The following is a 72,089-nucleotide window of genomic DNA, read 5'->3' on the forward strand; positions in this document are numbered from 1 at the left end:
GACCCCTATGTACAAGCGAATTATTGAAATAAAATTAAACCATATGTTAGTCCCGAAATGACCTAGTTTGTGTCGAGTGGACGTTAAACCCCATTTCTCTCTCTCTCTCTCTGAAGAATAAAGGTAATTTTAATATGATTAATAGAAACCGCACGGAACAATGAACTATGTTGTATCCCCCACCCCTCCCACCTATACACACACGCACACAATTCCCACGGCCTGAAAGACAACCCCGACTTTTCATTACACCAAAGTAAACGACCATTTTTTTCTAAGTGTGGAAAGAGCAGCAAAAAACTTTAACAAGTGATGGAATGTCAGAACAGAATGTAGCAAAGTGGTGAACTAGGTCATGTCTCCATTCAATTAATGAGTCCCCAGTCAGTTATCGGAACAAGTCACGTCCTGTATCTGTCACGTCTGTGTTCCTGCGTTGCATCATTACTGTGACTAACAACACCTTCGTTTCCTATGGAACCATAATTAATACCCCTGGCGATTTGTCGTTTAAATAAGGTATTCAAGCATGGCTTTAAAATTACAATCCTCGATTGAAAAACAAATTGGCTGAACGCTTTCTAAAGGACATTGACCAATTACTAGAAAATAAGATCAACTCGCAAAATATTTTCGACGAGAGAAGAATCCTATATTCAGATCTGAACTATAATAAAATTTGTATCGTATTCTAATTAAATCCGGTTCCATTCTGCCCCACGTCAGTCTAATTATAAATACGATACTTTATAGACACGTACAGTAGAATATTCTATGACGTAGTGATAGAAAAAATTAAGGATGCAGTCGCTAACTTCAAGCTATAGTTCCTTTCTAAATTTAATAATTAAACGTAGACTTTCAAGAAAGTTGGGCGAAATGAAACTAAAATACACTATCTATCAGAAACCACTTTGAAACACGCTTAAATATACATCTAATGTCTGCAAGGATTATAACGCAGAGTCTTGTGATCCTGATCCTGACTTTTTGGGTTGTGCGACACGCGATGTTATCCAAAGCGGTCACAAAATGGATTTTCCAACTTGGGTTGGTTTTTCTACCACGTAAAGTTGCACTAGCTAGAAACGACGAACCTGGTATGATTATGACCTCATGACCTCTGACGCAAGGTAACCAGATTTATAGTTGACTTATACAGGCAACGTCATAGACTTAATTTTGGTTTTCAACATGCGCGTTGAATTGGAGTGAATTTATCGCTGGCTTGTCATCAGATCAATATGTTCAGTTCTCCGTGATGATCAACGTTTATCATGTCCGTAACTACGTCTGTTGTAAATCTTGTTAACTTTATTCCGTCAATATTTGATATATATAAAGATATCGTTGTTCAAGTAAAATTACCGAGGCGAAATTAAAATCAGAAGTAGGAACAGTTTGGCCCAGTTAGAACGCACATAGAAGAACAAAGCAAACACAGTCTTCAGGTTGTGGTACAGAATTAAAGGAGCTAAATCTCGGACGTAATACAGGCGAATATGGGTCTAAAAGCACAGAATAATGTTATATTTTATGAGTGTATAAACTGATTTACATTCATTTTTTCTAAAGAAAAATATCGTAATTTCTGAGCAGTCCAAATCGTACTTGTTCGCGTCTGGTTAGTCTAGTCTACATTGGATGTAGGGTCTGACCCAATTTCGTCCATTTAAGGTTTCGACGGATAGAGATTTAGATTATAATAATACCCCCTTTATTCAAATCCCGTTAATTTGATTGAGTGCATTTTCTCTTTGCGCATATGATTACGAGGTTCGGATCTGGCAGTGATAAAAATTCAAGAAGTTGAATATACATTATCAGTATTTTACAGCTGTTTAAGTATGGAACCCTTTACAGACAAGTTAAGTTCCCCTGGTCAACGTAAGTTGTGGGGTTGCTGCCACTGTACAGCGGACGCGCACATGTACTGAGTTACCTTGGACAGGTTTGTTTTTCGAACCCTGCCCAACCTTGGACCGAGACTCGTTTACGTTATCGAAACATTTCGGAGCGTTTTTAGATCTGAACCCAGTAGAGTTCTATTTTCGTAGTAAAAATGGGATTTATGTCTGTAGGCCCACTCGGTTCATCCGTCAGCGATGACGACTGTAGTTGTTATTGGTTGACCATATGTTCATGGTATGTTGATTTATCTTGGTTTGATGTTTATTTTATACGACTGATAATATACTGAAAATCATTGAAGCAGTAGAAATCTCCATTAACAAGAACATCAACATGGCTAAACATGATGCAGGTAGAGAAAGCATGTATCATATTTCACACTTCCACATATAGTTCCTGAAATATTCGTACTTGAAAAGTAAAAGTCGTTTTTCTAAGTTTTATATATTTGACACCTTATACAATTTTTTTTTCATTTGGGTTTGATCTTTATTATTTCATACATGCTCTTAATTTCATAGTAACAAAAGAAAAAAAAATCTTTCATTTGTTTATTTTTATTAATTTCCCATTGATTTATTATTGCAAGCTATAATGTTTTTATAATTCATTTAGTAAAAACAAAACAAAAAACTAAAACAAACAATACTAGAAGAATAATTGCCTAAATAGGCCTTACAGATGTTGGAATTCCAGATCTGGAAACAAAAGGTTTATTCTCCGTTACACTCTAAATACAATGGATTCAGCGGATGTGAACCCACCTTTTCCTTTGATAAATGCGCAGATAACTCAATACTAAGAAATAACACTGGAACCAACGGAGTTACCAGTGTTGGTGCTATCATGATATTATCTGTATGCTATCAAACTACTTATAACAAGAGATAATTTATCTGTACATCAACTTGATTATCATCTAGATTGATATTTGGTGGAGTTTTTTGAGAATATTAACAGATTGTCCATGGTGTGATCTTTCAACAACTACAGGTACCACTCAACCCATCTTCTATCAACACTTCTATACTATAAATACATCGTCACCTCGTCATTATTTACTGGAAAGTGAATTAGTGGTCAATCAATGATGGTTGGAGTTATTTATTGTTGATATCATTCGTCAATCCACACTTAGTAATAACCGACTTACGGCAGGCTATATACGAATAATATTCCTCTCTTAACTTTGAAAACAACAGTAGATTGAAGTTTTTGAGTTTGAGAGAGAGAGAGAGAGGGAGAGAGAGAGAGAGAGAAAGAGAGAGAGGGGAGGGGGTGGGCTAATATCCACACGACACATACAAGCCCCAATGACAGACCTTATTATGAAATTCATATCATTAGCCACCATTGAACTATAAATAAGTATACGTGGTAAGTATCTATTTACAGAAAAATAAAATAATACATACCATTGTGTAACCGGAAATGAAATTAAGTGGTATTTAACGTCCTACTGTTTTGCCCCGAACTAGGCTAATGAAGACAGGCATACGCCATACAGTGTGCTATGAGGGGAATTTTTCCCGGACAGCGGCACTACGACCAATTGTCAAGGGATCTTTTACGTGCAATGTGTACACGGGACCTCGGTTTTTCGTCTCACCCGAATGAATAGACAGCTGTCCTTGTCAGGCCCTCCGTCCTGCACCACTGACAAGGGGGGGGGGGGACCACGCAGGAAAATCTGGGTGAACTTTCTCGGCCGATGCAGGGATCGAACAACCGACCTCCAGGCTAGCGAGCCAGCGTCTTACCCACTTAGCCACCGTGATCCACAATGAAAATTAGTATTATGTGAAATTTCTATTCGAGAAGTAGAATCGAGTGTTCTCGAAAGAGTAATGCTATCATGCCGAATGCATGACCTCCGTCCCTATTAGTCTGACTGACTAAGCTAATCACATTTGTAGAATTAGGTTTTTTTAGCACTCCGCGTAAACAAGTTTTCTCTTTAAAAATGATTCTTTATGCATTAAGTATTAATCAGTTAGTCGGTCTCTGTTTCAATAATATGATTATTATTTGTTTTATTGTATAAAGAAATCAGTCGATCGGTGTATGACAACACACATCAAAGACTAATTTGTCACAAATAAGCTTGACAAAATCTAATGTTTTTAGTGATGAAAAGATAAACTTGTTAGCTTTACGTTTTTGTTTCTGAATAGATTGATTGGTCTCTTTATGATATCTAAGCAAAATAAAAAGTCCATCACTATACTGTCCACGTGTCAATATTTCATTCAAATCCATTTTAAGAGAGAGAGAGAGAGAGAGAGAGGGGGGAGAGAGAGAAAGAGAGAGAGGAGGTTTAGCGTCCACTCGACACAAACTGGGTCATTTCGGGACTAACACATGGTTCAATTTCATTTCAATAATTCCCTTGCGCGCAGAGGTCATTAGAAATGGGAGGACCCGGAGAAACACGGGGTTGGACAGGTGACCCTGCTCCTTGCCACGCACAAGCGGGGAATTGAAACCACGCCATTTCACTCAATGACATACCTTCTGATAAAACGTGCACGTATTAACCATTCGCTCCCCCCCCCCCGCTTCGCAGAAAAAGAATTAGTACAATTGCTCCTGTATTTTAGGATATGACTGAACCATACATCCATTTGTTCCAAATGGCCATGGATTGGTTTATTTGGAATTTCTTCCTTTTATTGTACAGAAGTTGTAGTAAAAGTAGTTCATTGATTAAAAGCAAGCTCCACCCACTCGCCGGCTATTGGTTTATACTATTTGAAGATTGGTTGTGATTAGTTGCAGATTAAATCTGACAACTGGAATCACGCAGCACGTGTTTGGTTCCTAGTAGAGAGCCGAGTACGGTGCTATCAATGTCAGGAAGTCTTTCATCACTTGAAGTGTTCTGGAATTCTACCTGTTGTGTTTTGGGATCCATAAACTAGTAGCAAGCCTCATATCCATGAATAGTTTCATTTATTTTCTGACATTGGATTAAGATACCCAGATATAATAGCAAGTGTAACTGAATTAGCGGGGAGTTATATAGAGGGCTTACATAGAAATGTTGTTTTTGTCAATGTGATATTATTATTCTGATCAAACTGTTGAATTGTATCATGAATAGACGTGAAATATAAATATATACCTAACATAATGTTCATAAATTTGTTACTTATAGTAAATATTTCAATATTTACTGTGTTAACCGGGCACTGAATTCACATACTGAGTTCCAAGGTAAGTTTAATGTTCAAGCTTAAACAGATAGGTAGGGCGTTAAACCCCTCTTTTATTTCAGAATTAGTTTGTCATAATACCAGCTTTTAATGTTAGTTAATTTCATATGAGAATTCTAACCGCCGGTTCATTGTTTGTTTTCTTATATTAGAATGAGTTTAGTATTTTGTCATCAATTTATGTTTAGTTTTTGATCATTCTGACAGGGCAGGGATTGCACCTATAGAATGTCCATGGCTGGAATCATGACGATGCCCGATTCTTATTTGTCAGGGGTAACGCCTGTAGCGCTGAGAAAGAAAGTGTTGCATGAGACAAAATGCCAGTTGGCGTGCATGTAAAAAAATGGTAGAAAGGTTCACTCCCTGCGTAGCACTGCAACCACGACATTAGCAAATACAAATGATAGTATGTTAGTCTCAAAACGACTGAGCTATAGTGCTGATCACTTACGAGACGTTAAACCCCATCCCTTTCCTTTGATATCCTGATCACACAACGCCTTGTGTATGTGCTAGACTGTTTTCTAGCGTTAAAATTTCACTGTGCATGGATTTAAAGCACTCATTTATCTAGTTTGTCGCAGAGATGTGTGCTTTTATTATTCGGCTGTACGGAAAACGAACATCTGCAGTCCCATTTGTTCTGTGGCACTCTCAAAGATAATTCAGTTGTCTGCAGGGTTGTAGCTAAGTTCTAAAGTTAGGGGAAGCAAATACATTAAAAAAGCTGGCTCGCTAACCTGATCCTAGTGTTGACCGAGAACGTTTCCCTTGTCCACTGTGCAAGATGGGTGGAGGTGAGGGGGGGGGGCAATGACAAGGAACATTATCTAGTCGTCCGCATGACGTGCACGTAAAAGAACCATCGAAAGTTGGAATTCAAAATAAGAGTAGCCCGCTGGACACTGTATGTCGTATGCCCGTCTCTAGTATCCCGTGCGGAGAAGAAATTAGGACGTTAATGAACACCAATTCATTTCATTTGATCTGATTTATTTTATGTTAGTTGGGAATTCAGTTTTGCGTTCGTCCAACACATCAAAGCCACTGATTTGAATAGCTAAAAACTCCATGCAGCTCATATAACATTAACCGAACGCTTTAAGTTAATGAACATTTGTTCCCCAAACACATGGTATATTTTTTCCAATTCCTACCCTTTAAAATGATGACAACACATGGTTGAATAATTTTGAAACAAATATAATACCCGTTGGTTCAGTGTCAATATTTATCGAGGGTCCATGTCTCTTTCCAGTTGGGATTGAATGATTTCTGAAATGACTGGGTATCAAATGTTTAAATTACTAAAACTAGTATTAGGGTTAGGTATGTGGGTCGATCCCTGTCCACTAATATTTAAATCAGTTATTGGACGTGTTACAGCAGATCAGATATACCGCTGAAACACGGAAGCCCGAAGAGGTGTGGTGGTTATGCTATGCACCGCATCCCCTTTTATACCCCAATGTTCTTTACATTCAGGGGGCTACATTAAAAAATGAAGGCTTATGCGTAAGTTTGTTTGCAAGGTGATTACCCTTTTTAATCTGATGGTCCGAAGTTGTTGAAGATGATTCATTCCATGTTACGTGACTCTGGATCTTTTCATCGACATGACAATGCAACTCATCAACTTGATGACATGTATTATGTAAATGTTGGGGATGACAATCAATATTTCTTTCATTCTCATCTCATCTTTATTGTCACTTTATTTTTTTTTATATCAGTAATGGAGGCGACAGGGTGTTGATCAGTTTCATTACGTAATAATAACGGATTCTGTTCATTATTTATTTACAGAAATAAATGGATTCGTGCATCTAAAATGCACATGTTTTGGCTAGACTGCATGAATCCATAACTAAAATTCCTAATTGGGGGATCGCCTTCTCTATAATGCGTTATTGTTCCATAAATTGTGATGTTGTAGAACATTATACGGTTTTATTCTAATGGAACTGATGCCACTTTAAACAAAATTCTAAAGTAATTAAGCGGGTTAATTATCAATTTCATTTTTGCTGGGACCAATCCCGAATTATTCATGGTATTTGTTCTAGTCAAACCGACAAAGAACAAAGCTGAAAACACGAATTTGGTTGATGCATTTAGAGGCTGAAAGATGTATTATAAGATACTACTCGGACACATGTATATTAAACATGCATTATGCAAGAGCTAAATCTGCCTATTGCAGGTCTTTCTTTAGGCCTGAAATGTTTTCTAAAGTATTAATTAGACATTAATTATCTGATCCAGGCCTTAATCAACTCTCGATGGCATCAGATGTCTCCGATATTAAATAGATTAGAATGGTTCAGCGATACTTTGATTTAATCAAATATGGAGGACCGAGACCGATCAACCAGTATGGTGGTTGAAATTATTGCACACGTCTGTCAAACCTTCAAAGACTAATATCTTCGCTTGCAATAGAGTAATTTGAATGAAATTTTCAAATTATTCAATTTACATCATCTACTTTCGAACTATTATAGCAAGAATGGCTAGTTCTTTATCTAAATCTTACATAATGTATCTTTAATAATACTATGACATGGCAAGTAACAGTATAGTTAGTGGGGAAATTTTAAGAGATAGCATTTTGATCTCGAACACGGATGCATGGAACTAGCAGTTAAAAATATACCCCAATTCTTAAGTCGGTAATTGACAATTACGTCTTATGAAATATATCGTATGCATTTGTTTCAATAGCACGGTGACAAAATATTTGTGGGCAAGAGCGGACGCAAATGCATACGACATAAAGTTAGGTTTGTATCAATACATTATATCTCCCACTTAGAAAATAGTAACAGTAGGCTCCCCTGATTATTCAAAATACACAAGCAGTATACCTTGTATATTGTAGCCTATACCGAATTACACTTTGGTTCTACTTGTTGGTCCCAGTAGTGCATGCCATTTGTGACAAATGCATTACGTACGGAACGGAAAGATCTCTCCACGTATAAACGGGAGAAAATGCAGTTTTTTTGTCCATTAATGTTGACATTATCGGATTTAAATTATAGATTATATGATTTAATACGCCCACATTGATACAGACTAAAACTACCAATAGATTAACTTGTAATTTAAACAAAGTTTTTATGTCCATTTGATGAAGAATTCTAAAGATTTCAGATAGTTGGCAACGATTTGAATGATTTCCATTGACCATTTCGATAAAACTTGCAGATGCTTTGGATCGACTTGAAATCTATCTATACATCGTGTTTATGTTCATAATACGAAGAAGCTGATGAATTAGTTATTACACATGATTACTTTTAAAACTATTGTACTATAGTTATCATATGATTACAGCAATATAATTTGTATAATAAATATAGGCATTGAGAAGAACTAGAAACCAATCAAACTTTAAAGCGAGTGCATGCATTTGTGGACTGTATGGACGACTTAACTACTGTAGGCATATGGATCGTTACCTGACAACCTATGTTTGTTATAAGGGCTAGGATTATTTAATGAATTTTTAATAATATTGGGGAATAGCCTTTAAAAAAGTTAAGAGATACCAAACAAAAAGATGCTCTGTATTCCGTATTTACTTGATATTCTCAGATGAACTATAAAAAGCCCAACTCCATCAATTTATTGTATGATTATTGTTATATATTATATCATGCGTATTGAATTATACGGACTATCGTCAGCACTAGCTTTAATATTATAATTACATACATAAAAACAAACATTGTCAATTGCATGACGCATACTCGGTTCATTAGGGATTTCCGAAGTATGTCTGAATTGACGTAGACAAGCAAGTTCGTTTGTTACTCAAATGTACCCTGATGTAACGCAAACTTATTGGATTTTTATTTCTGTTAACCGTTCGTGAAAGTTTTACTTGAACACATGTAAGGCGTGTATCTTATTTTCATTACAAAGATTTCCCAATATATGGTTTCCATTCTGTTATATAAATGACCTGTCTTTCAACGTTGCATCAACGGATGTCATTTTGAAATAGCAAAACTATGGAAGTGAATAACATTTCGAATATCCATGGGTTAGAATTTTTATTCTTCCCCTTTCATGTTTTCAAAAACGAACCGAATGACCAACGGTGGTATATTAAAACAATTACAAACGAAGAAGTCGTTAAGATGTCTAAATTTTATTGCGATATGATTGATTCAATATTCAATTGCATTGGATGTTAAATAATGTTGCCGGCCTGTCACTGGACCCCATCGTCTTGAAGGGAAATAAGCTATTGCTTAACAATTCATAAATTGAAACTAGAACCGTTATAAAAGATACAGCTTTATTTGAACTATACTCTTTGGTATCTGTACATGCTAACAGATCGACTCTTAAGATAAATACCAGATACAGTTTCAAGATGTTACGGTAGAGTGGGATTGAAAGACTCAGACAGTATTATTCACTCATATATCATAATATGACAAACACCTACACACTTACGAGAATGCGGGCGTTGTGGAGAAAACCTATCAGCTAAAGGCTAAGGGCCTGGCAAGAGTTAACGTATCGTCGTTGGGGTTGGACGGAAAATTGAGGTCCCGTGTACATGTTGGTGTTAACATATACAACTGATACATCGAACAGAACATTCCTATGATCTACCACTTTGTATAAGAAAACCTAATTTCCTTCTGTGTTCGTTCTTTAATGATTTGACTAAATATGGCTGGCGGCGTGAAACCTAGGTGATCAAATCAGTTAGTCTACTCATTGGTAATCTTTCAAATAGTCGAAGTCATTATCCTACTTCATCTGCCTCTATGAAAGTGGTATTTAGTAAATACTGAACGGTAAAGGTGTCAAGATAGTTCATCTTTCAGGTCGCAGTCCAGTCCCACGACAGCGTAGCGATTTAACATAAATATGAGCCTGACGGGTAAAATTTGGAGCTAATGCTGGACTTAAATTGTATCAACATAACTGGTACAGGTGTATTAATTGTGAAAAGATTTACACAACTTGTCGGAGCACCAAGACGGATCCACAACATCTGGTCACATCTCTGTTTCGTTTACTGAACTCATGTTGTGGTATTATAATGTGTTGTGGACGATAATGCACGATTTTCTATTTTAATTCATTGTATGGCATGTACTTGGGTGTTGATAAGGCACCCACACCTTTCATTTGCTATAACTGGTATTTTGTTTATATTCTTTCAGCTCCAGTTGCTTAACATGGAAAGACTCTATACAACGTTCCACTGAGAGTGTTATCGACTCTAAAGTTAATTTTTAAATGTTATTAAAATGTTTAATTCATAAAGACAACCACAATGGATATATTGGTATTCCCGGTATCACGTGTGTCCATTTTAGGAATAATATGTTTATTAACACAAGTTATAACAGGTAAGCCATTCTGTTTTCTTTTCTGGTAAATTACTGTTGGGCATACCATACCGATGGGTATCTGACCGCTTTAATAGCTATATAATTAAAACAAAATATGAATGAATGATTAAATGGGATTTAACGTCCTATCTGTCTGCTCCAACCAGGATATTGAAGGAAATGTTATTCTGATTTTAACTACATAGGGTTCTTTTACGTACTCGCCAAAGTGTACACGAGACCCCGATTTGATCTTCCCATTTGGACGACTAGGCACTGGTCAGTTTATATAGGAACTGACATATTCCATCTTTAAAATAGTACAACCTTAAATACACAAAACCAGGTAAGATATCATACCTGTACAGCATTATATTTTACTTACCAGTAGTAACAACACCCTCAAAGACAGACATAGAATACAAGATTTGTAGGTGGTCTGTAGCTTATGTCTCTTTTTACACTTAATTAATATATCATGTGTTATACTTGAGATAGATTGAATGCGTACACCACACTGTAAGAACTGGGTAACGTTGCATTAATATATTGACTACAGGTAGTCTTGATTCCCAGGTAGAACCAACTTCAGTGGCAAAGACACGTTCAGCCTGGTCCATTGCTAATACAAATCCCCCACCAGTGATTGGAATATAAATAATTTATATCATTTAATAATGTTTATATATATATATAAAAAACATTATTAAATATATATTATATATATATATAAAACATTATTAAATGAAATAAATTATTTATAAATAATGATAAAAAAAGGTAGGGGATATTGAAATGCTAATACCTATGCAGGCTATGATATGATAAATAGTCATGGACACTTGACATGCTTTGAGAGTATGTTCACAGATGAAGAACTTATCGCCCCAACACAACCACTGAGCTGCACACGAGACACGCAATAGCGCCATACACGTGGAGGGGTTTATTGTCAAATTTTACACTTCAAGGAAGGGTTGGTGAAAATTGCCGCGTGCTGGTTTGCTTTCCTATCGGTTCTTGCTTACGATTTACTGTTTAGCGTATCTTTGCTTTAGTGTGTTACGTTTAATTTGATCGGGAGACGTGTTCGTCGACGTCAAAGTCAACCGAAAACACTGCAAGAATTGGCCGTGGCACTGCAAGATGAGTGGATCAGTTTGCCCCAAATCGTGATTGGACGGTTGTTTAGGAGCATGCCACGACGAATTGCTGAATGTCTGAGGATTTGTGGAGCAATTACTCATTAAGACAAAAATCAAAAACGTCCATTTTCACTTTTGACGGTGTATCTCTTTGCGAGTGAGAGGGGGCCGTCAGATAAGCCGCCAATATGAACTGTTTATGTTCATGTGTAGGCAATTGGCCTGTTATTAACATGAACTGGTTACTTCTAATAAAAACAGCAGTGCATTTCCGCAGTTTTGTATTGTTTCTGAATATCCCCTATATATAAAACCTATTAATTATCAGATAAACTGAGAAGGTGTATTGTCAACTTGGACGGGCGTCTTGATTTCCAAGGTAGAACCAAATTGGGTGGCATAGAAACTTCCAGTCTAGCCCATTGTTAATAAGAATCTCACCAGTCATTAGAACATCACTAAGTTATATCATAAAATAATGTTTATTTTTTTACAAAACCACCCAGTTCTTAGATGAACTGATTTTGGTGGCATTATAGACTGGACGAGCGTCTTGGAATAATAATAAAAAAAATATTTGTGAGAGAACACTTACATTCAATATACATTTTGTATATCAACCACAAAAACATCTATATCAACATAATATATAATGTAATACTTCAATACATATCTTTATATCAATAATAATCTGAAGTTTCACGAAAGAAAAGTTCAAATACGTTAACGCATCTTTGAATGCTTTCGTGTAGTTGATATTCTTGTCTTCATCGTTTATCAACAACACATCACGTAAAGGTCAAGTTTATTTAAGAAATATGTTATTGCAGACCTCGGTCACAATTTCGTTAAGATTTCAGCGTGATATAAGAACAGGAAGGAAATGGGTTGGTTAGGTTTTAAAAAAATCACCACGCGATACACTTTCCAATAAGAAAGCAATTTCCTTACAGATGAACAGCAAGGTCAGCATCCAAGACGCCAGATAATCGGTCGATGATGTTTTGTCTGAATACCAGATGATGAGGTCGATGTAGTTAGGAAGTTAAGACATGCTTTTACTTGTCTTCAGAACAATGATTCGATTTTGCCTATTCTGAAACCAACATACATATTCGATGCCTAATAACTATTTAGAAATATGCCGTCTGAAAATATATTTAGTGGGTGAAATTTTAAATCCTGGATTTCGGTCTGTCAATCTACAAAGAGACAGCTACTTAAATATTAAATCAACTGTATTATCTATAAATGTTATCGACAACATTCCAAGTTTTTCAAAGGAAGCTGGATAGAGCCAATTTAAATTGTTCGTATTGATCTCCTCAACTTATCTTTGAACACGAGTAACCAACCCGTGATGTAATCATCTTAAATTCACCTTTCACTTACTCTGTCATGGTTCCTGTCTTCATTTCGTAAATTTGATATTAGTGAAATAAACTTAGACGCCAGTTTCAGAAGTTTCCCTTAACCATGCTGCGTTAGTTATATTGCTCTGAATCAAACTAACATCACACTCGTATGCCAGGATTTCTTATAAATGAAATAAAATGGGAATTAATGTCCAACTTTTCTGTCCCGAATTTGCTAAGAGTTGTTTACGGGTAATTTGTCCCGAACAGTGGTGTTACGGTCTACTCTTATTTCGAATACCAGTTGTCTAGGGTTCTTTTTACCTGTACTCCAACGTGTACATGGGACCTTGTTTTTTCGTCCAACCCGAACGACTAGACACTGCCCTTGCCAGTCTCGCCGTAGTGCACCCAAGAACAAGGGGAAACCACGTTGGAAATACCAGAGGAACCTCTTCTCGACCAACACCGGGATCGAACCTTTAGTGAGCTAGCGTCCTTATCAGTGAGCCACCGCATCTCTCAGGATTTCGTATGCCATTGTCAACTATGAAGAATGTATCGTATATGACTCATCCGGTTGTTGGTTGACTATAACATGGCGAGCGTCATTTACCATATGGACACAGCTCACCAAATATTCCTACGCCGTCACCCACGAATGAAGGATAAAAGTTATTTTTAGTCTTGTTGACTTGGTGTAGAATCGAAGAAACGGGTTTGAAAATACATTTTCTGTCAGGTTTTGGTGAATATTCATGATTTCGAGGCGGAAGGACACAAGAGTTGAGAGATTGTTTTTTTTAATGTAGGGCCGAAAATTGTATGTTTTCTTGTCTCTACTTCCAACTTGTGTATCTGAAGTGTTTCACGAAGAACCTCATACGTGCTTTTGGACAAGAGGTTGCCACACGTTGCTCCATCTGTGGTAGAAAGCGCTCTACCCAACGAAAATTACAGAAAAAGTTAGAGCCGGTCTAAGAGACGAGAATTAACATTAAAGTCAATGGGGAAATCATTAGTGATCTGTGGCCATAGTTGATGTACTGAGTGTACAAATTAACCATACCAAATATAAATAGCAACAGCAGTACCCCGTATTATTGAACCCTGGCGATAGAATAATAATCGAACCGCACTTTGGGCACAAACTCCGGATCTCGTCACATAAAAGCAGCCAGATTTTAATGATCATTACGAATTCAGTAACGCAACTCGAGAGAAAATAATCTGGAATATAACTTGCAAAGGATATCAAAATATTGACGCGTCAAGTGTCACTGTTGATTTTTATTATTCGGAATAAAAGTTAGAGTAATGATTTGTGTTCCGGGTTTATTATTTAATATTTAATCATGAGCACGTCGGAAATAATAAAATTGGTTAATCTGATAGGATTATTGATGTTAGAATTTCAGCCTCATTAAAGATTCGTTGAGACGAACCAGGGAATGAAATGTGTGATAAACCTTTCTTGACACCATTGATCATAACTTCCGTCCCAATCCCCTGGTATTGGTGAAGACTCGAGTGTATTCATTGATTGGCTACTAGCTGGTGAAATATAATCTCTAATCAAACATATTGTCTAGAGGAATTTTCATTAATACAGGATGATCATGACTCATATCCTTGATTTCGATATCTTTGGGTTAAAACATGGCCCTGTCCTTTTCATAAAATGCAATGCACTTGTTTTTGGCGATGAAGTTTTGTTCATACCAGATTGCATTTTGTATATAATTATGTAACCTGTACATCTAACATCGGAGGACACACTTCATGTTTACTGACGACATCGGTGGTTTTAATTCGTTTCCACGTAGTTGATAGAAACATACTTTATGACAAATATAACGTTTATGAATGTTTGGAAATGAAATTTCCTATTTTCTGCATCAACCGGAATTAGGAAGATGGGGGAATATGCGGAAACAATACTCATAAATCGAATAAACCAATGGAAAGTCAATAATCCCATGTTAGTTTTATAACTCTTATCCTTTATTTGTCAAAGCTTCATAAACATTATATCAATTATCGTTTGTGAAAGCTTCATAAACATTATATCAATTATCGCCTATCTACACGGTGATACTGTTATTATTTTAATTTACCAGCTTAATTACAACATCATTGTATATCGAAATAACAATATATATATATTGTGTTTACAAGCGGTCAGTTCAGACGTATTTTAGTGTCAATAACGATCGGACAAGATACATGGTGGTAACTGGAATAGATTATCTTATATAATGGTGGCGAGGTTGGCGTCCACTGATATCAGTTAATATATCTGGTTTTCAAAGTAAGAAATGGTTCGGGAAAGCGAACAGAGGAGTCTAAATTGTAAACGGATTTATAGATATTCGGAAGATAATCCAATATAATCCAATATAATGTCACATGAGCACAAAATTGTATGTATAATAATTTTTGTTCGCAATGCCATATAAAGTTCAATAAATTATAAAATCGTTGTCTGCATTATTGGGCTGATGACCTGTCCAGGCGAAGAGCTTCGGCACGCATTTTCCCCAAAAAAGTGTGGCATTCCTAACTCGTTGGCGATAATGTGCTCAACTTCTCAGGAGGGATCCCCACAATACTGACATTATGTCGAGTGATAATCATCAATCAACCATCACCATGTCATGCACACTAGTTAAATGGTTGCTTCCAGGAAGCTTGTCATCGTGAAGGATTTCTGCCACGCTCAAATTCCACAGCCTACTTCTTTACTGTTGAAAGTGAAGTGGCATCATCCCTTAAAGTGAAGACCATGTCAACATGTATTTGTGCAGTTCGTCCTTTCAGCTGCGGGTGCTTGAAAACTGCCCTAGAGCCAGATTTATCCCAGTCCGGTGATTTCAATGGTTTGGTTCATAAGATGGTCTGATACGAAGATAATAATAACACTGCAGTTGCAGTTCTTATGATTCATTCAATGATAGTACTTGTTGGTTGCTTAGAAATTTTCAGTCAGCCCTGTATGTAGCAGGCCACGGATGAGTGTCCATGGGCACACCCTTTGGGTTTGTCTTACATTTTCGTGAAGTAGGTTCTCATCTAGTAATACTTAGGTCTTTAAACGGTTCGTGGATATTGTTTACCATGGGTCACTTTACAGAGTTTGACTGACCACCGTGACCCCTGTGAAATTATCGTATTTGGTACTATTGACTATCAACACTATTTGTGATTCTATATAATCAAAGAATTACCAGCAACATCGTTAATTTAATCCAAGGAACAGAAGTGATGTTTACATTGGTTGTATTCTGTGTGATCTGTAATCAATCAGTTACACGCGCTGGGTATACATGTTTATCAGATTTAATATATATATTTTTTTTACTTCAGTTTCTAATGTTACCCAAACTATATAACACCAATAAAATAAAACCAAGTACGAACAATCCAAACCATAAGACAGAATTCGAAGTCCTAAAAAACGTTATAGGCAAAATAGTGTATTCTTTAATATACACTACATAATATATAATTTAAGATTTATTTGGATAAAATGTTGTAACAAATATACTGTTCCGCTATAAGATTCCCGAGGTAATATACCATTATAATGAATACTGATGTAATAACTTAGAATGCAAATCGATAAATATTTACTTTTACACTAGATTCAAGTGTTGAATCGCGTCTTAGGATACATGGTTGGCTTTCTGACAACGCACAGCCTATGCTTAAACTCAAATCGAAAGAAAATTGGTACATAAAAGGTGATGTTTTCCAGTTTGTAAGAGATCCTATTGTAGTTACGCAATAATTGAAGAAATCCCCCAAAAGCGTTTACACAATATTACTATTTTTCTCCAGTTAATTCGATTCTTTTAAAAAAATCTACCCTGTCCTAGGGCTACAGATTTCTCAAGATTTAAATCCACTCCTAAATTATTTGGTATTGCCATGTTTACAATTGAAAGTCATAAATCTGTCGAATGTCTAAGGTTTAAGTTAAATTTATTGTTAAATTAAGTAAACAATTCGTAGACGAGTGATCAGCGGTAGTGTTAATTACATATAGTTTAGTGAGTTACTAACGCAATAAATCTGTATTTGTTATAGTATTTCCTTAACTGATCGGAGCCCCATTGATAAACACAAAATGCCTTTGCATCACCAATTGTGCATGTGTATAGAAATGATGTCAACATGCTTGGAAAACGATATTCAAAACAGCACACTTTAGAGCCTAGGAAACAACCAGTACATAAATATTAGAACTTTCTCCACGTCCATCATGATATACCTAGTTTGCAATTTCTTCGACAAATTGTTATACCCATTGATTTATTTGAAGCTATGACAAGACATACCTGATGTTTAGACGATATAATAGTACCATTTCTATTTTTTTCCGACTTCGTTATTTCTTTTAGTCATTCGTGACATAGGATTGGTCAAATGCGTTCAAAACACCGATTTCCGTGATGTCAATAGCAACGTGGGCAATTTCATTTCACTTCATTTCAACAGACACCACATGTATCAATGTTGAATCATTAATTGCCGGGGTATCATGACATTTTTCAATGCGTCGTAACTGTAATTTGAGGCTACTCTTTCCGTCCAAAAGCTACCAATATTAATGAAGGCTTGACGGAGCTATTGATTGTTGCAAGACATTTATTAAATAACTTTCATAAATAAAAAGACGAAAATATCAGACACCAGCTTATCGAGCACGATTCCTTCTAATAAATCTGAAACCATTATTTAACGTAGATCTGAATGGAATTAGGTTCTTTTGAAAACGATAATATTAACGATTTGCGCTTTCTATTTGATATAAGGACATTATAATACTAAATATACGACATTATAATACTACATTAATCATTAATATACGTTGATGTTAGCGAGAGACGTTCATTGTATTAAATTTCCGTCTAGAGTTTGAAGTCTTTTAATTCTGTCACTGGCAGATGTTAGATAATTACCTTGTTTAATTACCTGTCAGGATGACGGGCTCCGCAGGCTCGAAACATCACGCCAAATATAAATTTCATTTTGGTTGTCCTTAATTCAATAATTTTACAATGTGACATTCCCAACGTAACTTTGGACTGGAATTGGTATGATACAACTGATCATTGCTGGTAGTCATGTTACAATCTGTATTATCTATATTCGATATTTACTTGAAAAGCAGGTGTCTGGAGTAATTCGACTGATAAATGAGAGTTTGGGTTATCAAAAAGCACACGAATGTCCAATAATTGCCGGCAGGTATTTATTGTTCTCTCTCATTGGTTAATATACCTACACCAGACAATATTAAAACAACGTACAATGTGTCTTGACGACCAAGAATAATCTGTATCGCAGTAGCTTAGTTATAAGAAACAGTTGGATGTTAAATATAATTTTAACAGCATCAATCGTCACTGCGACACAAATTAAACAAAGCCAGACCACTATAGTTTATCATATATGTCTTCAGAAGAAACTAAGTTGGGTAATTAAGAGAAACGTCCAAAATAATTACATCCAGCCGAGTAGATTGTATTTATGATATCGGTCGGCATTATTCTATGTGTTTGAAACTTGCTTTACATTTCTATAGCAAATAGGTAAACGTACCGAGAAAAACATTTTTACGACGAAGCCTCGTGTAGCATACATGTCTCAAAATGACCGAAGTATTGTATTAATTAGACTAGAATCCCGTTCAGCTCAATTCCAAGAAATAAAGTCTCGATTGACCTATAGTTCAAATTAAATGATTTGTCATTAATTAGGTAGCGCCACTATTACTGAAAATGTGTTAATTAATCCGACTGATCCCACTAATTACTTTCTTTCAAAAGAGTAGTGAAAAAGGCTAAACAAACGCTAATGCTATTTTAAGCGTAACATGAACTGACTTAATTTGTCACAAGAAATGAATTTCCAGTACTCCCCCCTGTTCCGATGCTCCCTGTATACAAATTCATTTACCCAAAATAACAGTATGTCATGATTCTGCATAGAGCAATCTTTAAATCTTAGAACATAATAAAGTAGACTTTGAACCAAACTGGCCGGGTTAAATAATGTTTCTCAATGGGCTGGGGGAGGGGTTAGCAGAACGAATCATCTGACCACCTTACTTCACGAATATCCCCTTAAGAAAAATAACTTATCCTTACCTTACCCCACCCCACTCACGTAACCCCCGCCTCAATTTTATTTTTCCAATTACTGATCCTATCGTGTGGCCGTTTGGTCGCATTGGATCCCTTAAAGTCTTATTTTGTACTCTCCTGACTAAACTCATTCAAAAATATATAGCAAGGCAATACCATTGTCTCACACTCACACAAGTTTGTTTGTTATTTGTTTGTGAAGGTGCAATTAGTCCATGTCTTAAGGAAAAATGAAATAGAGTTTAACGTCCCACTGTTCTGCTCCGACTGGGCTAATGGAGACAGGCGTACGTCATACAGTGTGCTATGATGGTAATTTTGCTCGGACAGTGGTGTTAAGGCCTACTCTTACATTGAATTCCAACTGCCAATGAGTCTTTTACGTGCATGCCAATGTGTACACTGGACTTCGGTTTTTCGTATCATACAAACGACTACGCGTTGTCCCTTGCTGGACCCTCTGTCCTGCTCCAATGACAAGCGAAAAACACGCCAGAAAATCCCGATGAACTTTTTCGGCCAACGAGAATCGAACACGGGATCTCCAGGTTAGAAAACCAACGTCTTATTCACTGAGCTACCGTGGCTCCTATTCTGAAAAAAAAGAACATAGTCCGTCATTTTCAATAAAATAGATAATGTTTATTTTGAGTATCGGTAGTCAGATGCATTTTCTAAAAACCTAGGTCACGTCTGAATTGCTGCCTACGGTGCATTATAGCATTACAATTTAAACTGATTCAGAAAGATCTGCATTATTAAACTTTTTTTCTATGCCATTGAAGACTTATTGAATTTTCCGGAGATATTGAAACTCCATAATAAATGTGAAATAGATTCGAGCGCAACATGGGTTTGAAATTTAATTAGAAAGATTAATGGTAGAGAAACTGTTTTTATATTACAAACAGTGAATAATAAATTACATGTAGTTTACTTTTAACACCCAAATATATTGCATGTTTAACAATAACATAGATTACGAATTGTATTTTGCAATTTTATCTTTTTAATTCTTTTGCATAAAAGGTATATAAAGGTGACTGTATCAAGAACTTCAGCATCTATAGTATTCACTATCCTAGAACTTAAATACCCCCACCACTTCTCAATCCCTTTTAGAAAAAATACGCTCAATAAATAAAGCGACCGTTTATTTCACTGGGTGGATCTGTGTTCATCTTGTTCAGTGAATCAGTGTAAGGCAGGTAATTTTACAACTGTAGATAAAGAAGATGTATCGATGTATATTAAATGTTATTGTAAAATGTTGCCAGCTAAATACTGGGTTTCTGGACTATGTATTATCTTTTATTATACAATGTTTGTTATGTCTTCTGTTTGCCCACTATGCTATCTACATTATCTCTTATTATATAACCACAATTCATCTTAAATCTATTCTGGCACATTCACCACCAACGTTGCTTCATTGATGTCGATTTTCTCCAATGTGTTATAGTACTAGAATGTTTAAGTCAACTTAACAATTGATATACCGTTTGGCAAAATGGCAACCCTTACATAACAATGCTAGCTTCAGTTCTGATTTGTTTTTACTTTTGGGACTTAAAATACCTTAGTATATTCTAACGTTTCTTTTATTTAGCGAAATAGCGCTTTCAATCATTCCCAAACTGAAAGAATACCATGAACCAATAGAGATTAACACGTTAACTAAGCTTGAAACATCATCTGTCTTCTATAAATTCTGTTGTATTTTAACGATTCGCGTGGTACTTATTGACTTATGTGTTTATGTAGAGTTAAAAGACTGGGTTGTCCGGTTTAAGAGCAATGTAGGTCTCTAGACGGATATTCTTCCATTTCCTTTCCCCGACAAACAGATTTAAGATATAATCAAAACCCACATTGCTTTCGTATGAAGATGTCTGGTAACCATTGATAGATACTAATCTATCTCGGTATATTGCATTTAGGTACAATTGCTGGCCACTTGAATGCTGTCTTCAGGAGATTGAAAAAAGGAACGCCGCCTTGGATTGACCTTTATTATACAGTCAATAAAACCCGAACATTTAAATATGTGGAATCTTAACAATGGGTGACACTTTACAAATGGTGAACTTGTATTAAGGTACAGTTGACTCAATGACAGACCTTATGATACATCGCGCACGCGCTAACCTTTTGACTTCACATTGTATATTGTCAGAAAAATGCAATTTGCATGTCAAACGATTATTTCCGAGAACAAATTATTTCAAATAGCTTCTTCAACCCCACACAGCAACATTTCATTCTCTTCAAAAAGGCAGTGTAAATACTTCATTATTTTCAATAAATGTCGACTGTTGGCTGGCATATCTCGAGTTCTCGTTCATACCTTGTTATATTTCCATACTTATTATATTGATTGCTAATGATTTCTGAAGATCAATATATTTCAGTATGGTTATGCACAAACCACAAACATAAGCGTGAACGTAAACGTGATAGATTTACGACAATGAAGAGATGCAAATTGTCTACTACCGATTCTTTATCCCGCTTTGTTTGTTGGAATTGGCCGGACAATTATAAATAAACCCTCCTCTAAAAGATAAAACGCTAGAAAATAAAACAAATGAGAAAAACACGGGAAGAAAATAAACAAAAATACCCTAATATCACGAAAATATGATATTAAATTGATCTATGACTTTTATTGTTGTCATGCGAAAATACTTATCTGTATGTAAGTTCCATAAACTCCACCTAGCCAGAAGTTCCCGGGTTCGACGCCTGTGTTGGCAGAAAACGTTCCTTGTGATTTTCCAGCTTGATTTCCTCTTGTGGTGCGGATGCCCTAGCAATGAAAAATGTGACGCTTGCTCGCTAGCCTGAAAGACGCGGGTTCGATCCCGGTGGTGACCGGAAAAGTTCATCGGTATTTTCCGGCGTGGTTTCCCCTTGTCAGTGACGCAGGGCGGAGGGTCTGACAATGACAGCTGTCTAGTCGTTCGGATGGGACGAAAAACAGAGATAGCGTGTACACATTGGCGTGTCCTTTGGTAGTTGGAATACGATATAAGAGTAGGCCGTAGCGCCGCTGTCCGGGCAAAATTACCCTCATAGCACACTGTATGCTGTATGTCCGTCTTCATTAGCCCAGTCGGAGCAGATCAGTAGGACGTTAAACCCCATTTAATATCAATGAAAAGTTTCTAGCCGTTAAATTCGAGTAGGCGGAAACGCCACTGTCTGGGAAAAATGTCTCTCATTGCATTGCTCATGGTGGTCGTCTTCACTAGCCCGTTTTGCGCACAATTCAATTATACATTTGATTTATCTTAATTCGTTGTATAAAAATTGTGCTCAGACTTTTAAATACACGATATATCTCTTTTCATTTCAGAAAGTGTTGAAAAGTTTACAAATAAATCGTTTATCAACCCAGTCTTCCTACCATCAGTAACTAATATCACTGTTAAAAGAGGGTCGTTGGCTGTTTTACCCTGTTCTATACAATACCTACAAGATAAACAAGTAAGTTTTACCCTGTACTATACAAGATAAACAAGTAAGTAGTACCATGTTCTATACAATGAGACATTTCATATAATAAGCCTACTTGTACATAGAAATAAAATGAAGATAACCTGTCCTGTCCACATAGTGGTTACAGTAATATGGGTTACTGCGCTATTCCCATATATTCAAACGACAGTTTACTCGTTATTGCGATACTCGTTCGGAAGTAATAATCTCCAATCGATTGCTAAACTCCAAAGGATTACATCGTAAGGGGTATCGCCTACACATAATTGCATGCATTTAAAAAGAAATTACAGATATGTATCAGAAATGATGTCTGACTTTGATAATTCAAAGAAGAAGAAATAGAAGTGTATGGTTTTACCAACAATACCTTTGAATCGATAGCAAATTGTACAAACACAAACTTAAATCACTGCCGTTACATTCTGTGTTTGGACATCATTTTGACAAGAACACTATCAATTTTCCCATTGATTTTAAAGTTAATTCTCGTCTTTAACTTTTTCCCAACCAAATATTCTTACCAAATATGGAGCGACATCTGACAACTTCTTGCCCAAAAGCAGGTATTATGTGTATCATGGAAACTCGAGAAACACAAACTGGAAGTAGCATAAAAGTAAACAGGCAGCTGTCCGCCCTACATTTCAACGAAACCAAACAGTTAAATCTCTTTTCTTTCCGCCTCAAAATACAGGCAGCTGTCCGTCCTACATTTCAACGTAACCAAACACTTAAATCTCTTATCCTTCCGCCTCAAAATCATGAATATTCACCAAAACCTGGCGGAAAATGGATATTCTACACCAAAAGATCAACAATCTCCATGCAAAAGTAGGGAAAGGAGGAGAAAGACTAAAAATAATTTATGGGTATCCAGCGTAGGAATTTATGGTGAGCTGTGTCCATTTCTAGAACACTCGATTTCACAACCAAGTGTGTGCCCAGTCTTTAGTAGCCAGCGGTAAAATGTAATGGTTAAAAAATCTCCTGTCTCTTTAACTTTAGTATAATTCACTCAAGGCTTTCCACCTTTCAAATGAGCAAATGTGAAACGTGTCATTCAATCGATGTGTAGTTTAAAATTATGTTTATCCCCAAACACAATTAGTACACATGTCAGTTTCTTCCGTACGAATTCAATCTTTAAACTAGTAATACAGCGATAAAACAGTTATAGTCTTAAATATCAAGATCCATGATCATATTCAATAAGATCATATATTCTTATATATTCATCATCATATCATTGAAATGAAATGAATTGGGGTTTATCGTCCAACTGTCTGCTCCGACATACAGTGTACTATAGGGGGGCCATTTGCCCGAACAGCTGCGCTACAGGTTACTCTTATATCCAATTCTAACTGCAAAGGGATCTTTTCCGTGCACCCCAATGTTTACACGGGTTCTCGGTTATTTTGTCTTATTTGAACGACTTTACTTTATCCCTTGCCAAGCCCTTTGCTCTGCACCACAGGCAAGGTGGAACTAAGCCAAAAACATGGCTAAATGCCGTTGGATGCACAAACATAGTTCGCCGTACCAGTTTGTAACTATCAAATTGTCTTTGCGGATTCAAAATATCAAGGAATGAGATTGATATCAGGATAAAAGCAACTTTCCAGTATTTTTGTCAACAGTAATTATTTACAGGAGCAATTAAATTAACCGTAAAACTTATTTATCCACTGAAAATGGTTTAACGGTTAACTTGAACTTCTGACTGAGCTATAATTTTGTAATCACTTCGATTTAGTTCTCGGGTATAACCCTAAGGTCTATGGATACTTTAACGACAAATCTGAACTTTGATACTCGAAATCAACTTCCTCCAAATTATATCTGACCACATGAATGAGTATGCCCAGAATCCGTTGTTAAAATACTTAGATGCAGATTTATAGTTGAATCACTTAGAGTCAATCTTCATATATCTCTGGTTAATGGTTTCATTAGTATGATACATTGGTAGTCCTTTACCACCACGAAACATAACTGACAAGTCATCTGGAATCTTATATAGCATCTGATATGAGGAGATAACATAATTTCCCATGTTATATTTCTTGCGCACTTCGATAGGCTGACAAATATGTTACTAAAACGCCAGAAACTTTACTATGAAGACTGTGATCTGTCTACTTTTGTTGTTTGATTATAACTGTTTTATTTATATTAAATGTTTTGAAATAAAATATGAATGTAACGTCCGACTGGGCTAATGAAGTCTGTCATTTGGGAAATTATTCATTCACATCTTCGTCGATTTCTTGCTGCCAAAGGGTTCTATTCCTTCACACCAACATGGGATCAAGAACGTTCGTCCTATCTGAACGACTAGAAGCCTGCCCAAAACCACCGACAAGAAAAAACTACACTTGAAAATACCCCCGAGGACAAGGAACTTTATTGGACAACACCTGGATCGAACTCGAAACCCCCTGATGGTGAGACGGTGCTTTGTTTACTGAGCCACCACATCCTCCTAAATCCCAAGATACATGAATATGTCATATATACAGGCATATTATATTATCTGATGAAGTAATACACATGTAAGTAAAACAAAGAACCAGAAGTTGAAGGAATGTATAAACTTAAGACCTAATATTTCTTATTTTTCACTAGCCGTTTCCCCTTCATTATTCTTTGATTCTAAGATACAATTACTTATTTTTATTTAATTGGGTATCATGGCGATGTACATATATGATTTAAACAATACATTTAATGCTCGGCATTTAATGCAAGGTGGTTTTAGTCCGTCGATGTGATATGTTGAATGACTTCTAATTTAAATAACATGATTGTGCTTTTTATGCATTTTCTATTCCTTGCTGGTTGGTGTTTAATGTTTGTGGTATCACAGACAGATTTTTTTCTATTCCTATGTTATACGATATCCTTATTTCGTTTCAATGTAAGTGAAGACATTATTTGTTTTCCCTTATCTGGATAGCTGCCTTAACCCTGACATGCTAAATCGGCTTTGTCAGTTGTGAAATCTACCAGATTAGTTATAATAGGTGTAAATTAAAGATGTCGATATTATGTAATGTAAACACTATTACATCAATATCAGATCCTTGTCGTATTCAGCAGTTGATTGTTGACGTTTTATTGTTGATCTCTACATCAAATAGTCCTAGCTAGATTCCGTTCTTTTATCATCTAAAGATCAACCGTTAACTCGATTGTTCAAAATAATATTGTGGATACCAGCATCAAATAACTGTGTTAATTGGATTCAGTTCATTTAGGACCCGCTTAGTATTGACATTAAGTGACATTATGTAATGGTTTTGTACAAGTTAAGAGGGCTTTTGTGTTCAATACTTTAACGACGTGTAGTTGATCCCCGGGTGTGTGAATTGTCTGTCTTGATATCCTGTTAGGAAATTATAAACAGTAAAACAATCTATATGTGGACACAGATGGGTCCATAGCAAAGTGTGATGCCTTTTAGTTGCAAGTCAATTGGTAATAATGCTACAACTTGCTTTAATTGAGATTACGTCTTTCACAGATACATTGGCTGCTGCATCTTATTCAGTCCTTTAACTATGCCTCTTTTAGATCTATTGTCTTGGTATATTTTGTTGTCATTTGTCTACCGGTTCATCTTACAAGAATATATTTACGATATAGAGGTCACAATTCTATTGAATACACATACTGTTTACTTCTGGGGGTCGTTTCAACCAGGCTTCTCTGGTCATTATCAAACAATGATAAAATATGAAATATAACCAGATATATACTTGTTTAATGCTGACCAACCAGAGACACCCTTCTAATTTACCTTGAATGGAACCATACTTAATTAAGGTTATGTAATTATATACAAAATATTATATTTACAAGTGATTATTATATTTTACTAGAATTTAAACTTTAGACCGTAGCAAGGTATATTTTATATTTTACTCGCCCAGTTCAATAACTCGACCTATTATCCACCACTTGAAAATTTAATGTGGATCTTTATCCAAAATTGGATGTCTGACCGACAATGCATCAACTTTATTTTCTGCGACCTTTTTGTTGCGAAAGAAAACTAAAATGTCTGGTCGATTACATTGGTGTGTGTTCATTCAAGATTATACAAAACGACATTCTTTATACGTTTAACCCCAGGCAGAATATAAAGTAGATTTTATTCATTAAAAAAATGAATGGTTTGGAGGGTTATATATTTCTTACATGCTGTCGTCTCCAACAGTTCCAATAACACTCTTCAAATACCATTCTTCGACTGAAGGATTGAGAGATAGAAAAAAGCCCAGTCAACTTGTTACAGAAACCAGATCTCCATCAAGACAGACTTCAGCTTCCACCAACTTCTGACAATATCTAACACCACACAGAAAACACTTGAAATGTCTTCATTCAATAATCCCTTCAACTAAGCAAGTTTTTTCTTTATTTAAACCAGTTATCAGATGTTTAAAAGTCTAGAGAGGCTTCTATAACTGTCAACTGTAGACACACGCCAGTAGTGGAATTAACGGGAATACCTGGTCTGGTTTTCGAGATAAGTTTTTTCTAGTGATGATAGGTGAATAAACTTAAAACGGTTTAAAGAGCGCTGTATATAAATAACGAGGGGATTTTATATTTTATAGAATTAATGTCACACTTTTATCATGATTTATGTTAAACTGGATGGATAAGAAAGATAGTAATATAATTATGTGTATTATTGAAAGATAATCGACTTAATGATCAAATAAACCAACAATTAAAATTGGGGATTTCCATATGTTGGTCCGATGCGTTTGTGGATAAACTTGTCCATTGATCCTGTAAACCACAATGGTATGAGATTCCAGTTAAAACCCACAAAAAAAAACCTGTAGGTGGCCGTTCTACATATTAAACCCATATTCCGAACGCAATAAACTTGCATGAGTATGACACACCTTATCCGTTAAAAATGCCTGGATCTTTTATTTAAAATACGTGTCTTAATACTGGGACGATAACCTTTTCTCTAATTATGCGATCCGGGGGTTTTAAAAATCACTCGCCCGCAAGAATAAATTGCAGGAATATAAATATTCATGAATATACACAAAGCAATGTCGATAGTACGGAACGATCTACAGTGTGTGTGTGTGTGAGGGGAGCGGGAGGGGGGGGGGGGGGCGCAAGGTGGCGCCCCCCCCCCCCCCTTGTCAGTAGTGCAGGACGGAGGGCCGGACAAGGACAACTGTCTAGTCGTTCAGATGGGACGAAAAAGCGACGTCCCGTGATCACATTGGAGTGCACGTAAAAGATCCCCTGGCAGTTGGAATTTGATATAAGAGTAGGCCGTAGTGCCGTTGTTCGGGCAAAATTTCCCTCATAGCACACTGTATCGTTCGTTCGTTCTTGGTGTTTAACGTCTGCTTCCACATAAGTGATATCGCAGACAAGACATAGGAGAGCCGGAGCTGATTCCTGTTTTTTAGAATATGATTTTGCAATCTTTCCATTTGGCCTTAGGCCATGGATTTGGTTTAGTGGGAAGTTCTTCCCTTTATTTAATAGCACACTGTATGGTGTATGACCGTCTTAAATAGCCCAGTCGGGGCAGAACAGTAGGACGCAAGAACAGCACTGAATTATATTGTTATAAATAATTTTAAATTGTATTTTCAGGTGGTGTGGAGGTTTGTAGATGAAGATAAGTTTTTAACGATTGGTAAAAAGACTTGGTTTAAAAGTGATAAAATTATATTAGAACATTTATCCCAAGATGATAATATTACTAATTGGGATTTATTAATTAAAAATACTGAATTTATAAATGGTGGCATGTACGAGTGTCAGATAACATCAACTGTTGATTTAACTAAAAGAGTTCAACTTAATGTGTTAGGTAAGTTTGAAATGCCCTTTGGATACGTCGACAAATTATCTAATCTTACGCCCGATTCCCACTGGAACAAATCAAATGAAAACTCGCGGATTCTGAATCGAATAGATACATGGAACCCAATCGTCGCCAAACGAATAACATTCGATTGATACCAATAGACAATTAAATATGAAATGGAGTTTAACGTCCCATTTCTGTGAACCGGCCGGGATAACAAGACGAGCATATGGGGAGAATTTTGTCCTAACAGCGGCATTGTGATCTACTATTATGTCGATTTCCAAATGTAGAGGGATCTTAAACGTACAATCAATGGTATACATGATATTTTGTTCCATTTTAACGAGGAGACGTCGTTTCCTTGTCGGATTCTGTATCAATGAGAATGCTGAAAAAAACCCAAGAACCTTTCTCGACCAACATGGGAATTGAACCACGGGTCCCCTGCTTAATAGGAATCTCCTCCAAGACACTTGTACTGAAATGAGCGCGATTCAGATATTATGTTTAAAATAACAATCAATTATATTTGGCACTGTTCTTTATCAATATATACAGCATGTTTACCATATCCTCCACCATTAATAAATAAGTTGATAAATAGGATATGTAACTGTATATTATGAATAATATACAATAGACACATAGATTACTAGTCGGATAGACCTAGACATATTAACCCTGGCAGTTGTTTTCTTTTATAAATGTGTTAAAGTATGTAACCCTGGGTACTACCGTCTGGACTTAAAGCTCACCTCATCAACTGTAATTTAATAACGTCCCCCTTAGATAGTTTGATGTAAGAAATTACTCATTGCTAAAAATATAGAGAACCGTAAGAGGCAACACAGCACTATCCGTCTAACAAAAAGCACAGAGCATCGCCGACAATCGAACATGTTAAAGATATCCAGTGCGAAAAGTAACCAGAATAACAACCAAAAAAACCCCCTAAAAACAAAACGCAACAGGACATCTAGCTATTTTGGTTGAGCAAAATGAAATGTTGTGTGATGTGTTCCGGAAACAGTCGGCATACTATGAACAGTGCAAAACACAATCACTACTACCTGTAGGTTGAGGCCCGTTTTGACCAAAATTAACATTTAGAATACTTAGTAACATAGAAAGATAATAGCATATACATTGTCATAGAATGAAATGAAATGGGATTTTACGTACCGCTGTTCTGCTCCGAAGGGCTAATAAAGACGGGAATCCGCCATAATGTGTGCAATGAGAGAAATTTTGCCCGAACAACGGCGCTATGGCCTAATCTTATATCGAATTCCAACTGCCAAGGGATCTCTTACGCGCATGCCTTGGATCAGAAAATACAAAGAGCTAACAAATTAGGCATACAAAAGCTGCATATTTAAAGCTGCATATTTAGACTGTTCTATTATTTTAAATTTATTTTATTTTATTTCAGAAACTACTATAAAAGGTGATAGATCTATAGATCGCGGTGAAAGAATTTATTTTGTTTGTAACGTGACGGGGGGCCCCCATATACCTACAGATATCACGTGGTATAAAGATGGACATCCAATAACAAGTAGGGAATTCCCCCATGCTGTAATAACTAAGTATAGATCTAACGTTAATAATTCTAGTATAACAGAATTTATAGTAGACAGAAGTGTTTTCTCTGATACTGGTGTTTATACATGTAAAAGTAAAACAGTGGAAGCAGTTGAAACTCAAATATTACTTCAAATAGGTATGCATTGTTCTTGTAATGTAGTGGAAATTTCACACCATACTACTATATTATAGAAAAGCAAAAATATTTTATATGAAATGAAATGGGTTTTTCTGCCTTCACCGACTGGGCTAGTAAAGACGGGCATACGCCATGCAATGTGTTATGAGGGAAATGTTTCCCGGAGAGTGGCGCTACAGCCTACTCTTATTTAGAATTCTAACTGTGTCAAGGGTTCTTTTACGCGCACGACAATTAGTATTCGGTATCTCGATGTTTCGTCCCATCCGAATGCCTATATGTTGTTCCTTGTCAGACCCTCTGGCCTGCATCACTGACAAGATGAAACCACGCCGGAAAATCCCAAGTAACTTTCTTGGCCAAGGCAGGGGTCGAACACAGATCCCCCAAGTTAGCGAGCCAACGTCTTACTCACTTCGCTACCTACCGTATCTCCCTATTGTATATGCCATCGCCTTAAAGCCCAAGACTTGAAATTCAACACTATGTTTCGCAATAATGGATAAATTGCACTTCTCGACTAAATCAAAATTCTAGGTGCGATAGGTTACTACTGAACTGTTACATGTATACTCATTTCTATATCTTTTTTTAAGTTGGGACCAGTCTTGTCCCCATTCAAGGACTAATAACTTTATCATTTAAGTTGGGACCAGTTTTGTCCCCATACACCGACTAATGACTTTATTATTTAAGTTGGAACCAGTCTTGTCCTCATACAAAGACTAATAACTTTATCTCATTCGATTACGATATTGGATTTAGATTACTTATGCCCCCGTCAGACCGGGGTGACGTCCTTACTGCGCTACACCGACCGTACGGCGACCAGAAAATGCACAAGGTCGCCGGCAAACGTGGATACACCGCGCGAAAATGTCCCAAAATATTACAAACTTTAAAAAAGTCGCGTTTTCACATCTTTTCAGGGAAGATCGCAGAACCTTGGCGTTTGTTTTGAACATGCTAAAAACAAACGCCGTGGACTATGGAGACCACTTCGTGATATCTGGCGTTTCCACCACGCTTTTACCACGCTTATTTGTCGATCTTGACGCGCTCTGGGACCGTTTTCCGTCGCCATAGCAGCGCAGTAAGGGCGCCACCCCGGTCTGACGGGGGTATTAGATACTGGGACGTCGCTATAATAGACATTAAATTCAATTTTGATACAAAACTTTCTGTGTTGTTTCCCCTTCGTTGCAAATTAACTATATATATTCACTATATTTTACAGGTGATACAGTCCACGTTAAAAGAAGTGAGTTATCTTAAAACTGAATATTATATTCGTATTATAAAACAAACGATTTGTTAAACACCATTGTGTGATGATCTCAATGGAGTTGCCTTAAGTTTTAATTGCTTTAATTTACAAGCTGTCATTCAATCGTTTGCAAGTTTGCAAACTGTCGTCCATATTGCTATCTTTTGAAATTCTTAAATTTTAAGCTCTTAAAGACATTTCTTGTGTGTAATTATTTATATTATATTAAGCCTACAATCTTTCATTTAGTCTTATTTCTAATTTTCTAAGTTCCAGTGTTTGAAGATTTAAAGGAAGAAAAAAGAGAAGAGCTTTCTCCGGTTTATAGTAAGTTGTATATGCCGTTTTCTAATTATTCTACGTGTATGCTGTACACAATCTAATGAATTAACACCATATATTTGATAAATATAAGACAGTGACAAAATATGTTGAAAGGTATGGATACAATTACCAAAAGGTTGAGATAAAAGAACTGACTATTACCTTTACAATTCCACTCGTTTATTGTGTTTCGTGCTCTGCTTTCAGGTTCTGGTTCACTACAGACGACCAGTTCCAGCAATAACACTTCAATGTCAGTTGTCATCAAGTTCGTGTTTATAATGCTAACCTTAATAAACCGATGAACTGCCCGCAAGATGCAGTTCTATCTATGTTAACCCCAAGATGTGCCCGTCAAAATACTCTATTAGGAAAAATTATTAAACAAATGGACATGCTCAAGATGCAATTCTAATGATGCAAACTAGGACGTTAGGACGTGCCCATGGATATACTTTATTAGGGACAATTAATAATATGCGCGGGTGTGTTATTAAGATAACTTGGTAGTGAGAATACTGGGTTATTCTGTATTTCAAAATGTGGAATGTGTTTCTAAGGACGGTGGTTCACCGCGAGCGTGTTAACTGTTTATCCAAGTGTGTAGCTCTACAAATTTCGGAATTGAATTATAAATTATTGTGTTTCAAGTTAACTTATTTCGTGGTATGCCTAAAAAGAGATTACAAACTCTTGTGACTCAATATGAACGTCGATCACCAACTTAACCACCTGTGCTCAATTTGCTTTGGCGAGACATTAACTTAAATGTGAATGGATGATGTATTTATTTACAATGTTGCTTTTTCAAACTATTATTAAATTATATTCGGCGAAATCTGTGATATCTACTTATATGTTAAAGTAATAATACAACACTTTACGGTTGCATAATTGGATTTTAATTTGGTTTAAAAATAAATATTCTGTATTTATGTTTAATCTGCAGTAAGACAGAAAACTGAATTACTCATTGTTTTATCACTTTGAACATTACTCATTGTTTTATCACTTTGTACATTTCTCATTGTTTTATCACTCTGTACATTTCTCATTGTGTGATCATTTTGTACATATTTCATTGTTTTATCACTCTGTACATAAGTCATTGTTTTATCACTTTGTACATTACTCATTGAAATTTCGTTTCAAATTTCTCCGAGGTTTAACGATTTTATCATCGTTTCTTTTTTTATCGACTTCCGTGATTGGAAATTGAATATCAGAATGCAGGCATTGATATAAACGAATGTCGTTCGCGAGGCAGGGCGTGCTTACTATTTTTGGAACCACTACTAAATTGTCAGTGTACTTTGGTGTACTTTGACATGCATTGATTGGTAATACCGTATTTTTCTCTTGGAAATAATTCAAGACATGCAGAATTAACTAAATCAGTGTTGACTTTCTTATTCTCGAGATTAAAGTATTCAACAACTCTGCGATTTATGTGAGATCTTTAATTTAATGGATGCAGGTATCGATTCTTCAAAAACCTTAGAACAGCCAGTTACTGAAGCGAAATAGTTGGTTGAGGGCCTGGCGGTGTGTGTCTCTCCCCCTGCCCGAGAAATTGTGAATGTCAATAGCGCATGTCTGGATCCGAATATAACATCCAATTTCTTTAGATATCATCTCACTATACTGCAGTTACTCTTCCCTAATTATTGGTGAATTTTAACAATGTTATTTGAATTTCTAGATAAATGTAAAGTAGAAATTAATTCTAATGAATTAGGAAGCATACTCGCCTATGTTATAGTTCCATTGTGGATCGGAACTACCGTCGACCCATTGTTCCAGCAGCCCCTGGAGATTAATAAGACACTAACCTTTAACTGCTTGTGGTGTCAAGCTTCATCAGAGATAACCCCAGAGTGGACGCAAAGCTAAAGATAAAAGCAAGAGGAAGATGACAATATAAATTGTCTGATGAACATCCACGAGAGACTTTTGTATATTATATTTTAAGAAAGCTAATTTCCTCCAGACACAACCAATAACTACTTGACTGAATATATCTCTAGCGTGTAGAAATCTTTACACAAGAGGTTAATTGACGCAATAGCCGATGGATATTGACAATCAATGGATGACTAAAGTCCAAATAATTTTCCTTGACCCCCATTCTTGGCAATTTATCGTCTGTTGACTTCAAATGTAATTCTATCTAATATATATGTTCTTTGACGCTCTCGTCTGTACTGTTTCTCATACCGTCAGGGTATTGAAGATAAATAGCTGAAATATCCACTGATCACAGTATCTATAAAGGCCACAGAATCTAAAAGTTTACAGAGAAAGGAACCTGGAGCAATGGATAATTAAACGATCCGGCGTATTTTTATGAACTAATTCTACACTTTTATTAAGTATGCATATCAAAGTTTTATGACCATGATCATAACTTGGACAACAGACATATTATTTGTCTGCGTCTGCAGGCTTTAGAGATCTTTGACATGGATCCCAATGTTCGGGATTTAGTGATTTCTAAGGTGGGTGGCGCACGGGACTCGGACACCTTTATACTGATCTGGACAGTATGAGTAATATTCATATGTAATGTTCAAATGTGAGCCCAACTCAATGAATTTATATACAATCCATTCAGCAGGTATAATGCAAGCGCTCTTCAGACTGTTTCACACCCAAGGGTTTAATAAGCAGGGACATTTCTTCACGGTATACTAGTTCCAGAGCTGACTGCCAGTTGTTTAATACATTGAAGCCATGTACTGTGACGTAATAAATAGGATAGTTGAAATATACAAACCGTTAAGACAATTTATCAAGGGAAAACGTTTAAAAGAATTTTCCATGAATTTATTCCCATGGTTTTTTTTAACCTTTTTGGCTTACTTTTACAATACAATGACAACTTTATTGACAATAGATGCATATTGTTAAAGGGGCAATATTCCAGATTAAGCCAAATATACAGAATTCCAGAAAGTAGTCTTATCAAAAAAGCATATTGATCCAAAATAATTAAAATGATCAGTCTTAACGGCAGCTGTGGTCACATAAACTTACACGGACTTCACGACGTCAGTATCCCCCCACCTCGCCCAGATCTTTCCTTTGGTGCCTCAAGGGTATTTTGTTCCAATCTATGAACATCGTGGCCAGAATTGGTTACCAATATTTCAGACATGACAGTTAAATGCAGATCCATACTTGAACGTAATCAATTTAAAGATTTTTAACAGAAAGTAACACTATATTAATGGGTATTAATATGCCAAAAGAGCAAATTTGAAATCGGATATCTAATATCATCAGTTACATTTTATTGATACAATAAAGAAACACGTGCCAGATATTTTAGAATACGATCGAAGCGTATCAAAAAAAACCTAAAGTCATTGACAATTTAACGACACATGTAAGAAGGTGATATTGAAGCAATAATTAGAGTAAATGATAAGGATATAAAAACCTTACTGACTGACAGTTTTAAAAAGATTTCAAGTATCATTGAAACTTGACTAAGTAGAACATTCTATCTCATTTATTCCGTAAAGAACTCTTGAGAAAGCAATGGGAATCTTCACATCCATTACACACCGACACAAGATTGACAGGCGGTAAAATAACGACAAGTTATAACAAACGAGAGATGATTTATTTTAAAGTCAATTTAATTAAGGTGAATGAACTTCATATTTGCAAAGATAACAAACTTGTTTTGTGCTTTTGTATTCAATTTCATGTGATTTATTACGCTGGATATTTGTTGTTTTCTTTTTTAAAAAGAAAGAATATATAAATGGCACTACAAAAGGTTAAACGAAATCTTTCGGTGAACGTCGATATTATAATATTTGAGAAAAATACTTTAAAAATTGTGCTGATAATTGTTCTTGTTTTTGTTTTTACCACAATACAAACCATCTTTTTATTCGCACAAATTTCAAACAGGCATATACTGTCATCACCTAAGGCTGCTATTACATAGGGGTATACGGTATACGGTATTCGGTATACGTTTAGAGGTATACGCCAATACTTGTGTTCGAACAACAGAAATATACTGTCATCACCCAAGGTTGCTATTACATAGGGGTATACGGTATTCGGTATACGTTTAGAGGTATACGCGAATACTTGTGTTCCAACAACAGAAATTTGCTTAGCGGTTTACATCGGACTATACGCGTATAGGGGCACGCTGTACGCGTATACATGGTATCGTGCATGTTCGTTTTTTCGGTGTATACGTGCTGCAGGGTGTTGTAAGAATCAAAAGTTCTGAACATTGATGGACATATCTCTAGGGATGGAAGACTATTCTAGATTCTCCTGAACCGTGATTTCCAGTTAACTGCCCCTTCCCCACCTCCCATATTGGAATGACCCGACACAAACCCTGACCTTCACGCCAACATGCTTCACGCCTCCGTAAGTAGAAACCAGGCCAGAGTTTCCTCTTCTTCTGAATCCATTATGTCCGGATATGAATGAGGCAACCAAAATCGGTGGGAAACATGTATACCTACGTATAGTATATGCCGTATAAACTTCCGTGCCCGTTTACCGTATAACGAATACCGTATATCGTATACCCCAATGTAATAGCCGCCTAAATCCATCACGTAAGTGCGCCACAGCTTATAGTGTTTGAGCATTTGGATGGCCGAATGGGTAGCGCGTGTGTGTTGTATCATAAGGTCTGTAATTGAGTCAGCTGGCGTGGTTTAGATCCCCCGGTTGTGCGTGACAAGGAATAAGGTTTCGTCCAACTGCTAAAGACCCCTACGCGCAAGTGAATTATTGAAATAAAATTGAACCATATGTAGTCCCGAAATGACCTAGTTTGTGTCGAGTGCAGGTTAAACCCCATCTCTCTCTCTCTCTCTCTCTCTCTCTCTCTCTCTTCCTTGAGCTTTTTTCCCACTGGCTGGGATTTTAAGATGACCATGCAAACCTAAGATAATAATTCAGTACTAATTTGAATTTAAATGTAACGTGACTTTGAAGGAATTCTTTTAATTAAAATCATTTTTATAAGACCCCCCATTGTGGACCACCATTTATACGAGAGGACTAGTACATTTTGTTCAGAATGTTTAGACCTAAAAAAAAATCATACCATATGAACTTGGCTTATGTTCTATGGCAACAACAAACATGTCTTAACGAACATTCTTATCGCTAGCTATACTAAAACATAAACTGGTCGTTAATTCCCAGTCCCAGTATTTTAGGTTTTGTATTGGTTATTATGACTCCCTTGATACTCCAAGAATCAATATAAAACATAAACCTGTAGCTAATTTTATTACAGATGCATTAAACATACATATGATTCTGTGCACTGATGATAATTACTGATTCAAAATATTATAATGACAATATTAATGGCGAGGTGTAATCTATATAAAATAACGACATTACGGGGAGATATAAATTCCTGACTTTACACATGGTGGTTGAAATAGCAATATTTATTTTTTCTGGTAGATTTCGAACACAAGTGATAGACTGAGATTTCGGCCACAGGGCTTAAGGTCACAGAGGTCATATAGGTTGTAACTGGTCCTAATAGGCGCTTAAACTAGTTAGATTTAGGGTTAAAAGCCTTCGTGGCTGAAACGTAGTGCATTCAACATTAGTATAACATCAGTGCCAGATTTACCTATAGGCTTGATAGACTGAAGCCCATAGGACCGCAAGAACTAGGGGGCCTCAAACAATTTTTGACACTATCATAAGCCGTTCTATTTCTAACACGCGCTGTAGTCTTAAACAGTCGCCATCTTCCTCCAGTGGTGAGGGGGGTGGGTGGAAGGGACCCCATAAGTGGAATAGTCCATCTAAATCCTGCACTGAACAAGATAATTAATATAACAACGTTGAAATGCCTAAAATCATTATTTTTGTCATGCCCGAATTTGTTAACAGAAGCAAACCAAAACGGTTCCATACGAACAAAAGAATTCTTAGACCCATAATGCCAAAATTATTGCTTGTTTCTGTACAAGAATCAATCTGTTCATCATTATGAGGTTATTTCTCTTTGATCAGAATAACAAAAATACATCTTATCAAAATTCGCTCAAGAGTAAATCAAGACAAGCCTTAGAACATATTTGTCATCATTTATGATTAATAAATCTATCTACCCCGAATCTGTTGTAGTCGACTAAAATCATCATCTATGCCTAATCAGAACAAAAGGTTCATTTTTACCTTCAACATAAAAGAATGCAAACCAACCTTGACGTAAAGAGAATATGGTCGATGTTTGTTAAAATACCTGATGAGAATTCCGCATGATACACTGTATGATAATTTAGTGTTTGGTAAATAGGCCTATAGTATTATTTTACCTCTACGTATAATAACTGTTCTTATTTTGATGATCATGTCAGCAGAAGCTTTCGTATGAACCTTTTGTTTTGGGTGTACACTTTACCTATAAATATCTCCATTTACCTAAAATATTTCTCGGGTTACTTTGATGTAATTCAATTCATTGAACGATCTTCTGTTTTATACGCCCAACGAGTTTATTCACATAGCTATAGCCCTTGATAGATCATGTCAAACTGTGCATAGTTGAATTCGTCTTTTCGAAATCGTGAACCCTTTTTGTACCCTTCAGAAGCTAAACGTTGGTGTAATACAGTTTGTTAACTCCGGTTTAATGACCCTTTGTTTCCCTAAAATAAAAACGTATAATTCATCACTAAGGGCGTATTCTGCGTTAGCGTGTAATATTCGGGGTGGGGGGGGGGCATGGGTGTTCTAGAAAGAGTAAATAAGAATATTCTATATTACAAAGCAATGATTTAGGATGGATAGGCGGTTATCTAGATAGGTAAATATGTTCTTGAATGGTCTGGCCCCATTAAGCTATTCTAATAATTAGAATTTCTGTCAATGCATATAAAGTAAAACATACCCCAAGTCCTGGTTAGATTAATATTACTTATACTGTATATTATATTTTCACTCCTGGACTGTAGCAAGATATCTGGTTTCCAATCAGACTCATCTAATTATATTATAACCTGGTGTTAGTAATCTAGACAGTAATGAGCTGATTAGCTCTGTTAATCTAATTACAACCCAACAGGTTAATATGTACGTGAGAATATCCAATAGTGGCAAATACATTTAGTAAAGAGAATGCAAATGCAAAGGGTTTGAACGTCTACGTAGTTGTACCAACCGGGCTGTCGAGATCAGTATATGGGAGCAATGGTGGCTAAGTGGGTTCGATCCCTGCATTGGCCGAGAAAGTTCATCGGGATTTTCCGACGTGGTTTCCCCTTGTCAGTGGTGCATAACGGAGGGTCTGACAAGGACTGCTGTCTAATCATTCGGATGGTACGAAAACACGAGGCCTCGTGTATATACAATAGCGTGCACGTAAAAGATCCCTTGGTAGTTGGAATTCGATATAAGAGTAGATAATAGTGCCGCTGCCCGTGCAAAAGTTTCCCTCATATCACCTTGTATGGCGTAGGCCCGTCTTCATTAGCCCAGTATAGGACCAGAACAGTAGGATATATATTAAACCCCATGTCATTTCATTTGAAGACCGTTATACACCATGCGGTGTGCAGTTAGTGAAAGTTTGCCAGCCCAGCGGCGTTTCCACCCACTCTTTATCTAATTCCAACTATCAAGTGCGGGGGGATGGGTGGCCGAATGGTTAACGCGCGCGCGTTGCATCATAAGGTATGTCAATGAGTCAAGTGGCGTGATTTCGATTCCTCGCTTTTACCTGACAAAGTGTGGGATCGCCTGTCCAACCTGGTGTGTTTTCTCCGGGTTCCTCCCACAGCGAATTAATGAAATAAAATTGTTACTTAGTCCCGAAATAACCTAGTTTGTGGCGACTGGACGTTAACGCTCTTGTGTGTGCACGCCGCGAGTGGACCTCGGTTTTATACCTATCAAAATGACTAGGGGCTTTGTTAACTACACTTTTGACAAGCTGCAATCAGACTAGAATAAGTGGATCGAACTCGCTAAATCTGAGTTAATGAACCAGCCCCATATTCACTGATCTACCATGCCTCCGCGAGGCTAGAAATATAAATGATAAATGTTGATTCAAAGAATGGATATCTTGAGATCAATTCATAACACTAGCCTATAATACAAATAAATAACTATCTATGAATTCGACGCAAGAACCAAATGTTTTATACAATATTCATAATGGATATGTTTGAGGATTTGATTCAATTTGACTACCGCCAAAGACTACCACCAAAGTAAACAATTATATATTTGAACAATATAAAACATCATTGCCTCTATAAAAAACAATCAATATGAAATCTTGGACAAATATTGAAATTATCATTGTCAAGAGACGAACATTTGTTTTGAAGAAGCTATACACAAGTAATACGGAAAAAAAACTATTATTGCCACTGTCTTCAGGTAAGCTGTGTCCAGGTGTAAATAATGAAGCATTGTTATCATGTGTTCCACCTTGACAATAATGACTACATTAACTGGGCATGACTACATTATCAAGTAGCCCTTGAGGTAATTGGTCTAGCCACTACTTCACCGTGTAACGAGTCAAAATAGTCTTTTAGCCACGTCTACATCCATCACTTCTCTCTGTCTTACCCTTTCATCAAGACTCTTCAGGAATGAACGTTTACTATAAGTGGCGATTACTTTCTCTATATAATTAGAAGCAGTACACCTGCACGCCGCAGAAAAACATTAAGATTCTCTGTTTTTTTCCCCACTTTAATTAATTGCTGACCATATGCACCCATTTATACACTTTCTTCGAAGTATCAAGGTACATTTGTCCCATCTGCGTTTTTAAAATTAGTTCATAAGTATTTAGTTCAAACAGCTTCAACAGCACATTTGAAATGATAAAGCATTCCCTCCAAGTAAATGAAAACTATGGATTATGTTATGGATTGATTGCATATGCCAAGATACGATTAACCACCAGTGGGGAAAGTTGTAGATCTAAATGTGCAGATAAAACCTTAGCGCGAAAACTCCAAGGAATCTGAACAAAAACAATATTTTTCTCTGTCAGGTCATTCGTCATTGGCAAGGGCATACCAGACAAGAAATTCCGAAAATATTAATACACAAACACCCGGATTAAAATCGGGAATTTTTATATTAGTGAGCCGCGGAACGACCGATTATTATTAATGTTAACACTAGATTTTATCATATTTAATAATCATCGTTACCCTGACTTATTACTTATATATTATATATCAACAGGCTAATAAAAGTTTCAGAATAAAGCAACATAGAAAACTAACAATAGAACATTGCCAACTAGAACGTATCCCACAGAGACAGGTGATAAGCCCTGACAAACTGTCACACGAACAATAGGTGTTTACATCCCAGTTGTATAGAAAATACGTTTTCTCCTAGTCTATACTGGTTCATAAATAATGCATTTGATATCATTTGGATAATACACATGTTCCTTCTAGGTAACATCGAAACATTAATATTAATTCAGTTATCCAGGGAACATGACGCGACTGAATAATGTTGAACCGATAGCTACATATTGAATAAATCTGGAGTATATGCATGCAGGATTACGACCTTTAGAGGGCCAAAGCAACGACAAGAAATCGTGTTGTCCCATATATGTAATTCAAAATAAAAACAATACGAAATCGTATATTAAAGTTTGAAATAAAAAAAAAATTAAAATAAAATAGCACCTTTTCTAGATGTTCGGATTCCAAGATCCTGCAGATTAGTGAAAGGATTAGATGCATTTTGTTATCATTTATTACGTTCCCTTAGAGACTCATTTATCCGTTCGGGATCATTATCCATCATCGTAAATCCGGCACTAGAAATTTGTTACCCCCCCCACCTTCCCTTGGTACCTTATTTGCGTACCTTGTATTGTTTAATAGTTAATGCAAGAAGGAAGTAAAACTATTTCTAATAGACCGAGACGTTGTGTTTAAGAATTCTGCAGACACCCCCTTTATACCCAGGATAATTATGACCTACGATAACTCTACATCCTATCAACATTGTTCATATATTTTATTATTGACAAAACCTTTGGTTTAACTAATGTTCCTCGCTATTTTGTTCTCAACTACCGAACACACAAGTTGGCGATTTTTGCACATATTGAAAAATATTTAAATAAAAACAAACCAACACGCTGGATTTGAACCGTTACTCTCGTACTTCTAGTAACAGTTAATGTTCTATTTATTTCTGCAAATAGATAGCCACCTGTTTACTTCTATTCACGATTGGAAATATTGTGTTATTGGCATCGATTAGCTTTAAGTTCCGTCATTACAGAACACACTTTCAAGCACCGAAGCATTGATTCTATAATTGGTCAAGAAACCCGGTAGTTGTGGTCAATATCGTTTCAATGGACAAGTCAGTACTTTATTTCTAACCGGGTCATTGGTAATTATCACAAACTGGACCGAGAACATCGACATTAATGCTTTCTGAAACCAGTTTAAGAAACGCTTTTTATGACACCTCAGTTCCTAGGAGGTTCGGTTGTGCCACATAAACAAAAATCGAACAGGTTTTTTTCAGGACGAGTAATTATTTACGAAAGATGTTGATTTTCGGAAAAGAGAAATATTAGAACTGTTGTTAGATGTGTGCACCCACCACACTAACAATACTGTTCACCGACCATGATAATTTACAGCCCCCATGTCGCTTACAACGTAGACACTGTTGAGACAACTCACATACACGTAAATCTGAGATAACATTTGTGTTAATTTGAAGAAATCAACATATATGAAGATTAAGTATTTACTGAAAGGTTTTAGTTTACATGTAATTACTAGCTCTAATATTTTAAGGGTTTAATAATATTGGCATGTTATTCTACAAATCAAATAAAGATTTAACCTCCTGATAGAAACGATCACAGTTGTTGATAATGAAAACATGGAATTGGAAGGCTGGATAAACAAAACAGCCCCGGCTCATGGAATCGACCCACTGATTCCCTTTGACTGAATGCCCATCCTGATCATTCAGATAGATCTACTGTTAACAATCAAAACTACGATTAAGAAGAGGTTTTGGTGGGATTTCATAGTGAATCAGATGTTTTGCGAGCACATTGAATGATACCTGTAGTGATAATTATTTATATGCATGCATTTATATACGATCCATTATTGTTCCAGTAAGTGTAATGTCTGCTTAACAGTGTACTTATTTGATTATAAATACAAATGTATAACAGATATAACATACATGATAAACATAAACAAACTTACTTTTGAACTCATATGAATTTTTTTTGTATCTGCATAGGTAATATGAAAGCTATTATAGTTAGAGTGTATTATTCATAGAGATTTGATCGTGATAATTATGATGATGATAACATACCTCCAGAGTGTTTTACGATCGCTTATTAATATCCAATATGCTGTTTATTATTATTGTTCTATATACGTATAACTGATATATAAATAATTGTAATAGCTATGATGACAGTAACAGTAATATACACATAATTCGCTGTACACCTTGACCTCTTTTAAGGAGTTTATTTAATATGTTCCACTTTTGCACATGATTTTATTTGTGGTCTAAATGTTGCTCTTTATTCTATTGGTGTCCTGACTGTACCGAGCACCACCCTGCCCGGTTAGAGGAGTACAGAAAGCAATATTATTAGGCGTGATAGATTTGCTAGATTTTATAGATAAATAATCGAATTTACAGAAAATGATACGTTTTTCCCCACAAGCTCTAAAAGATTACAGCCTGAAGATATGTTATTGTTGTCATCTTTGTCTGAAACATCATATGTTCTGACATGTTTATAGCCTTCACGACCCAACGATCCCCAATCCAATGCCATATTTTTGACAAGCCTTGGTTGCTTTTGAAGATATATAAAAGCTCGTTAAATGCTCATCTTTATATTTAAGATGCTCTTAGCCGTCCTGTTATCGACTGCACAGAAAGTAACCACAGTTACACGAATAGAAATTTGTAAGAAGTCTCTTCTCGGCCGTTTGGAGTTTGGTATCTATGTTTATTGTTTTACGGCTAAATAATCATTTATGACTGATTGACCAGGTGGTATGGTTAATAAAATAGCCGTATCGCATATTTCATTTAAACTGCTATAAACCGGAGATGGGTACAGCATGCGGGTGATACAGCCCAGTAATACATCAGTTTAAAGGTTTGTTAGAGAAAATTTGGCATTTTGCTGATATAAATATCATCGCTACGCCCTACACTGTAGTTCTTTATTTCATTTATGGTTATCTCAATGTCAATGCTAGTTTTTCTATATCGGGGTACTATGACTATCATAAAATTTAATATTTGATGTTGAGTGTTCTTATATTGTTGACCGAGCAGCTGATGAATAAAACTACTGGATATAAAATTGGATTTACATGACGGTGTGACCTTCAGGTTATTGTTCAATCAATAATTTAAGTGATCGTGGGAATTTAATCCCTGTCTTTATGTATTAAAGTTCTTCTGTACGATGCATAGTTTACAGACATTATTATAAAGCGATAAAACGGGGTGATTCATTTTGAATAGTGTGCTCCTCCTCCCCAAAGAGAGAGAGAGAGAGAGAGCGAGAGAGATAGAGAAAGGGGGCACAACATATTTGAACACAAAATATTTAATTGATTAGGATATTGTGAGATATAGTTAACATGGGTCTTTATCAGCTAGGCCATATTCCAGAGCCCACAGAAACCTTCATGAATGCTACGATATAGCTATGGTATTTTTTACTACCATAATATCATAGACTTTGCAAGAGTTTGGGTAATTAAATCATGAAATCTCAGAAAAAAATTCGCCGCGGAAGACACCATTTGGTACAATACTATAAAATGCCGAATTGCTAACATCCTTTCTACTGCCGACCAAACATTCGAAGTACAGATTCTGGTAATAGCATTGCTTCTGAATGACATTCACAAACATACGCAAAACTGTTCCTATCGAGTCAGAATGTTGGATTCAAAAGCTGACATGGTAAATCTACCTATTAAGATAATTACAACGTTTCGGTAATTGTGAAGGTAATGTTTGGTTATCAAACTTGAAACCATTTCTTATATCTTAGATTGATGTAAAATAACAAGATGGACTGACGCTTTGTTCTGATATGCTGTTATTATCTTGTATCATTAACTTGACTACATCATTTCTCAATCATTCTACTGCTCTGATAATCTGTGTTGTTTTATTTTCCAAACGTTATTTGGGAAAGACTATTGCAATTTCCCCCGACTTGATCATAGATGCATAAATACTTTTAGAACTTGACAATTTTATGAACAATTTTATGAACAATTTCCCCCGACTTGATCATAGATGCATAAATACTTTTAGAACTTGACAATTTTATGAACGATATAGAAGATATGGTTACCATACCAAAGGCATATACATGTAAACTGTCATTATGGACAAACTGTGGGTTAAAACATTTAAGATTTGTGGGTACGGTAATATGTATCCGTGGGAGTGAGCAGAAATTCAACTGGTATAAACTCAAAAAACATACACACGGATAATATAAAAAAACATTATTCTGCACATGGACGCTACTTTACCAGAGAACAAGATCAACGCCAGTCAAGTGTTTAAAACTTTTGGGTGGTGTTAGGAATGTGATGGAACACAATAACGTTTTAAGCTATAGTCGTACAGGTGTACATAGCTGCAATAATCTATGTTTTGTCTTGATGTTTCAATGTCGAAAGATTAACACAACTCTATAGGTAATCATCACAATCTCTGTAGTACACACAAGTTACGTGATCATTGACTGATAACAATAAATGCATCGCATCCCCTTTCTTTTAGAAAATCATTAGATACAATTTATATTATCTTCGCTGTATTAATTTAGTTGAAGGAGAAATCCCAAATACACTTCAGTGAATACAGCTGGTTAATTATATTTAGAAGGCTCTAAGGACACGTTATTCCAGTCTCAAACATTAACACCCATCGGGCCGCTTGGATATCAATAACCATGTGACTGCATGGACACCCCTCTCTATTTCCGCAGTTGAGTAGACATTAACAACATCGGACTATGCTTTTGGAGTAATAACACTTTTGTTTTGATTACTTTTTCGAATAGTTGAGTTTATCAGATAACTCAAAAAAAAAAATGTGCGTTGAGCCGCTTAGATATCAATAACCGTGTGACTGCATGGACACCCCTGTCTATTTCCGCAATTAAGTAGACATTAACAACATCGGACTATGCTTTTGGATGTGTCTCGTTTCGCAGCGAGTAATAACATTTTTGTTTTAATTACTTTTTCGAATAGTTGAGTTTATCAGATAACTCAAAAAAAAATGTGCGTTGAGCGGTCTAAACCTGTTACGTAACCCTTAAAAACTGTATTGGTGAGTTTTTTTTAACTAGAGCTGAAACTTCGTGGTATGTAAATAAGTTAATTCAAGCAGGGGTTGGTTGGGCCAAAGCGGTCAAAAAACTAAAACGGACAATACGTAGAGAATGTGTATATTTTATACAAATTTTTCACTTTTTTGAAAAACATTAAGTCAAAACTGCCGAAAAGAGCATTTGTCCAAAACGTCCTAAAATGTAAATACATTCTCATAATCTAAGTTGTACAAAGTCTTGATCGTATTAGTTCATGACCAATTATCGGAGTCCCATTGAAAGCCGTGACTTTTCCTTTAAGATAATGTGGAATAAAAAGGCTCTTACAATGTACTATGCAAATGCAAAGTTGTCAAAAAGGTCATAAATTTGGATTTGATCTCATTTGAACCCCTTTCTCATGTGTGATATGTCTTCTAAAGAAAGATTCTTTTTGGTATCGCTGACAGAATTTTTTTTTCACCCGATGTACATGAAAAGTAAAGTAACCTGTTGCCTTAAATTAGTCACGAAGAGTTTTCTTTTAATTCAACCATATCTTGATGGAATCACGCCACATGTAATTATAAAGTCAATATTTCATTCCCATACTTCAGACATTGATCACGCTTTCTGTTTGCTGTGATGAAATGGTTGTTGATTTTGTATGAAACGGGAATTGTTATAATACAAATTTAAGGTTTGTCTAATAAAAAGAAATGTTAAAAGAAGAAACATAATTCGTTACAGTGGCTACAGAACAATTACGTTTTAATGTTTAAAACTAACCGTATTTGCTTTTGATTCTGAGAAAACCCCTAATCCCCTGGGTGCCTGGGATGAATTAAACTGGATTAGAAATACATATTGTCGTATTATATCTGTATTAGTATTATATATAATCCAATAAATAATGCGTGAAGTACCGGGGTAGGGGAGGGCGTGTTGGAGATCGAGTGGACTAACGCGTACACTTGCGTGTCTGGGTTGAAGTACAGGGGGAGAGGGGGTGGTCGAGTGGTCTAACGCGTACATTTGCGTGTCTGTGTCGAATCAAATAAGAGATTTCGATAGTAGCATACGGTACAGTTATATTTCAACAATTCGTTTGTGCGGAGGCGCCATTGGCGGTAGTAGGAGGCCGGTTTCTGTTTGCTGTGATGAAATGGTTGTTGATTTTGTATGAAACGGGAATTGTTATAATACAAATTTAAGGTTTGTCTAATAAAAAGAAATGTTTAAAGAAGAAACATAATTCGTTACAGTGGCTACAGAACAATTACGTTTTAATGTTTAAAACTAACCGTATTTGCTTTTGATTCTGAGAAAACCCCTAATCCCCTGGGTGCCTGGGATGAATTAAACTGGATTAGAAATACATATTGTCGTATTATATCTGTATTAGTATTATATATAATCCAATAAATAATGCGTGAAGTACCGGGGTAGGGGAGGGCGTGTTGGGGATCGAGTGGACTAACGCGTACACTTGCGTGTCTGGGTTGAAGTACAGGGGGAGAGGGGGTGGTCGAGTGGTCTAACGCGTACATTTGCGTGTCTGTGTCGAATCAAATAAGAGATTTCGATAGTAGCATACGGTACAGTTATATTTCAACAATTCGTTTGTGCGGAGGCGCCATTGGCGGTAGTAGGAGGCCGGTGTGGCTTAGTGGGCAACCCAACTCCTTGTCGTGCCCGTACATGAGATCGAAAACTAAATATGACAGACCTAGTGATTTAAAGTAAATGCGTTAACCATTCGCGCTCAAATATGAAATATATATTTTTCGAAATGGACAGGTGATTTATTTGCCAAGTTGACATATAAGTAGAGCTGGCTGGTGACTCAATGTGTTCTCAACAAAGTAGCTTCGGCTTCTGTGATCTTAACTATCGCCCCATTGCTCTTTCTCCAACATCTATTTCCACTTCTCATTTATTTGAAAAGTACAATTAATTATACATACGATACGTAGGTTGTTTTTGTACAGTTTGATATAAGGCATTATCCAGAAACAATAAGATGTTTTAAGACACTCTCTAGTGAGATAGAGTCCGAATGAATAGTTAATCAATTGGTTTATTTGTAAACCTTGATTTAGATTGAGGTATTAATAATTGACTCTATGTGAGTGTGTTAAGTTCACTAGCTTGTCAATAATGTATAATGTTAGTATAGATGGTGCTAAGGTGGTCATTGAAGGAACACCACATAGATCTTAAGACTTAACAGGTAGTAGACCTTCTAGATTAGTGGGTAATCCAACTGATCCGGACTCTTTCTTCGGGGAATAAATACTCAAGCTAGATTTATCCTTAGCTTAACCAGCTTGTGAATAATGTATGAAGTTAATGTAGATGGTATTATTGAGGGGGATTTTTACTACACACTGTTAGAGCTGGAAGCTGAATATCTAACAGTAGTGTATAATCCAGCAGTAATGTGTTCTTTTGTTGTAAAACTTAAATAGGACCCCCATTCTTTGATTTGGTAATCGATTTCATTTGATTAGATTTAATCTGTTCTATATTGTAAAATGTTATGCGACTAAATAAAGCCTTTGAGACAGCTTCGGTCAACTTCGGCCTTCCATCGCGTGTCTAAAACATATAATGTTTACAAAGAACTTGTGTTTTTTGTCGTCGAATCCAAACTGCTATACACGCTTCAATTCTCAACCCCGTAGTGCGTTACGCCTGTGGGATCAGGGATGGTAAAATAAAATGAAATGGGGTTTAACGTCTTAGATTCTGCACCGATTAAGAATGTTAAAACGTGTGTTAATGTTTGACATAAAATAACATTGACCATAACATCTTGTAAGATTTTATGTGTATCTGAAATAGCATGTACGTACACATAATCAACATAAATTATACTGAACTTTGTTTTAATGTTCTAATGGTGAAAAACGATACCCTTTACTTCTTCTAGACAGTTGATTACATTGTATAACATTGATTTTTAAATTGTGGAGAGGTATGGGAAATTGTGATTTGGCTTTTGAGAAACACCTCAGCGTGCTACCAAGAAGCAATTAGATCTACTTTTCAGGGCCCAATTATTATCTTGGTCTCAGTCTGCCCTGGTGGCCTATATTTACATTTAGGTGTGTCAATAATTCTGTTCTTAATTCGAAACCACGATTGAATGGGACAATGAGTATCATTATCCCCGAGTTCAATCCCGTGCGTTTTTTGTGAATTATTTTCTGTCGTCTACTGACGTATTTTTAACGAATTAAACACCAGCTTCTTCGCGACACACATGGCCGTGCCTGTTCGTTCGTCTAGTAACGTGCTACATATTAAATATATTATGGTATTGTAGTACAGTAAGACCTTTCGTTGTTATTTATTATAATACACCCATCTGGTCATTTATAACAGTTAGGAAGTAATAGTGCTAATTAATGCGGGGACATTGTTAACAATACTGCTTACTCCGTCGCCAACACGCACAATTAAGGGACGATTCAAAACCCGTTTAAATATTCCCAAAGACATTGTCACGTAGTTGTTATTAACCCCATGCACGTGATGTCAATACAGCGTACAATGAGTTAATTTAAGGATTACCGTCTCCCGAGATCGATGGTCACTGATGTCCTTAGTTAATAGAATCAGAAATTCACAGGATACGTCGTAAAATGTTGACAGTATAGTATTTAAAGTTTTGGAAAAAAGACAATATTTGTTTGTTATTTTCTTTTATTAAAGACACCTTATGTAAGAGCTAATCTGCCTATTGCGGCAAAGGTTGTAAAATTATTATTTAGCCATGTATTCACATGACAAGGCCATGATCATCTCTAGATTATAGGATGTCTGAGATATTGAATGGATTATACAATACGCTCTATATAATGGCTGAACGTTGAAATGGACGTTACTCAATGGTACTTGACAATCGGCTATTTCTTTTAAAACTTCGCTTGATTGAATTTTTCAACATATTATTAATTTATCATGATCTATTTTTGAACTATAGCATGAACGATTAGCTCTTAAATACTGTGAAATATTAAAACTATCAAAAGGGAGGTTTAACAGGGCAATGAAATGAGAGTTAACATTTGACTTCGGCCATTCTGAGACTAATATACAGTAAGTTTTATACAATCTAATTAAAATATAGATCTATATTTCGTTTCGTTTTTTTATACTTTCGATGGCCTACACTACATGTAGATCTAACAAGTTATAGTGGAAGTTCACGTTCTATGACGTCAGGTACCAAGCAAGCGACATTTGACCCAATTACGTAAGTCATTCGATTAACCGCCATGTATTTTTTATCTACTTTTGCTTTGTTTTGTTTTCTATTGCCGCTATATGTCTACCCACGGTGGCTTAACGAGTAAGACGCTGGCTCGCTTGACTGGAGGTCGTGGGTTCGCTCCCGGTGTTGCGGCTGTTGGCTGAGAAAGTTCATCGTGATTTTCTAGCGTTGTTTCCCCGTGTCAGTGGTGCAGAATGGAGGGCCTGGCAAGGACAGCTGTCTAGTCGTTCGGATGGGACGGAAACCGAGGTCCCGTCTATACGTTGACGTACACGTAAAAGATCCCTTGACAGTTGGAATTAGATATAAGAGTAGGCCGTAGCGCCGCTGTCCAGGCAAAATTTCCCTCAACACACTGTTTGGCGTATGCCCGTTTTCATTGGCCCAGTCGGAGCAAAACAGTAGACTTTGAACTCCATTTCATTTCATTCCATGCGCCATTTTTCGCTTTTGAATACAGAGCTAAGACAAAATAGAACGACAGACCAATGATTAAAGACCCATATAAATATGCCATAATGTGTTTGTGTTGTGTGGAAGTTAAACACGTATATGTTTGATACTGATTAGATGTAATATTGATAATGTCTATTTAATCTTCCGAGATTCAATTCATTTCATTCAATGTAAATAATATAATATGGTGGCATGTCATATCTCGTACAGGAAGCTCTAACAAAGTAATTAAAGTAGAAATTCTGTGAATCGTGATCTAACTTTATTAATTATAAATAAATTGAATGCCTTAAAACATTATCAAAGAAAATAAAAAAAGATTTCAAAGTGTCTCATTTTTTAATATTTAATTTAAATGAGCTGTAGTGAATGTCGTGTCAAATTTTATAAACCAAGAAATTAATTAATTTCTTTACTTTGGTTATCAAGCTTTACGATCGAAAAATGGAACAGAAGTCACTTAATTACTTCTGTGTTTAAAGATGCATTATGTCACAGCTAAATCTTCCTATTGCAGGTCTTTATTTATGTCTAGAGTGTCGCGCTTCGAGCTCAAGCTGGCCGGTCACCTCTCACTTGCGGCTGTGGTTTCGATACCTGATGTGAGCGTATGCGACTTGAAGATAGGGGCGCTTTCTCAAATGATCTTGCTCTAGAGAGTTGGTTGTGAATAAATGTCGAAATAATGAGTTATATAACATTTGAAGCCAAACTAAAGTTTGATTACTAAAGTAAAGAAATTTAATTCATATTGGTTTCTATTGAACGGAGTTATATGCCTGTTTGAAGATGAAGCGCAGAGCCCTGTTTCTCGAAATTTTAAGTAAAGATAAAATCCAAATTTTAGTAGATACTTCAATTTTGATTGACCAAGCACTCAAATCAATCTAATATTGTCCAATCAAATTACTAAAATTTGGATTTTATCTTAGTTAAAATTTCGTGAAACAGGCCCCTGATCGTTTATTATCGTTAAATTTTAAAATCTCGTTCGTGTTCAAATCCATTTAAAGTAAGGACAATTATGGTGTCAGCCATTATCACATCATGTGATAGAGCTGGTTAAGCACATTCTAAATATAATTTTAACACAGATGGATAAGTAACGAAGATTTGAAGAAAAGGGAAGTGACGCAAAACGGGAAAAACTGAATGAAGTAACGAGCGATAACAGATACACGGGCGAATTTTTGCTCACTGATAATTCCTTCGAGGATATCTCACAATATAGAAAGATTCATCAACATCGAAAGTTTCATAAACCCTTTTAAAATCCCTACCCCGTGGATCCATGAATTATTCGTGTTAATGGCCGCCGCAACTATTCCTATAATAGACATATGTACGGCGTACGTATTCGTTTCGTCAATTCAAACGGTCAATATGAAATTACTACTATAGTGCTTAATTGGAACTCGATAAACCATGGACAGCTGATATTATTTTCCATGTATCTGTGTGTGGAGCAAACAATTCTACTTTCCTATTTGCTATCTTTAAAGGACGGGGTTGAGAGGATACAGATCTATCACACAGTATATTGCTATAAGGTCGCTGCTTCTGTACACGCAATTTACAATAATATTGTTTTGAAAGGGCGATAAAATAAATTTATAGACGTTTCGGTCTGATTTGCGCAGTAAGGACGGCTAACCTGTCATTATTTTTGTTATCTTCATCTGTCAGCAGGTTTCTCTGTTATTTTTACACCTTTTACTACTTATTTATTATCTTTCTGTCAGCCACTGACAAATTACCTTAAACAAATTTGTTATTTGTTATAAATTTGTTATAGGATTTGCTTAGTGTTGAGATAAAGTCATTGGGTGGAACAGACACTGACAAATCTGAAACTGAAAATAAAATAACAGAGTTTGTTTAAGAAACACATCATATTTTCTCACGTGACTATAGCATAGGCTACTTGTTTATGCTTGGTTTCGTTGAAATCGTCTACTAGATTATGCATTCTGAAACATGGGTTCAGAATAGGAAGAGGTCAAAACCCTATACCCCTAACCACATTTTTTAAAATTCCGAATTAAAGAGCATTTGAATTATTCACTGCAGTAACATGTAAAGTAACTAAACGAATGACATAATCAAATTTGATAATAAAAAAAATAAATCCGGACGATTAGAAGGGTAGATATGTGCCTTTTTACGGGCTGCACCCCGCAATCAAACTTCGAAGAAAGCTGAATATCGATAGGGTTCGTCCTCTCCTGAACACAATGCTTTACACCAATTTGACAAAAATCCATTAAAACTGTAGCCTCTAAAACGACTACGTGCCTATTGTTGAAAGAAGGTCGGGCTGACGGACGGACATAATACACCACGACTGAAACGTGGGCGTATAAAATGAAATGGAAGGTTATTTAAATCACTGTTTCAAACAAATATTCGAAACCTTCCTAAATTTCTTTTTATCTAGACGATCAAAGCAACCGTCACAATAATTAAATATTGAAACCATGTTTTTGATAGAGAGAATTTGGCAAAAACAAAACATTTAACGTTATTTATAACTAGTTCAGACATAGGTTGTAGTATCATCCGTGTTGACGTATGGCGCAGTTCCTAAAAACTATTCGGTTTGTCTCAGATATAGAAATTAATAAATAAACACGATCTATGCAATTAATAGTAACATGCAATTTGTTGCATTATTAATTACTATTATGTTTTTGCTTTGTTTTGCTGAAATCTTCTACTGGATTATGCATTTTAATGCGTAAAAAGATGGGTCTAGAATAGGAAGAGGTCCCCCCCCCCCAACCCCATTTTTAAAATTCAAAATCAAAGCGCATTTGTTTCATTCATAACGGTAAAATGTTAAGTAACTAAACGAATGACATAATCAGATTTAATAAGAATTCGGACGATTAGAGGGGTAGATATGTGCCTTTTTTCCGACGAGAAAAGTAGGCTTAACCCCTCAACCAAACTTCAACGAAAGCTGAATATCGATAGGATTCGTCCTCTCCTGAACTTAATGCTTTACACCAATTTGTTGCGTTATTAAATACTATGGTGGATTTGAAATTCTCACTAGTGCGGATTAATGTTTAATTTATTTCATTACTATCTCACAACGATATAGCTGAGATCAATTAGAGAAATCCTACTCTGCGTACCACCCGTTTTAATTAGATAGCACCTGAAATGAATTAGATTTCCAGTCCATTATTTACTGTATTATAAATTTAAAGATGCATTATTTAAGAGATCCAGGTGTAATATAAATTATTACTCAGAATGACAAGCCCATAATCAAGTCTATAGAACATCGTGTGGCTAATTTATTGAGTGAATAGGACAAAGCCCGCTATAGCTTTCTTAAACGTTAATATCATCGTGGCACTGGTACTTGATAATCGAGACTATTTATGCTGTTTTTGTCAAAACTTCATTCATAGCTTCGCTCCGAATAAAGTAATTTGTAATTTGAGTGTATTTGCAATATTTATTTTTCACGGTCTAATTTTGGATTATTATAGCAAGAACGACCATCCCTCTATCTAAATCTTACATAATGCATCTTTAACAAATGAATACACAAAAAATGGTGTATTTGATGATTTTATCAGCCGTGTAAAATCTAAGATATTATAGTTATTAGTCAAGATGTTCCACCTGTTACTCAAGTTTAAATGTAATATAGGTACGGGTAACTAAGTTTTAATTGGTAGAAGATGTTCTTGTTAAATTAAAAGAAGTTTTGTTTTGACTACATTGCTTCATTACACGAATTACCGATGAAAGGAAAGTATGTCTGGAATGCAACAAAAGGAACTATGACGCAACTTGTTTATATTTGGTCACCTTTGAGAGCAAAACAAATATATAGATGCTTAGGAACTGATGCACATGAGACCGTGCCCGCGAACGTGTTATAGGGTGCAATAATGTATCACAGTATATTTTCAATGGCAATCCAATTTTAATGTTGGTCTAATACAGCATTGTTGATTTGATCTCATTTTATTTGGTGATGATTTATTGTCTGGGATGACTGTCTAAGTTAAGAGTTGTATCTCCATATCAGACATACGCTTGGGACCGATTGTGTGTTTATCATTCAACAGTTTCAGACAAAAATTAAAATAAATTTAAATAAACTAAATTCTTGTCAGTGAGTCAATCTAAACGACAAATTGAATTTCAAACAGCTTTTCCCGCCATTAATGAACTCATCTTGGATGCATCCAGTTGCTTCTATAAACCCCTAATGCGATTTCAACATACGACAGGACGGTAAAATATGGTGCATCGACAATTTGGATAACGGCAGCTGCATTCATAAAAGCAACCCCATCCTACAATCAAGTAATGATATGCTGGCTGCATTTACTTGTGTAACTGCGCTCATCCAGGAATGCCGAAATAAACACGATTTCTATAAAGAACCCAGTGGTATATTACACCTATATAAACCATTATTCTCCCATATCATCTATTATTTACATCATTATTGTGTGATATAAATTAAACAATACAGCAGGATAAATAAGATGATCTATTATTACAGGTGATGTATTTAAACAGGCAACAGGAAATCCTCTATTCACCTGTTCAGTGTTTACAGGTAAAATCAGATAATAGGCTGATTAAATTTGATGTAATAAACACGGAGAATGACATATGTAGCACACTTGTATTTTATGTCAATTATATTTAGATTAAAACCACTCTCAGTCGTGCTTCTCTTGAACGTTTTGTACGCAGTTTATTTTATTGTACATCTACGTAAGTGCCACCGTCATCTCTCCTAACTTTGGCATCAAAGGGCTAGAGTGGTTTATCATACTCGTCAGAGACTGCCACCGTCACAAGGATGTGCTTCATCAGCAGTCCTTAATATCGTCCCACAGCTCAACTATTGTTATTTTAAGGATAAGGATTGAACTGAATACAACATACAGTACACAAATTGCAATGATCTTTGATTCCAAAATGGCAGCCCTTAAAAGGTCGGGATAGCCACAACAGACACGTATATATATACAAGGGCCATATTTTGTTGATTGCGCGAATTCTAGTCTGAGCATGGTTAAAATGGTGATATTAATGTAAGCGTTCACATATACAGTGATTGGATTATAAAAACTAAACACAAATGTAAACAAATGAAATGGGGCTAAACATCCTACTGTTCTTTAGAGACAGGACTATTGAAAATATGGGCATACCTCATGCAGTATGCTGTGAGTGGCATGTTTCCATGACTACTCATGTCACGGGTTCTTACGTCAACGCGTACACACACGGCGCTCCGTTTTCGTGCCACCGAACAACGTCCTACACTGCTGACACACGGAAACCACACTGAAAAATTACTCCGGAAAACACCGGGATTGAACTCGGGACTTGATGATTGATGAGCCACCATGGTTCCCAAGTTTAAACAAATAATCTCTATTGGGCGGCCAATACTAGTAGCACAAATATAGCCGTAGAAAGTTTGTTGACAATCTGTCAGTCGGTGTCGACAAACTACCACCCCTTTCAATAAAAGCTCTAAAATGCCCTCCAGTATATTTTATCTGAAAGTGTTTTATTTTTGAATTCATCCATGCTTCAGTAACATGGTACATCTTTATAACATTAAATAGCTTGTAGCAAAAGACAACGACCAGTGTTGCGTTCTAACTTACTATGTATAATCAGTAAATGTGCCCATTGGTTGTTTATGACGCACTGCCATCAACTGGCTGTTCAAAGGGTTAAAATAATATAAAATTACTGATCAAACAAAGTTTATTAATCATGTATCAAGTTTCCAATAAATGCAGAAATAATTTTTGACCTACGGCTGTTTGAAGGCATTCATAACAATTAAAAACAACAGTTAGAGGGCGCTTGTTGTTTGATGCCACGTGTTGAGCGAAGAAGTTGATTTCCGTGACATGTGGTGTTATATTTATTGACGGGGTAATTCCAGCCCTTACCGATGAGTAAACATTGCTTCCAAAGGTCTAAAGAAATTAAAGAACAATACAATAACACTTAAAGCCTCATATATGGTACATATGCTATAATTGGAAGCGTGTAAATCTGGTTTCGTATAATAATTCTTTATGATATTCTAAAATTGAAATGCTATCATCTTTATTTTAAATCTAAAATAGTCCGTGGCAGGTTTTACAAAGGTTTTTCATCTTGATTTAGAACCTGCGATTCTACCCTTTACACTTTACCCTAGTCCCTATCTTTATCAAATTGAAAAAAAGTAAACCGTATGTTTTTCATGCCTGACTAGAAATGAAACATGCAAGATAATTGAAATAGAAGCAACGTCTATAGACAATTGAAACCGGTATTCGTTCTTTATTTGGAAACAGCTGTTTGAACACAGACATTGCGGCATTATTACAAAAAAGAAAGGTAATGGAAGCCATTGAGCGAATATAATTAATTTTTTAATATTATGAAATACGAGAATTCAATAATTGATGTCATGTAAGCAGGTGGTGTGGCAGGTTATTTATACAGTTCCTTTCATAAATGAATCCAGTGAAACGAATATCCACAGTCAGATGCAGTAAGTCACTATCCTTTATTGTATCGTATTCTTTTAAGGAGTTTTAATCAGTGCCCCATCTCACCTCCTCTGACCATACATCCGTGATATTTTGTTGCAACTATCGATGAAAAAGGGAAAAAAATCGATAATTATTGACAAATTAATTCGAAAAGACACCCATTAATTTCGCGTTTACATTAGATAACAGATTAACGAATAAAATGTTTAAGAGCAGTGGAAAAATGTTATTTTATTTTGAGCACTTCAACTGATCCTATTATCGAGTTGTAATTAAATTCTCTTCTGTTAAATTCTCGAAAACTGAAATATAGTACCGTTTTATATTGAAAAATTCTGTGCAACCATTCAGCTACAGTTTTCAAAACCACTAATATTATTCGGCAATGCATGTATGTTAGCGGAGCAGATAACTCAAACAATCGTTCATTTTATGATACATGCATGAAAATTGGCAAAATTGTTTATTGTATATGAGACTTTCAAAAAAATGTGCCTGGCATACAAGAATATGCATGTGTCGGCCTCCTCATGGGTACATAGAGCCAATTCCTCGGGGCTAATTTAGGAGTAATTGGCACTCGTCAGAGCACCTTCTTCCTTCGTCACGATGACCGTGTTCCTGCTATTGACCTACACCTAACCCGATCGTTCATCCAATATCATTAATCCCGTTCGATCTGTACACCATCCGGATAACACTAAGTGCCGCATGTTACCCTTGGCTCGATTCTCCCGCTCTGGCACAACCTGTCAATTCAGATACCGCCGCTAATTACCCTGGGGCTAACTAGATAGCATTTGAGATACTAAACCTGAAGTTTAGCTGATATTGAACCCCATGTTGAACTCGTGTTGAGTTGTATAGCAGTGTCTGTCACCAGTGTGCCCTGCTAGTGGGCGAGAGACACTATTCGTCTGGCTTTCCACCAGTTTACATTGGTTTATTTTTGAGTTTTCATTCTTCTAGATGAAATGCCGTAACCCGGCTATTGAGCTTCATCTGTCCAGAGCCAACTGGTTTTCAGGCGCCAGAAACCTGCCTTATGCACCACCACTACCTGCAGGATCACTCCTGCCGCGAGAAGGCAAGGGTGGCTAGGGGCTTTGTGATTTGCAGGCCATGTGGGGCATTTCTTAGGTAAAAAGAGCTCATTCAATTTGCCAACCTGGCACTAACAGTCCTTTCCAGGGGCAACATTCAAATTTTCTGCCATTACATTTTTTCAAAATAAATACCATTCAACCTGATTTTATTCAAAGAGAAATCATATTTCTGGACGATATTTTATGCTTCTTGGTGCCGGGGGATGCAGAATTATTGTTATTTGTGCATTAAAGTGGCCTATGTATCAAGAAGTTAACTGAGAACGACAATAATTCAATTATTTTACACCAAGATGTAAAAAAAAACCAAAAAAAAACCAACAAATAAGCGCTTTTTATGGTCTGCCGGTCATCTTGGAAAAATGGCGATCATATTGGAATTTTTGGTGGCTAGCACTTTTTTTAATCAAAATGTGACCCCATGTCTGCATTCACACCAAATTTCATGCTTGTATCAACTGAATGATTCTGGCAAAAAATTCAATTTAGCTGCTCCACTATGTAGTCATATTGTTCCAAATTTTTATATTTTTGTTCTATTTTTTACCTAAAAAGTACATGCGTTTCCTCTTTCATTTATTGGGTTATGCCATATTTCTTTAATATGCTTCAAACCGAATTTCAGGAAAGAATAAAACTACAAAATATGTTGTTAGCTACATAAACAGCTCTTGAAATTATTCTGGAACGATCGATTTGTTATATTAAAAATTGTTTTCAGTATGCAATTATGGCAATATTAAAACGCATACCAAAACTAATCGGTATAGTTGTTTTTATATTTGAATATACCATGACTAATTGTTCAGGACTGTTATTTGTAGTCAACCATCTGTTAGTGCTATGTTAATTTATCTATTTTAGTTTGATGTTTATTTTATACGACTGATAATATACTAAAGATCATTGAAGCAGTAGAAATCTCCATTAACAAGAACATCAACATGGCTGAACGTGATGCAGGTAGTGAAAGCATGTATCACATTTCACACTTGCGCATAGTTTTACAGGTTTTTCTGTGTTTCTTAAGTTTAGATTCAGGTTACACCCACTGATTGAATGTTAATCTTTTTTTTTCGTTTTAAAGTTTGTGTATACTCTGTTCTATCACCAAGACAAAATTTATTGGTAATTTGTATATGTTAGTTACAGTAACGTGCAGGTGTGTATCCAAATATAATGTTTAATACTTTCTGGTGTATGTGTGCATAAGAATTACAGAAACCAACTGGGTTACTAGACACTATGACTGTATAATTAAAATAATCATCCGCTTATCTATAAATCGACTTACTTGTCCTTCATTTCAATATTACACGATGTTATTTGAGAACATTAACAGATTGTTCCTTGTGTGATGTTTCAACAACTACTGATTTTCATGCCACCTTCCGTCAACACTTCTATACCATAACCTATCTTCTAGATATACAATTCCGGTTCTCTCTTCGTGTGATTTGTTAAACATGTTCTATCTGAAAGTAAAAGTGGAAACCATTTGAAGTTTAGCGCATCCTTGACATTTACCCAAATGTTATTTACAGTAGACGTCATCATTCCTCTCTAATGGCAAACCGATTTTGTATTTCCTGGAGAGAATAACATTATATTATGGAAAAGAGTCTCGTAGCTTTAAGATGGTTCATAAATCGCTTAACAAATAATACGATAAATGGTCAAAAGTAATCATTAAATTATATTTGGGCAAATAACTACTGGTTATGAGTTTCGATTTTGTAATTTAGACCTATGGGACAAACAAAACTGGAAAATACATCGATTGTGAATTAAATGCAAATACCATTTCTGGAAAGGGGTACATATTTCCATCCTGGTGCAGGACACGCCAATAGTGATGATGCCAGATTTCAAATGACTCATAAAAGCAGTACTGAATAGTCCTTTTTTGTAATGAAGGGTTGTACGTGTGAAAAAGTAATGATAAAAGGTTAACAAATTAGATCTATATGATGTATTTAATACCAACTGCGATGTAAAAACTTGTAAACTAGTTGTTTTCAATACAGTCTTTATATGCATTACATTTTTATATATTAAAGAATTAGTAAGTTAGCTGATCTAATATGAAATGTTATCCTTATTATTCTTCGTATAAATCAGAAAGTCGATCGGTTTATTATTACACACATCAAAGACTAGCTTGTTATAAATGACACTTGTAATGGGATTGGAATTTGCTTTTACCTTAGTTAGCTTAACAACAATCAAGTAAGTTTTTTTTTACCTCATTATTATCGAATTGATCGATTGATACTGCTTCTGTATACAACTAAGAACATCACAACTAATATGCTATATGTGCAAGCCTACTAAAGGCTTTCTGAATTACTATTCCTATTTCTTGTCGTAATCACCCACACAATTTATTGCAGGTCTGGATGATGATCGTTGGTAGATTCGCTGCAGAACCGTATTGGGTGACCATTTTTGCCTTAGAAACGCCCCGCCTAGAAATTTCATTATGATTGTCACTAGTATTCATCGTCATCGCTATTGTTGATTAAAAGGGGAACTTAAAAAAAGAAGACGGGGAAGAGACAACTCGGTTTTTCATGGCTATGTGCATGTACGTTTGACATCATGTATAGCTATTTATAATTCCATCCTACTTTATGTAAATTTCACCGAGTCATTATGTCGATACAATAATGTTTCTTTTATGGAAATTGATCCTCTTCTCTTTGAGAAAGTCATAAAATGTGATAATAAGTCAGAGCGTGACATCTTTGTCTGAAATAATATACTCTACAGCAATTATTCCATTTGTAGTTACGGAATAAGACATTATTAGTTTTGCATATTTTATTTGACCCTGGAGGTTCGGACTCGATTATAGTAGAAAATGGAAACTATACCACTTGAAGGAAAAACATCTTCCCCAGCGAATGTGAAGTGATAATATTTTGAAACTTACTAAAAGCGGAAATCTTTAGCTGGTAGCTATGTTGTTCTATAAGACAATTCCACCAAGTTACGTTAATGTGGGATTGAAAGACTCAGACAGAATTACACACCAATATATCAAAATATGACAAACACTTTATATAATTAATTATACTTATACTCACTGCGAATAAAGTTAATGGTGTTTCTAACCCTGGGATCTGTTTCTAACAATTTGTAACCGAGATTAATTTTAAAGACTCAGGGATAATAACACTCTGTGTTTGGATTCAGACTAACAACAATATAGCAGCTATTGATAAATATAAATTTATCAACTAAGTCCGATAGTTTATGGCACTGTGATCTGGCATTTGCCACAATTTTAGAACCCCCAAAAATGGAATGTAGTGGAGTTTAACACCATGCTTTGGACAATTTGAGACTAGCTTAATATAATGGTATTTCATTGGATACGAGGTGCGTTGGTGGGATTTTTTTCCCGTACGTGACCGTTTCCGCCTCAATTCCAACTGCCAAGGGTCTTTTATGTTTTCACAAGTCCTCGGTTTCACGATCCACCGGACACTTTCATTGACAGTGCAAGAGATGCAACAGAGAGAGAGAGAGAGAGAGTGTGTGTGTGTGTGTTTAATGTCCACTCGACAGAGCTAGGTCATTTCGGGACAAGCATGGTTCAAATTTATTTCAATAATTCGTTTGCGCGTAGGGGTCTTTAGCAGTGGGGGGACCCGGAGAAAACCCACGAGGTTGGACAGGCGACCCTACTCCTTGTCACGTACAGCCGGGGAATCGAAAGCACGCCAGTTGACTCAATAACAGACCTTATGATACAACGCGTCCGCGATAAACATTCGGCCATCCACCCCCCTGGTCTGATAAAACTTGATAAAGACTAGTCTAGTAGCTGTGTTGTGTTTCTTTTTATATCACCTTAAATGTCTGTACTACTTCTATTTATTTTACTTAAACACATGGTACCTGGTAATATACCACCCACCCTGGCCTGTATCAGCTATCTGTCTGAAAGGTGGTCTTAGCATGATTACAGTAGGAGACGATATAGTGAACAGAGTAGATTATTACTGATCTCCTAGATTAACTATGGGAAGGTGTCTATATAAAGTGTTAATTACCTTCACTAGACTCCTTTGATGTGGATAAAAGTATAAAAAATTGTTGATTTTTATTGGATTTGACGTGCCGATTCATTTTGCGGGAAACGGTCTGTCTTCTTTCAAAATTTTACAGCCATAGATAAATCCACCTGTGAGACAAGTGTCGTGTCGTTCGAATGGCATGACAAGCCGAGATCCACTCATCGACACATTAGTCTGCAGTAAAAGGGTAGGGGGTGACCGAATTATTAACGCGCGTGCGTTGTATCATAAGGTCTGTCATTGAGCCGTGTTTGTACGTGATTCCCAATTTGTACGTGGCAAGGAGTAGGGTCGCCTGTCCAATCTAATGGGTTTTCTCCGGGTCCTCCGATTTCCTTCCTCAGCTGGGGATCTTGCTGGCTACGTGGGTAAGACGCTGGCTCGCTAGCTTGGAGGTCGGGTGTTCGATCCCTGCATTGGCCGAGAAAGTTCATCCAGATTTCCGGCGTGTATTCCCCTTGTCAGTGATGCAGGGTGGAGGGCCTGACAAGGACAGCTGCCTAGTCATTCGGATGAAAACCGAGGTCCCGTGTACACATTGGCGTGCATGTAAAAGATCCCTTGACAGTTGGAATTCGATATAAGAGTAGGCCGTAGTGCCGCTGTCCGGGCAAAATTTCCCCCCATGGCACACTGTATGGCGTATGTCCGTCTTCATTAGCCCAGTTCGGAGCAGAACTTTAGGACGTTAAACTCCATTTCATTTCATTTCATTTCCTTCCTCAGCTAAAGACCTCTACGCGAAACCATATGTCAGTGCCGAAATGTACAAGCTTGTGTCGAAAGGACTTTATACCCCATTCCCCCACACTCTCTCTCTCTCCCTCCCTGCATTAACAGATCCCTTGGCAGTGTGAATTCGAAAGAGAACAAGGGGAATCGCCGCAGTCCGCGCTATTGTTTCCCTTTCACATTGGACACGTAACCATCCATTGCATAGACCAAAAACATTTAAACTGGAACAATATAAATAATTAATTTTAATTACAATGATTTATGTGCTTCTTTTTTGAGAATTAACAATTGATTTCTGTCTGCGGTTTCTCTTGGAATATAATTTACATCATAACCTATCAAGAGCGTATTATCCATTTACATCTACAGACTATTTTGCTGTGTCAGTATGCTTGATGATGATCGTTGAATCATTAGACCAGACAACGAAACATTGATGAAGACGATCGGGTTTATCATGCTGTAAACTTAACCGGCATAAATTTTGTTACAACATGCCTATTAAGCATATACAATAGAACAGGTCTGGCACCTTTTATTTTATGACCTGACTAATAGTCTCGACATTAATGATTTTATTAAGTCTGTCTACCATTCGATTTTATGATACACAAGTGTGAATATTTTTCATGACAAAAACCATTTTAACTCTAGACATAATCAGGAACTATTAAAAGAACAACCCAATGACACTTTTATTGCAGTAGATATTTTTCATCAATCACGTCACCTTATTATATTTGATATGTAATATTTGCGTGTGTTAAAGCGACTGCTAAAATCGGCTATTACCAAAACGAGCAAATCGCGTGCGATGTGGTTAGTCTGATAACTAATGTTTTAGATTATCATAACCCATTACAAATGTGGTGTGAAATTATTTCTGAAATAAAAAGCAGTTAACGGAACTGGTGTATTGGTTTGTAACGATAGGCTGATTTTTTTTTACAAATCCGGATGTAATTTAGCATGGTACCCGTGTCTTTTGCGTGATTTACGATGGAAATGTGCCCCCAGATTTATTAGTTTATTATATAAGGCGTGACAGGATCGGATGTATAGGTACAATATTATGTAAAAGTTAAATCTGCCTATTGCTGGTCTTTCTTTTGGCTTCAGATAATATATAAATTATTATTTATATTTTTTTCAAACGACAAAGCACATAATCAACTCTCTAGGTCATCGGATGGCAGAGATTTAAATGAATTTGAACACTCGCTAGGTTTAAAAATTTAACGATAAAATGGATAATCGAGACAATCTACGATAATAAACGACCAACGTAACATCTTTAAACAGTCATTTGAATGAGATTTTCAATATATTCATGTTTCTATTTTGGAAGTAGTATAGCAGTGTTTGAGGTCATGAGACAAAGAAGCCTACTGGTTTTCAATAATTTCCGATAATTACTTCCAGAGCAGAGTTATGGCCCCTGATATTAAATGTTTTGTATACTAAACGAATAGGGCATATAACTAGAAGCCAAACAAATTCTAATGATTTCTGATAATTGCTTAATGCGTTGTTACGCGTAATCAGAATTTAGTGTGTTGTAATTTTTTTCATTACTGACAAAAGAAAAAAATATGCGACAACCCTCGTTTACTGCCCAACCGACTTAGCTGCTGTGGGTGCGTGTTCCTTTGCCTGGCAACCTATCTTTAAAATCCACAATAGGCCAGTAGATATTGTAATATTAATTTGGTGGGAACGGGGTATGCTGCATTAACTGGAATACGTTTTACATTCATGATTCGTCAGTCACAGAATAAACTTTACACACTGGACCCTTTATTCTGACCCGGGTGTTCAAATTACTGATCAACATTTAATGTGTTGGTTTAGCATTTGCACAGGTGATCATTTGAGGAAAAGTAGGTGTTTATAAAAATGAACACCCCAACATACTAACCCGGTGATTGTCAAAACAGACCATCCATTTTCGTGCCTGCACTGTATTAGAAATAGCAAGAAACACCGTGTTAATTCAAAAAGATAAATACATGTAGCTAAAACAATAAATAAATATTTTTTCAATGTAGATTGTGAAATAGTATCATTAGCTAAAAAACGCATCCAATAGTATAAGGAACAAATACACAAAACCTAGCGAACTGGGATAAATTTCTGTATGGTCATGTTTTAGATAATTGTAATCTTGTAAAATACCTTTCCTACATCATCGCAATCTGTTTCACAGAAAATTACGAAAGTCTTCTAATATCTCTGTAAAAGATGATTGCTTTCAACACGTGCCGTCACAGCACACGGCGTCAATCATTGGCTGAATGGCGCGTGCATTGTTTACATAAGACGTTATTGCTTCGGGCAGAATACTGCCTTTTAGCCATTTTAATACCCATTTACACTAAATAGGAAATAATTTTTACCTACAAATACGTCAAACATCTTTATTTATTTTTCTAATCCACCAAAAAAATGTTTTAGAATTTAATTTGTCGGTGGAAAAAAGTTAATATTTGAGACTCATTAAGTCGCATAGATGTCATCCTTATCAGTGATTGTAGCAGTATAGCGAATATTCACTGCTGATCAGTGTGACATCATCGCACATGCTATTTTTTTCGCACATGGTTAGTTTGTTCTGTGGCTGACAATTCGTGAATGTAAAACGTATTCCAGTCAATGCAGCATACCCCATTCACACCAAATAGATATTAAATTATTCATGGGCCTGTTGTGGATTTTAAAGATACATGTACATGTAGATTGCCAGGCAGCGAAACATACGCCCACAGCAGCTAAGTCGTCCGGGCAGTCAATAAGGGGTGTCGCATATTTATTTCTTTTTTTCGGTAAGGAGAGAGAAATGGAGTTTAACCTCCACTCGACACAAACTAGGTCAATTCGGGACTAACACATGATTGAATTTTATTTCAATAATTCGCTTGCCCGTAGGGGTCCGGAAAACAACCGGAAAGGTCAGCATAAAGTCAAGGTCATTACGATGTACAAATAGCCCTCCCCCCCCAAAAAAAAAAAATAAAAAAAAGAAATTCCGATTTTTTTTCTCCAAAATTTTGTTGATGCCTATTCAGTGTATTATGTTTTGAATGTTTTAAAAGACGCAATCAGTCTACCTCCATCATTAACAATATTTTATTTTGTATTTTAATTTTAGTTTTCAGTAAATTTCAGTAGATTTCAGTGTTTCAGTATTTCAGTAGATTAAACACTGCCCTCGGAGGGCCCCATTATATGCCGGTTGCGCCGGTCTCCTGATCCTTACCAGTAACGCATCATAAAACAGCAAGTATCATCAAAAGCGAGTTAATAAATCTCTGTATAGTTCGAGTTGAAGTTCCAGGTTTAACCGCTATGTGTCCTAATCACCAAACGAAATGTATGCCACGCAATTCTCGGACAGGCTGTAATCTGAAAAGTGTCTATCCTTTCCAAGATAGAGGACTCTAGCCGATGAGGCTACTTCCCCCCCCCCCCCCGAGAACCTCAGGCAACCAATTTGTTTTATGTACTACTATCGTAATAAAACATTACTATGTTAACCACTTCCTGGTGGCTGAAGACTTACACCGAATGCGTATTCGGAAAAAAATGTCCCCGAGAAAATGTTTTTTCAGACAATCGATATTCGAGATGTCTTCTGTTGCACAAATTATGCTGCACTGTGTAAGAACTTGCACCCTTTGATCTGAAGATTGTAGATGGAAAAGTATCATTTGCACTATTTCAAAGTAAACCTGCATTTTCGTATATCATCCCGTAATTTGTGATTAATGACAATGACTGTGGAAATAATATGGGTTGAGGAACGGAGGATCTATGTTCGTCACGTGACTGGAAATTCCACCCCCGTCCCACCCTGACGATGATCCCTCCCGGAGCGGCGCGCTCTCTAAAAAAATCTCGGGCACAGTTTACTCTTCTAAGTTTTCCGGTAGCTATTTAGTTACCCGGAGTTTGGTCCTCGTGTGTGGTTTTGGACCAGGTGAGCGCTGATGAAATAAGTTCATTAACATACAAGCGAGCGATCGCCTAAGGTCTAATGGACGAATTCAATGGTAGGCCTACTTTTATTTTAAATTGTACCTTATAGAAATTCAACTATTGACAATAAGTTGTCTCTCCATTGATCAGTGCTGGTATTTGTGTCGACCTTCAGCACAAATATATTCACCAAAGTATAAAGGTCCCGGAAATGTCTTAAAGTTACAATTTCATATTTTTAAGTTATATTTTTAAAATGTATTAAAATAAAGCCCTAAAATAGATGGTATCTATAAACAGTCCTACCTTGTTAAAGAATAGTCCTATTAATCCTATAATTCACTATTGCCAGTTGAGAAATTGGCAAAAATATCATTACCAGTAACGCTGGCATCAGGGTGGTACGAATTAGTGGAAGGCACGACTAGGCCAACTCCTCCCTAGGTAACAAAAAATCGCATCATAAAACAGCAAGTATCATCAAAAGCGAGTTAATAAATCTCTGTATAGTTCGAGTTGAAGTTCCAGGTTTAACCGCTATGTGTCCTAATCACCAAACGAAATGTATGCCACGCAATTCTCGGACAGGCTGTAATCTGAAAAGTGTCTATCCTTTCCAAGAGCTATCCATCTCGTTGGAAGGGCTAACAATCTACTTGTTTCTGAGCTTACTTTCATTCCAGGGTCAAATATAATCACTTGAACCATAATAATATTCAACATATTCCATCATATTCCGAGGGCCGCACACAGGATTTTTTCTGGATTACTTTTCGAGCTTTTTTCCCCAACTTGTTGACCAGTTTTCCTTGAGAAAACCCCAACTTTCGCCCAATTGTCCATGAGAAAACTACATATTCTATCTTACTGCATTGACGGGAAGTGGTAAGCTGGACGTCTGTGAAAAGGGTTGATCGATAAATTTTCAAGGAAGCAATTGTTGTTTTTGTTTGTGAAATAGAGGACTCTAGCCGATGAGGCTACTTCCCCCCCCCCCCGAGAACCTCAGGCAACCAATTTGTTTTATGTACTACTATCGTAATAAAACATTACTATGTTAACCACTTCCTGGTGGCTGAAGACTTACACCGAATGCGTATTCGGAAAAAAATGTCCCCGAGAAAATGTTTTTTCAGACAATCGATATTCGAGATGTCTTCTGTTGCACAAATTATGCTGCACTGTGTAAGAACTTGCACCCTTTGATCTGAAGATTGTAGATGGAAAAGTATCATTTGCACTATTTCAAAGTAAACCTGCATTTTCGTATATCATCCCGTAATTTGTGATTAATGACAATGACTGTGGAAATAATATGGGTTGAGGAACGGAGGATCTATGTTCGTCACGTGACTGGAAATTCCACCCCCGTCCCACCCTGACGATGATCCCTCCCGGAGCGGCGCGCTCTCTAAAAAAATCTCGGGCACAGTTTACTCTTCTAAGTTTTCCGGTAGCTATTTAGTTACCCGGAGTTTGGTCCTCGTGTGTGGTTTTGGACCAGGTGAGCGCTGATGAAATAAGTTCATTAACATACAAGCGAGCGATCGCCTAAGGTCACAGAAAAATTTATTTTCAGATTTTTTTTAACAATTTCTTCTCCCAAATTTCTCTCCAAAAAAAATTCAAATTTTTTTCCAGTATTTTTCTCTGTAAAAATATTTTCTACGAAATGTTTTTTTGTAAAACCAATTTTTCGGAAATATTCGAAATTTTTGTTTTATGACAAAAAAATTTTTTCGTCAAAAAAATTTGGGAGAAAAAAAAATCGGAATTTTTTTTTGGGGGGGGGGGGGGCTATTTGTAAAACGAACATCGTAATGACCTTGGCCTTCCTTCATCGGCGCTCACTTGGTCCAAAACAGCACACAGAGGACCAGGCTCCGGATTACCTATTTAGGGTGTTTTCCCGCATTTAGTGAGTTTTCCGGTATTTAGTGTTTTTCCGGTGTTTTCCGGTATTCAGTATAAAATGTTTTTTCCGGTTGTTTTCCGGTGTTTTTCATTTGTTTTCCGGTGTTTTCCAGTATATAGTATTGCCGATCACGAGGGAATGTGGAAAGTTCAGAACTTGTCCACACACACACATCTTAGATTATTTTAATGACAGGAGCTTTGTTCGAAATGAAATGAAACGGGGGTTAACGTCCTACTGCTCCTAATGAAGACGGGGTTTGTTTGAACAATACAATCAATTTCAAATAATGTTAAAGGTGGCAGACATAAAACATACACACACGACTCAATATACTATAAAACTATATATGCATATATTCGGGTCCATGAAACTTGTTACGAGCGAAACTCATTTGATTTGAATGAAGCTATAATCCCAGAAAAAGTTTTAGTCTTGCTGAAGATAATGGATATACATGGAGTAAGAAAACTCAATTTTCTTCCAGATTCTCTCTCTCTAATGATTTAACAAAATATGGCTGGCGGTTGGAAATCTAGCTGATCAAATCAATCAGACTAGTATAAATTCCATGATGAATTGGTAATAAGTCGAATACTTCGAGTTATTTCCAAGCTCGTTTTTCTTCTTCATTAAGTATGTCTATTTCAATTTGCTGTTTAAGTGAAGATCATTGATACTATAATGTAGAGAATATATATCTCTCTATGGCGGTTGTTGGCAGGGTGGTCTGTCACCACTACGTTAGAAGGTTTACGTCGTGTGTTTAACCTAATTGGATTTCTCTTGTCTTCCACAATACCCGAATTAATTAACTGTACCACATGTATTTATAGTTGTATTAGTGTTTTAACTGGGAATTTTGTTTATGGGACGCAGCTAAGCCATGACACCCTGGATTAGAATCTGGAAAAGGACCGCGGAGATTTGTATTGTACCTACATATGTAATGTAAATGATGTACACATATCTTGAAATTTACATTCAGATTTATGGATGTGGCAAATTCAGATACACGACATTGAGATGTAATAGTTATTATGTATGTATTTGTCATTAGCAATTACACATGTGTTATTCCAATAAAATGAAACCTATCAAATTCAACTCATTCCAATTACGCTAATTATATATTCACATCTGTTGAAGGTCGTTTATGCTGACCTTTGAATTATCTGTGAAATATCATTATAACATCGTATCTTATAATTGGTGGTATCGGGTGGTAATTTTTAATTAGATATCATTGAATATTTACAAATTCATTAAACTAATTTCATTATAATGAACAATTGCATTTCTTTTGTTCTTAATTTTATGTGTTGATGGTGTCCTGTGAAAACTGGAACTGCTCCTCCAATTTACAAAGTCCCTATTCCCAATGCACATGTAACAAAACAAAATACGAACGTTAGTGTCAAAATTATAGTCATTAGAGGTCGTATAGAACTTCAAAATAGACGAAATGGGTCTAATGTAACATGAGTGTATATAAAGTGATTTACATTCAATTTTTTTTTAAAATTCTTGTAATTTCTAATCAGATATGTTTGGTGAAATACACGACCATTCAAACCATTTCTCAATAGAGAGAACACATGGTAGTGTACTGATTTGAAGGTGTTCATGTGTCTTAAATATTAGATATAATAGGATCCCATATTTTAACGGCAAGATAGCGACATCAGTTGTGCTTGAAATGGACCTATATTGAATTTTAATTCGTGTTTTTAATTTCGAATATTATGGATAATACTGAGTTAGAACTTTAGCTCCATTAAGTGATGGATAATGGCCGAAGACTGTCCATTATGTAAATAGAAAGAACAAATGAGGGCGTTAGCCCCGAAGTTATTCATTGTATTTACATAATGGACAGTCTGGGGCTATTATCAAACTTAAAAACATGGACACTTTTATAAATAATAGACGGTTGTTTAAGAAAAGCGTACATTCTCCTATATACTGGTTAAAAACATCGAAGGGTGACGTCATATCTATGTTTTAACTTATATTTCATTCCTAAATCTGACTGAAGCTACACCGTGTGTTCGGATGTTTTCATAAAGCTGGATGGAGCTACCAATGTATAAACAACACAACTCGAGCTGAACACATCTAGCCCTGCATTTATAAAGGGGTTGAAGTGTGTTGAGGGTTCGTTAGTTATGTCGTGTATCGATTAAAACCATCTTTAATATATATCTTATAAATTCGTTCATGTATGCCTTACATGTTGTCATTCTACAGCAAAGAAACACAAAATAGAATCGACATAGACCCTTTTCCCCACGAGATCTACGAAAGCATAAATAATTAAGTAGGTTAATTTCTCTTAACCATTTTCTTGATTGAAACAAAAATCGACATTCAGAAAATTCGGGGAAAAAAGCTTTATAGTATATTTATGAACCTGCATGGTCGCCATGGATCTCTCATTATTATGTATTCGTATATCTATTTTATTTTCTAAGCCCCTCTCTAGATACATCACGAACATACGTATTGCTTCGGGCATTACATCCTGTATTAAAAGCACACCATGTAAAGTCTGTTTAAAGTTATAGCATTTACCCTATATATACAACAGTCATGTACCCTACCTGATATCATCATAATAACTTGAAAGGAAGAACACTTGAGTTCGATATACCCTTTAGACAACACAAATATAATTTAGTGGAGCCGTATCGCCAATAAGTTAGTCTTTCTAACAAAACAGATATGGCATTTAAAAGCATTTAAAAGAATTTTCAAATTTCCGATATCGTCGATAGGAAAGTAAATG

General features: G+C 36.1%; 1 long non-coding RNA gene across 1 annotated transcript; it reads left to right on the forward strand.

Moving 5' to 3' along the window:
• The first annotated feature begins 4,752 nt into the window (after positions 1 to 4,752).
• On the forward strand, positions 4,753 to 33,266 carry LOC126818509 (uncharacterized). Its single transcript, XR_007679254.2, has 8 exons — positions 4,753 to 5,127; positions 10,322 to 10,510; positions 22,503 to 22,633; positions 28,292 to 28,511; positions 29,944 to 30,234; positions 31,475 to 31,498; positions 31,775 to 31,831; positions 32,036 to 33,266. It is a non-coding gene; the product is annotated as an uncharacterized LOC126818509 (long non-coding RNA).
• Positions 33,267 to 72,089: the final 38,823 nt, after the last annotated feature.

The sequence above is a fragment of the Patella vulgata genome, chromosome 4, assembly GCF_932274485.2.
Source record: "Patella vulgata chromosome 4, xgPatVulg1.2, whole genome shotgun sequence".
Classification (NCBI taxonomy): domain Eukaryota; kingdom Metazoa; phylum Mollusca; class Gastropoda; family Patellidae; genus Patella; species Patella vulgata.